Below are 72,089 nucleotides of genomic sequence, written 5' to 3'. Positions count from 1 at the left end.
TTGTATGTATGGGCAGGTTGATGGCTAATTTCGCTGGTTACCTGTGACCAGTGACAATAAAGGCTACTACTACCTTTGGTCACATTATTTTCAGTCTTTTCTAGGGGTACCATCTATTTGCCTAGGCCTGTTCCATGAGTTTATTTTTTTAAATAATTCTGTTGAAGCATTATTTAAAAGCAGTGTCTGACTTTCATTGGTTAACATTCAGAGAATTTTATTTATTATTACTTTTGTCAGATTAAAGTTTTTTCTGTGATCATTGTGAGTTTTTCTTTCATTGACCGAAGGGTACCAACAATTTTGTCCACGTGTGTATTTTGCAAAAAAATTTGTAATATTTGGTATAATAAAGCTCATTATGCAAAAATGCCTCATTTTCTAGTAAAAAAAAAAAAAAACCAGAAATTTTGAATTATTTTCACTATAGTGGCACAAAGGTGGATGCAAATTACAGGCTGGTATAGTTACATTTACATTTACAGAATTTGGCAGACGCCCTTATCCAGAGCGACGTACATAAGTGCTTAAATCTCCAACACTGAATACATTAATGCTGGCTCACTAAGTTACATACTTAAGATACCATGAGTTTAAAACATTTGTTCAAAGTTACAATGAAAAAGTGTCAAAGAGTGTTTTTTTTTTTTTTTTTTTTTTTTAAATGCAAAAGATAAGGAAAGAAGTGCTAGTTGAAGTGTTTCCTGAAGAAGTAGGTCTTCAACCGCCGCTTGAAAATAGCCAGTGACTCAGCTGTCCGGACCTCTAGGGGAAGTTCATTCCACCATCTTGGTGCCAGTACAGAGAAGAGTCTTGTAGTATACTTGCCTCTTACCCTGAGAGATGGTGGAACCAGTCGAGCAGTGCTGGTAGATCGGAGGGTGCGGGGTGCAGTGCGCGGAGTGATGAGGGCTTTGAGGTAAGAGGGAGCTGGTCCGTTTTTGGCTTTGTAGGCCAGCATCAGTGTTTTGAATCTGATGCGTGCAGCTACCGGAAGCCAGTGGAGGGATCGCAGCAGCGGGGTGGTATGTGAGAACTTTGGCAGGTTGAAAACAAGCCGTGCAGCTGCATTTTGGGTCATTTGCAGAGTACGGATTGCATTCATAGGTAGACCTGCCAGCAGTGCATTGCAGTAATCCAGTCTAGAGATGACAAGAGACTGACCAAGTACCTGAGCAGCCTGTGTGGACAGAAATGGCCGAATCCTTCTAATGTTGTAGAGAAGAAACCGACATGAGCGAGTCACATTAGCAACATGAGAGGAAAAGGACAGTTGATTGTCCATGGTTACCCCAAGGTTGCGAGCTGTGGCTGAAGGGGAGATCAGATCGTTGTGCAAGGATATAGCAAGGTCATGACCTGGGGATGAGTCACCTGGGATGAACAGCAGTTCAGTTTTGCTAGGATTGAGCTTTAACTGATGAGCAGTCATCCATGATGAAATTTCTGCCAGACATGCTGAGATCCGGTCAGAAGCTGTGGCATCTGAGGGTGGGAAAGAGAAGATAAGTTATGTATCATCAGCATAGCAGTGGTAAGAGAACCCATGTGAGGAAATAACTTCCCCAAGAGAGTGAGTATACAGGGAGAAAAGAAGAGGACTAAGTAAGAGGACTAAGAGCCCTGTGGGAGAGTCTGCGTGGAGCAGATGTCACCCCCTTCCATGTTACCTGATATGAGCGTCCTTCCAGGTAGGAAGCAAACCATTCCCAAGCTGAGCCGCAAATCCCAAGACTCCTGAGGGTGGATAAGAGAGTCTCGTGGTTGACCGTATCAAATGCTGCTGAAAGGTCAAGGAGGATAAGGACGGATGACAGTTTGGCTGATCTAGCAGCATGTAGTTTCTCAGAGACATCCAAAAGGGCTGTCTCTGTGGAATGAGCTGCTTTAAAGCCAGACTGGTTGGGGTCTTGGAGGTTGTTCTGTGAGAGATAGACAGACAGTTGATTATAGACAATGCGTTCAAGAATTTTTGAAAGAAATGAGAGAAGTGATACCGGTCTGTAGTTACTGATGTTTGATGGATCCAGAGCGGGTTTCTTTAGGATGGGAATAACCCTTGCTCTCTTGAAAGTAGTTGGTACCTGACCAGATGCTATGGATCTATTGATGATAGTGGAAATGAAGGGCAGAAGGTCTTGCGAGATAGTCTGGAGCATAATGGAAGAGAGTGGATCCAATGGGCAGGTGGTAGGATTGCAAGACTGGATGAGTTGTAAAATCTCTTCTGCTGCTACAGTTGAGAAATGTGACAACAAAGGTGTAGGGGAATCCATACTCTGAGATATAAGTGCAGTCGGGGCTGAAGTGAAGGTCCGGCAGATTTCCTCAATCTTCTCCTGGTAAAAGGAAGCAAAGTCTTCTGCAGTCAGGAAGGATGAAGAAGGTGGAGCCGGGGGGTTGAGCAGAGAAGAGATGATGTTGTGGAATTTCCGAGGGTCATGTGATGAAGCTTTAAGTTTTTCCTTGTAGAAGGAAGTCTTGGCAGAGGTCACATCTGAGGAGAACCTGGCAAGAAGTGTTCGGTAAGAATCAAGATCTGCATCATGTTGTGATTTCTTCCACTTTCTCTCTGATGATCTTAGCTCTCGTCGATTGTTGCGCAGCACATCTGAAAGCCAAGGGGCAGAACAAGAAGTTTTCTTGGGTTTAGTGAACATAGGACAGAAGAAGTCCATAGTTGAGGAAAGAGAAGAGAGGAAAGTATCTGTGGCTGAGTCCAAGGGTAGTGAGGAAAAAGACTCAGGATCAGGAAGGGAAGAAAGAGTGCCAGAAGCTACAGAGGAAGGGGAGACAGAGTGAAGGTTGCGGTGGGTAAGAGCAAGGGGGTGAGAGGTAGTTTTAGGTAGGGTAGGGAGAGTGATGGTGAATGATACCAGGTGATGATCAGAGACATGTAGTGGGGTAGCAGTCACGTCTGTAGCTGGAGAAGGACGGGTGAAAACCAGGTCCAGGACATTGCCTCCTTGGTGTGTGGGGATGTAACTGTTGAGTGTAAGGGTGAATGAGTTGAGAAGAGACAGAAAGGAAGAAGAATGTAGCTTGTCAGAGGGGAGGTTGAAGTCACCAAGCAGCGTCAGAGGGTAGCTATCGGAAGGGAAAACACTAAGCAGTGTGTCCATTTCTTCCAGGAAGTCACCTAGGGGACCAGGAGGGCGTTAAACAACAATGATAACAAGGTTTATTGGAGAGGTAACTGAAATGCCATGGAATTCAAAAGAGGAGATGGTTAAATGTGACAAAAGGAGAGGTGTAAAGCACCATTTCTTTGGCAGCAATACACCTGTACCACCACCCCTGCCCGTTTCTCTTGGTGAGTGAGAGAAAGCATAGGCAGAGGATAAAGCAGCTGGTGTAGCAGTGTTCTGTGGGGATATCCAGGTCTCTGTTAGCGCAAGAAAATCAAAGGAGTAATGGGAAGTTAAAGCAGAGATAAAATCAGCTTTTTTCACAGCAGACTGGCAATTCCAGAGCCCACCTACCACCACTGTTTGAGACTTACACAACAGAGGAGGGTAGATGAGGTTACTGGGATTGTGACCTCTGCTCTGTGGACGAGAGCGTCTGCGAGAGTAGGAATTGAGTACAGAGATGGGTTTAAGGCACATATTTGCAGTCAAAGTGAGAGGTAAGGTATGGTAGAATATATCAAAACAGTACTAGACACTAATGTTACAATGTGAGGGAGAGAGAGAGAGAGAGATACCTACAAACCTTCAATTTAAATAGGTAAGCCCTGCCCACAATTCACACCTTAAGGTAGACTGAAACTACTCCTGATTAATCAGCTGAGAGAACAACAAAGACCAATACTATAAAATCAACAATGGTATAGAATATAACAATTCAAATCACACTACTCTAGAACAAAGTGAGTTAAGCAGATAGTATACAAAAGTCAGGAACCTACTTTACCAGAAGACAATATATTCAAATGAAGAGAGTTAAAGCACACTGAAGAGTAGGCTGTTGGTGTCAGATCGCACCATCCGTCGTTGTTTGAGCCAAAGTGGACTACGTGGGAGACGACCAAGGAGGACACAAATCATAAAAAAAGCTAGACTGGAATATGCCAAACTACATGTTGACAAGCCACGAAGCTTCTGGGAGAATGTCCTATGGACAGATGAGACAAAAATGGCACTTTTTTCCAAGGCACATCAGCTCTATTTTCCCAGATGGAAAAATGAAGCATATCAAGAAAAGAACACTGTCCCTACTGTGAAACCTGGAGGAGGCTCTGGGGCTGCTTTGCTGCATCTGGTACAGGGTGTCTTGAATCTGTGCAGGGTACAATGAAATCTGAAGACTATCAAGGGATTCTAGAGAGAAATGTGCTGGCCAGAGTCAGAAAGCTTGGTCCCAGTCGCAGGTCATGGGTCTTGCAACAGGACAATGACCCAAAACACACAGCTAAAAACACCCAAGAATGGCTAAGAAGAAAACATTGGACTATTCTAAAGTGGCCTTCTATGAGCCCTGACCTCAATCCTATTGAGCATCTTTGGAAGGAGCTGAAACATGCCGTTTGGAAGAGACACCCTTCAAACCGGAAACAACTGGAGCAGTTTGCTCATGAGAAGTGGACCAAAATACCTGATGAAAGGTGCAGAAGTCTCATTGACAGTTACAGGAATCGTCTGATTGCAGTGATTGCCTCAAAAGGTTGTGCAACAGAATATTAAGTTAGGGGTACCATCATTTTTGTCCACGCCTGTTCCATGAGTTTATTTTTTTAAATAATTCCGTTGAAGCATGGCTGAAAAGCAATGTCTGACTTTCATTGGTTAACATTCATAGAATTTTTATTTATTATTACTTTTGTTATATTAAAGTTTTTTTCTGTGACCATTGAGAGTTTTTCTTTCACTGACCGAAGGGTACCAACAATTTTGTCCACGTGTGTATATGTTGGAGACAAGTTCGACAAAAAAGGTGAGAATAAAAGGCTATCATATATATATATATATATATATTTGATAGATATTTGTTTTCTGGGAGCGTCCTAGGCTGTTCTGCACCGACGGCCTGCACCCCAGCAGAGTTGGAGCAGAGATCCTCTCGGACCACATCTCCTGGGCACTGCACACCTTCTGACTGGTAAGCTACGCTTTAAATTTAAATTTCAACAGCCCTCCTTCATCTCATCCCATAGAAACTGTGTCTGTTCCCCGAGCAGTGAGATTCAAAAGTAATTATGTGAGATGTTCTCGAAATAATCTTACTGTAATTAGACCAGAAAAATGCCAAAGAAACAAACAAAATCAGTTCCTAAAGTTTGGGCTTCTGAACATTAGATCACTTGCACCAAAAGCACTTATTGTAAATGAAATAATCTCAGAAAATAGCCTTACTGCACTCTGCCTTACCGAAACTTGGATTAAACCAAATGATTACATCGGTCTAAATGAGTCTACACCTTCAGGATATACCTATAAGCATGAGCCTCGTCAGACTGGTCGTGGAGGTGGTGTCGCCACTATTTTAAGTGATTACCTTACTGTTACACAGAGAACACAGTATAGATTTAATTCTTTTGAAGTGCTCGTCCTCAAAGTTACACTATCGCACATGCACACGAAAAAAATCCTTGACGTCTCTTGCGCTAGCGACCGTGTATAGACCACCAGGGCTCTACACCGATCTTCTTAGAGAATTCACAGATTTTCTTTCTGACCTATTGGTTAGCTTTGATAAAGCATTAATTGTAGGAGATTTTAACATTCATGTTGACGACACAAACGATGCGTTAGGACTCACATTCATGGACTTACTAAACTCACTTGGGCTTAAACAAAACATCACTAGAGCAACTCACCGTCGTAATCATACACTAGATTTAATAATATCACACACAATAGATGTCACTGATATAGATATCATTCCTCAAAGTGATGACATCACAGACCATTACCTCATACTGTACACACTACCTGTAGAACAGACTAACTGTGTCTCACCACGATATCGACTCGGTAGAACTATTATTTCGACCACTAAAGACAGATTCACAAATAACCTACCTAATCTGTCTCAACTTCTTACTGTACCCTTAAACACAGACGATCTAGATGAAATTACTAACAGCATAGGCACTACATTCACTGACACTATTCATAGACACTGTTGCCCCAATCAGATTACAGAAGGTTAGAGATAAAATGCTTGCACCTTGGTATACTGTAATAGTCATACTCACACCCTCAAGAGAGAGACCTGTAACCTCGAGCGAAAGTGGAGAAAAACTAAATTAGAGGTTTTTAGAATTGCGTATAAGGAAAGTATGTCCAACTATAGACAGGCCCTAAAAGCTGCCAGGGCTGAGCACCTGAGCAAACTCATAGAAAATAACCAGAACAATCCCAGGTTGTTATTTAGCACAGTGGCTAGATTAACAAAACACCAGAAATCTGAACACACTATTCCATCACAGTTCAGTAGTGAGGATTTTATGAGATTCTTCACTGATAAAATCGAAAGAATCAGGAATAAAATAGGTGACACTCAACATATGAGAGCTTCTAGTGACCCAGTCTCACCTAAGGCTCTAGACACACAACTACAGTGCTTTACAAGTACAGGACAGGAAGAGTTAGTTAAGCTTATTACCACAGCTAAATCAACAACTTGTTCACTAGACCCCATTCCAAATAAATTACTGAAAGAAGTGTTAAATAAAGCTGGTGAGCCTCTTCTTTATATTATTAACTCCTCGCTATCTTTAGGTTACGTCCCTAAGTCTGCAGTTATTAGGCCACTCATCAAAAAACCTAATTTAGATCCAAATGAACTATCAAATTACAGACCTATTTCACACCTTCCATTTATGTCTAAAATACTTGAAAAGGTTGTGTCTGTTCAACTGAGCTCCTTCTTACAGGAGAACAATATCCTCGAAGAGTTTCAGTCAGGTTTCAGGCCCCACCATAGCACAGAAACTGCACTTGTGAAAGTCACAAATGACCTGTTCTTAGCTTCGGACCAAGACTGTATGTCCCTATAAGTCCTACTTGACCTTAGTGCTGCATTCGACACTATAGATCGCAACATTCTCCTAGATCGTCTACAAAATTACACAGGTATTCATGGACAAGCTTTAAGTTGGTTTAGATCCTACCTGTCTGACCGATACCATTTTGTAGAATTAGATGGTGAACCCTCCAGTTTACTACCAGTTAATTATGGGGTCCCTCAAGGATCAGTTCTAGGACCTCTGCTCTTCTCGATATACATGCTTCCATTAGGGAACATCATTAGAAGACATGGGATTAGTTTCCATTGCTATGCTGATGACACACAGTTATATATCTCATGAAAACCAGATGAAATAGCTAAATTGTCCAAATTAGCTCAGTGCCTTAGAGAGATAAAATTCTGCATGAGCTGTAATTTTCTGTTATTAAACTCTGATAAGACAGAAATACTAATTATAGGTCCAAAAACCAGTACACAGAAACTCTCACAATTTAACTTCCAATTAGAGGGATGTACTGTTGCTAGTAGCTCGACAGTGAAAGACATGGGTGTTATATTAGACAGCAACTTGTCCTTTGAAAATCATGTCGCCCAAACCACAAAAACAGCCTTCTTTCACCTTCAAAATATTGCCAAGCTGAGAAACATCCTGTCTGTATCTGATGCTGAGAATCTAGTCCATGCTTTCATGACCTCTAGACTGGACTATTGTAATGCATTACTAGGTGGTTGTCCTGGATCTTTAATAAATAGGCTACAGTTAGTCCAAAATGCAGCTGCCAGAGTTCTCACTAGGACAAGAAAGTATGACCATATAACCCCAATTTTATCATCTCTACACTGGCTACCTGTTAAGTTTAGAATTGATTACAAACTGCTACTACTCACGTACAAGGCTCTTAATGGTTTAGCTCCCATGTATCTAACTAGTCTTCTAACACGTTACAGTCCTTCACGCTCTCTGAGATCACAAAACTCAGGACTTCTGCTAGTTCCCAGAATATCTAAGTCTATTAAAGGTGGTAGAGCGTTTTCTTATTTAGCTCCCAAACTCTGGAATAGTCTTCCTGATAGTGTTCGGGGCTCAGACACACTCTCCCAGTTTAAATGTAGATTAAAAACTCATCTCTTTAGTCAGGCGTACACATAACACATCCCGTTATATTATATTGTGCACTATTACACTAGACTTGCACATTTTTATGAACAGCAGATATGTTAATCCCTCTACACTGCTCTTCTCTTTTTCAACCCATGCCGAGACACCCAGACATTGTACCAGCTGCGATCATCTTCCGTGCGATGAAGTTTTTGGATCTCCGCTGAGATGAGGCCGACTCTGTGAGAATCCTGAGACATCTGCAGATCTACCAGCTCCAGTTGGACTCTGTGATACAAAGAGGAGATCTGAACTCCATGTGATCCCTACACCAATACAACATTTGTCTGACTGTATATTTGGAATCACACCATCTAGTGTCACCCATATGAGGATGGGTTCCCCTTTGAGTCTGGTTCCTCTCAAGGTTTCTTCCTTTACCAATCTAAGGGAGTTTTTCCTTGCCACTGCTGCCTGAGTCACCTCAGACTTGCTCATTGGGGATAAATACATATACATACATACATACATACATACATACATACATACATACACACTGTGAACTATATATATTTTGAATTTTTATTATATTAATTCTCTATAATACTCCTTATGTTTATCTTCTGTTCTATGTTTATGTTCTGTAAAGCTGCTTTAAGACAATTTCCATTGTAAAAAGCGCTATACAAATAAACTTGAATTGTATTGAATATATATATATTACATATATACTTCATTTTTTATAAGCAGTCAAACCAGACAAGGTCAACTTGACTCGGTGCTCATAATTTGCATAGGAATGCAGAAGAGGTCTGCAGAAGAGTTAAGGAAGTTCACATACTGTATTACTGCATTTCAGTGTCTTGGTTTTATATGAGAAATATTTTGTAGTTCAAATGTACCTCAATAATTAAACAAAATATTGTTGTTACTTGAAAATGTTTTATTAATTATAGCCTTTGTCTTTCTACAGCCCGTATAACTTGTCACTTCAGTCAGCTTTAATCTGATGTGGATTTCTGCTCGGTTACCAATATTCTATCAAACACACACACACACACACACACACACACACACACACACACAGAGGGAGAAGAGAGAACAGTCTCAAACACACAGGAACTGAAAGAAATGCAAATTAATCATCTAGAACAGATAACATCTCAAGAATTTTCTGTCATCAAGTGTCACACTTGCAGCCTTCAGGAAACATCAAGTAAGAAAAACAGGAATGTGGCTGTGGGGATTTTCCCATTTTAGAAGCAATAGTATTCGTGAGTTCAGGCACTAATGTAGTATGAGGAGGTCAGGAGGTTCCAACTTTGTCATACTGTTTGTGCCTCTTAGTTCCATTGAAGGAACAAATTAATGCTACAAAATACAAAGCCATTCTAGGCAACTGTGTGCTTCCATCTTTGTGGGTAACAATTTGGAGAAGAGACTTATCATATTCTTCTGATGTCAGTAGGATCTGAGGGTTTTCCCAGTGTTTCAAGTGGCACAGTGGTAGGTTTTAGATATAATTAAACAAACTTTTAGTACATGCTACACCCACTTCAGGTTTACATGTGAATATGGATGTTTGTATCACTAAACAGATCCAGCTAGTGGCATTGCATTAGTATGTGTATTAGTGTTCATTAATGTTAACTCTCATCTCATCTGTCAACAAGCCGCAATTGTTCAGACAGGTTTCCGAGCTCTTTATGAATTATTTCTCTGTGAATTCTGGAATTCAACTCACTCACCCAGTGTATTTATGATCTGTAATGCCCCTTGCCCTTGCCATGACCATGTGGAGTTTGAGTGAATGCATGGTGGAAAAGCGGTTATAGGGTGTAGGGGACAGTGGGGACGGTTACAGCATAAGGCAGTGGCAACATTGACACATGTACTTCATTTTGAAAACTGCATGGCCTGTATCAAAGTCTTGTCTTAACTCTGTGGGAATAAACAGAGTTCCTATCACCTCACAGCTCAGAGGTAGGAGCAGCAGTGTGACCCAAAAATATAAAAAGGCATAAAAGCAAGATGGCACCGCGAATGGCAGCCTCAGTGCTTAGCCCCACAGTGTTTTGTTCTGTTTTTGTTAGTTTTTCCTGTTCTTTGTCAAGAAAACCCGATTAGTTTCACCAGAGATGAACTGCTGAACATTCGGCAGTACACACCACAAGATATTTTTCCGGTTTTTGAGTATTCTGACGTTTTGCCAAATATCGTAGTTGGCGGAGCGGCTGCGCTGTTTAATGAGACTGAAAAAGAGCAGCTTAGGCCAAAAATAGGACAGGTACTATGGGTTGCAAAACAAACCAGACCAGACATTATGTTTGATGCAAGCAGCTTAGCGTCTAATATAAAAGATGCCACTGTCCAGTCTATTCATGAGACAAATAAGGCCATTAGAAAGATTAAATCTGAAGAGGTTACTCTCAAGTTTCAGCATTTGGGAAACAATGATGCTCTGAACTTTATTGTTTTCAGTGACGCTTCCCTTGGAAATCTCCCTGATGGGGGCACACAAGGGGGAACCTTGATTGGTCTCATGGGAGAAGGAGGGAAGTTTTCTCCTCTCAGCTGGCAATCTAAGAGAATTCGACGTGTGGTGTGGAGACTCTGGCAGGTGAAACTTTGGCCCTGTCAGATGGAATAGATAATGCTGTGTTTCTGGCTACCCTATTTTCTGAGCTCACCACTGGAAATGCTGAGATGAATGCTCCTCCCTTGATCTGTGTTACGGACAATCACTCTCTGTTTGATGCGCTTAAGTCAATGAAACAGGTCTCTGAGAAACGACTTCGACTGGACATCAGCAGTATAAAGGAGCTCATACAGAGCAAAAGGATAAAGAAAATACTCTGGTCCGATACAAAAACTCAACTCGCTGACTGTCTTACAAAAAAGGGAGCATCTGCTCTGGTGTTATTGAAAGCACTCAGTGAAGGACTATGGTGCAATGGAAAGCACTCAGCTTAGGACTGTAGATATTAAGCTTAATTTTGAAAAGATTGAACACTTCCAATTGTGTGTGTAGCAACTTTTCTGTTTACAGCAATTTTGGACTTTGTTATACATTTTTTTTATTTGGAACTTTAAAAAAAAAAAATTGATTTCTTTAAGTAAAGGGAGATTTTTAACATGTTATTCCTCCCCTACTCTGTTCATTACAGCATAAGGTGCTTCTATTCTGTTAAATACGGTACAATGTGCCGAAAGTTTCTTAGCGCATGTGCAGCGCGGGTTGTTCAGTGTGTGAGTGATGGTGATGCCGAACAGTGGAATAAAGTTGTGTAGACAATAAACAGTTGCCTAGAATGGCTTTGTATTTTGTAGCATTAATTTGTTCCTTCACTGGAACTAAGAGGCACAAACAGTATGACAAAGTTGGAATCTCCTGACCTCCTCATACTACATTAGTGCCTGAACTCACGAATACTATTGCTTCTAAAATGGGAAAATCCCCACAGCCACATTCCTGTTTTTCTTACTTGATGTTTCCTGAAGGCTGCAAGTGTGACACTTGATGGCAGAAAATTCTTGAGATGTCATCTGTTCTAGATGATTAATTTGCATTTCTTTCAGTTCCTGAGCGTTTGAGACTGTTCTCTGTTCTCCCTCTGTGTGTGTGTGTTTGATAGAATATTGGTAACTATAGCTATTTTTGACCTAAGCTGCTCTTTTTCAGTCTCATTAAACAGCGCAGCCGCTCCGCCAACTACGATATTTGGCAAAACGTCAGAATACTAAAAAACCGGAAAAATATCTTGTGGTGTGTACTGCCGAATGTTCAGCAGTTCATCTCTGGTGAAACCGATCGGGTTTTCTTGACAAAGAACAGGAAAAACTAACAAAAACAGAACAAAACACTGTGGGGCTAAGCACTGAGGCTGCCATTCGCGGTGCCATCTTGCTTTTATGCCTTTTTATATTTTTGGGTCACACTGCTGCTCCTACCTCTGAGCTGTGAGGTGATAGGAACTCTGTTTATTCCCACAGAGTTAAGACAAGACTTTGATACAGGCCATGCAGTTTTCCAAATGAAATGCACGTGTCAATGTTGCCACTGCCTTATGCTGCAACCGTCCCCACTGTCCCCTACACCCTATAACCGCTTTTCCACCATGCACTCACTCAAACTCCACATGGTCATGGCAAGGGCAGGGGGCATTACAGATCATAAATACACTGGGTGAGTGAGTTGAATTCCAGAATTCACAGAGAAATAATTCATAATGAGATCGGAAACCTGTCTGAACAATTGCGGCTGTATGACAGATGAGATGAGAGTTAACATTAATGAACACTAATACACATACTAATGCAATGCCACTAGCTGGATCTGTTTAGTGTTACAAACATCCATATTCACATGTAAACCTGAAGTGGGTGTAGCATGTACTAAAAGTTTGTTTAATTATATCTAAAACCTACCACTGTGCCACTTGAAACACTGGGAAAACCCTCAGATCCTACTGACATCAGAATAATATGATATAAGTTTCTTCTCCAAATTGTTGCCACAAAGATGGTGTTAACATGTTATTCCTCCCCTACTCTGTTCATTACAGCATAAAGTGCTTCTATTCTGTTAAATATGGTACGGTGTGCTGAAAGTTTCTTAGCGCATGTGCAGCACGGGTTGTTCAGTTTGTGAGTGACGGTGATGCCGAACAGTGGAATACAGTTGTGTAGACAATAAACGTCGTGTTTATTTCAATTAACATGGTAGCAGAGGATGGTTAAAGGATGGCAGCGAGTTATAAAGTTCCGCCGAAGTTTGATGAAGCCACGCCATACAAGTGTTGGAAAAATGAAGTTAACATCTCGACGCGGGTTACCGATTTGGATAAAAAGAAGCAAGCCCTTGCTGTCGCTTTGGGGCTTGAAGGGAGAGCATGTGAGACGGCAATGGAAATACCTGTGGAAGATTTGGACCGCGATAACGGCATGGCAACGTTGATGGCAAAGCTGGACGGCGTGTTCCTTAAAGAGGAAAAAGATTGTGCGTATGAAGCCTATTCATACTTTGATGGCATAACAAAGAATAATTGCGTTTCCATGGAGGACTACATAATTGACTTTGAACAGCGATACAACCGGATGAAAAAGTATAATATGCAGAGATATTTATGACTGAATCATTGGGATAAGCAATTATTGACACTGTCAGCGTACTCCTTCGTTGTTCCCGTTCGCGGCGCGCATTTGTGACGTCATTCCCTAGTCGCCAGACTTTTATACTCGGCAGCACTATTTAAGCGCGCCATTCATGCTGGACTGTTGCCAGATGATCTCTCGTCACTACGTCGCGATTTGTGAGTCACTCCTGCCATCTTCCGGTCCGAGTGTTATCTGTGCCTTGCTGCTGTTTGTTCCCGTGTGGATTTCCCCGTCTCGGATTACTTTTCCCCAGGGATTTCATCATGAGTTTTTTTCATTGCTGCCGGGTGTTTTTCCGGTTTTTGCGCTCCGGCCTTTGCCGTTAGGATTACCTTTTTCTGTGTGGATTACTTCCTTTCTGTTTGGATTACTTTTGCTCATGCTTGGATTACTTCCTTTTTTTTCTGCGTGGATTACTTTTTGTAAATCGAACTTCCGGTTTCGAGACTGTTACTGTTAACAGTACTTCTACTGTTTCTGTAGGAGGTTCTCTTCTAGACTTTTCCCAGCTACATCTTCTGTCCATTTATATTGATACCTCTTGTATTGCAATAAACTCTCTTTTTGGACATTGGCCTGCGTTTGGGTTCTCCTCCTTAGCCCCCGCCTCTGTTTTGCTGATAGTATCATCTGGCCAACAATGAATCCAGCAGGATCTCAGGAGTTACAGTCACAGCTTGACTCCTTGTCCAAATCCTCCGCTGCTCACAAACGTCAACTCAAGGAGATAGCCTCGTCCACTAATGAACTCATTCGGCGCATGAGCATGCTCACCACGGCACAGGCCACCTCACCATTTCTGAGGCCACCGGCCCTGCCCCCCCTACCCATGGCGGAGCAAAACCAAAACTCCATGCGGGAGCCACATCTGCCTCACCCCAAGCGCTTCTCTGGAGAGGCGGGACTTTACCGCGCGTTCCTGATGCAGTGCTCAGTGATTTTTGAGCTCCAACCCTCCTCCTTCCCTTCGGATCGATCTAAGGTAGCGTACGTCATCTCCTTGTTATCTGGCAAGGCCAAGATCTGGGATACAGCAGAGTGGGAACGTCAGACTTTCATCTGTTCTTCATTTGATGCCTTTTCAGCAGAACTGCACAAGGTTTTTGACTCCACGCTACCCAAGCTGGACGCCACTCGAGCCCTGTTCGAATCATCTCAGGGGTCTCGCTCCGTGGCGGAGTATGCTGTGGATTTCCGTATGGCAGCTGGGGACAGTGGGTGGAACTCGACAACTCTCTACGATGCTTTCTACCGTGGCCTAGCTCCCCAGGTTAAGGATGAACTCGCGGCCCATGAACTCCCCGACGAGCTTGACGACCTGGTTTGTCTGGCAACCAGGATCGATCGCCGAATCCAGGAACAAAGAGAGGAGGGACACCCAACTCGTTCCTGGCCTCCCAGAACCTCGTACGCCAAGCCTCGTTCAGAACCTGGAAGATCACACCTGCCTCCCAGAGACCTGTATGTCAAGCCCCGTGCAGAACCTAGCCAATCCTACTCGCCACCATATCCTCAGCCCATGGAGATAGGATGCCGTCTCCTGTCCTCACCACAACCTCTGTCTGTACTGTGGTAAGGCAGGACACTTTGCATTCACATGTCCAGCAAAAGACAGGGCTCGCCGTTGAAGGAGGAGCCCGCGGTGAGCCTCTGGTGCTTAGCCTCCCCCAAGCCACTTCTCAAAGCACGTTTACAGATCGGGAGCCAAGGACACGATCTTGCAGTTTTCGTCGACTCTGGAGCTGACGCGGAGTTCCTTGATGAGTAGTTAGTGCGTCAACTGGGGATCGAGACCGAACCACTACCCACCATTCTTCAGGTGCGGGCCCTGGATGGGCATATCCTCCACCGAGCTCGCTACCATACCAAGCCTCTGTTGGTTTCCATTGCCGATGAACACACGGAGTGGATCTCCTTCCTAGTCATCCCCTCACCCCATGCTCCAGTCATGTTTGGATTGCCTTGGCTTCAGAAGCATAACCCTCATCTGGATTGGTCCAGCGGCCGGGTCCTTGGTTGGAGGATCTACTGCCAGGCTCACTGCCTGACCACCTTGACACCCTGCTCGTTATTAGTCAAGGAGGACCTGCCATCCGACCTCTCTCTTCTGCCAGCTGAATACCATGATCTGGGCCAAGTGTTTAGTAGAGCCCGTGCCACTTCCCTGCCACCTCATAGACCTTACAACTGTGGCATCGACCTCCTGCCAGGCACTGTTCCCCCACGGGGCCGCTTGTACCACCTATCCAAGCCTGAAAGGGAGGCCATGACCCAGTATATACAAGAGTCCGTGGAGTCAGGTATTATCCGCCCGTCATCATCCCCAGCCGGTGCTGGATTTTTCTTTGTGGAAAAGAAGGATGGTACACTACAGCCCTGTATAGACTATCGGGGTCTTAATGCCGTCACCGTTAAGAATCGCTACCCTCTGCCACTCATGGCTTCTGCTTTTGAGCTCCTCCGAGGAGCCACCATTTTCACTAAGCTGGACCTTCGGAACGCCTATCACCTAGTTCGTATTCGGGAGGGTGACGAATGGAAGACCGCATTCAACACCCCCACTGGTCATTACGAGTATCTGGTGATGCCATTCGGTCTCACTAATGCCCCAGCAGTGTTCCAGGCGCTGGTAAATGACGTTTTACGGGATATGTTAAATCTGTTCGTGTTTGTTTACCTGGACGACATCCTCATCTTGTCTCCAGAGGCTTTTTCAGAACCAATTATATATAAAGGCAGAGAAATGTGAGTTCCATGTCAAGAGGACCACTTTCTTGGGCTTCATTCTGGCAGCAGGTAGTGTACGGATGGATCCCGACAGAATCAAGGCTGTTAGGCCCCGCCCTAAGACACGAAGGCAGCTTCAGCAGTTCTTGGGATTTGCCAATTTTTATCGGCGATTCATCCGGGGCTACAGCTCTGTCGCTGCACCCTTGCACCAGCTAACTTCACCCCGTCAACACTACTCTTGGGTACCTCAGGCTGAACAAGCCTTCAAGAAGCTGAAGCAGCTTTTCACCTCAGCCCCCATCCTCACCTTGCCGGATTCCACTAGACAATTTGTAGTGGAGGTTGATGCGTCAGATACTGGTGTTGGGGCCGTTTTGTCTCAAAGGGACACCAAGGACAATAAACTTCAGCCGTGTGCCTTCTTTTCCCATCATCTCTCCTCGTCCGAACGGAACTACACTATTGGCAAACGTGAGTTACTGGCTGTCAAACTCGCCCTGGAGGAATGCCGTCACTGGTTGGAGGGTGCTGAACAACCATTTCTGGTCTGGACGGACCATAAGAACCTGGAATATCTCCGGACAGCCAAGAGGCTGAAACCCCGACAGGCTTGTTGGGCACTCTTCTTTGGAAGGTTTAACTTCACGCTGTCCTATCGGCCGGGAACAAAGAATGGGAAGCCAGATGCTCTCTCTCGTCAGTTCTCCCCCGATCCCGTCGAGTCTACCACTGAACACATTCTTCCTCACCCCGTTGCTATTCGGGCACTTCGACTAGGGATCGAGAGAAGAGTTCATCAAGCCATGTCTAACCTGACTGAACAGACTCTTTGTTCCTGATCATCTCCGGTCCCAAGTTCTCCAGTGGTGTCACAATTCCCGGCTCTTCCATCACCCCGGTTTCCCTCGGACCCTGTCTGTTCTCCAACGACGTTTCTGGTGGCCCTCGCTCAGACGTGATGCTCGGGACTTTCTCGCGGCCTGTCCAGTATGTGCGCAACACAAGTGTTCCCGATCTCTCCCATCCGGTCTCCTTCGGCCTCTGCCGATCCCTTGCAGACCTTGGTCACATATTTCGCTGGATTTCGTCTCCGGCCTCCCTCTTTCCGATGGCTATTCCACTATTCTCACTGTGGTCGATCGCTTCTCTAAGCTCGTCCATTTTGTTCCCCTGACCAAGCTTCCTTCTGCCAAAGAAACGGCTTTGCTTCTCCTTCAGCACGTTTTCCGACTCCATGGCATTCCCCGGAATATAGTCTCCGACAGCGGACCCCAGTTTACCTCCAATTTTTGGAAGGAATTTTACCAGCTCCTGAGTGTCTCCATTAGCCTCTCCTTTGGGTTTCATCCCCAGTCCAATGGGCAGACGGAACAGCTCAACCAGGAGCTAGAGACAGGTCTCCGCCTCCTCTGTGCCGAGGATCATTCGTCCTGGGTCTCCAACTTGGTATGGGTCGAGTATGCCCATAATTCTCTGCCCTCTGCTGCCACGGGTCTGTCCCCTTTTCAGGCTGCCTATGGCTATCAACCCCCATTGTTCTGTACTCAGGAGCTAGAAGCCTCGGTTCCTTCACCTTGCTGAAATCTTCCCGGAGCTACGCTCGCTGGGCCAACCGCAGGCGCCGCCCTGCTCCTCCTTACCGTGTCGGGCAACGAGTGTGGCTTTCCACCAAGGATCTCCCTTTGAAGCTGGCGTGCAGGAAGCTGGCTCCCCGTTTCGTTGGTCCGTTCCCCATTGCCAAGGTTATCAACCCGGCTGTGGTCCGGCTCAAGCTCCCCAGGGTGTTACGCATCCACACGACTTTCCACGTTTCCAGGCTGAATCCTGTCCAGTCCTGTGCGCTGGTCACGTTTCGGCAGACAGGCTACAGAGACTCATTCACCGTTCAGGAAACAATGATAAAGAATGCTTTACTATTTTACAACAAATAGTATCTGACTGTAAAATATGCCAGAAGTATAAAAAGACAAAGCCAAGACCTGCTGTGGGGCTGCCCTTAGCTTCAGACTATAACGAGACCGTGGCAGTGGATCTACACGAGCTGGAGCCAGGTGTGTGGTATCTTCATATTATCGACCACTTTATACGTTTCAGTGCTGGAAACATTGTTAAAACTAAGAAGTCATCTGAAATTGTAAACTCCTTCATTCACACTTAGATAAGTGTTCATGGAGCCCCCCAGAGGCTGTACAGTGACAATGGTGGAGAATTCAACAACGAAGAGATCAGAGACATGGCTGAAAACTTTAACATTGAAACAAAAACAACAGCAGGGTATAGTCCATGGAGCAACGGACTACTTGAGAGACATAATCAAACGCTCACTGAGATAATCCAGAAGGTCAAACGAGAAAATGGATGTGACTGGCAAACTGCCCTTGACTGGGCTACAGTCCATATCAATTAGTGTTTGGACAAAATCCGAACCTTCCTTCTGTATTAGTCGACAAACTACCTGCTCTAGAAAGAACCACTATGAGTGTAAGAGTTGGAGAACACATTTCGGCATTACATGCTTCTAGGAAAGCATTCACTGAAGCAGAGACTTCTGAGCGGATAAGAAGAGCACTACGTAAACAGCTCAGACCCACAGATGACATGTATGTGACAGGAGACAAGGTATACTACAAAAGAGCAGACTGTCCTGAGTGGAAGGGACCAGGGGCAGTTATCGGTCAAGATGAAGCTGTTGTATTTGTAAGACATGGGGGGACTCTTAAGAGGCTCTGCAAGATAAACACACAAGATCAGGAATCTGCAAAGCAAACTGTTCAGAACAACACAGACACAGCAAGTGAAAAATGCAATTTAAACAACGGAGTAGAAAGCTCAGATGGTCAAGAAAACATCAGCGATGATGAGGTGAATACAGGAGAAGCGTTTCATCCTATGACACAAACTGAAACAGATCACAATGTTAGTGATAACCCTGTCTCTTCTGCTGGTGTGAATTTAAGGGCAGGACAGACCGTGACATTTATGAAACAGGATGGTGATGAGCTACAGAGAGCCAAGGTTTTAGGCAGAGCAGGTAAAGCCTCTGGAAAATACAAACACTGGTTTAATTTGCAACATATTGAACCTGACGGCAGTGATGGACAAAAGGAGCCAGTGGATATGTCATGTGTTGATAATCTTAACATTGAATCAACTGATAGGGAGAATGATGTACTCATTACAAAAGACATTTCATTTGATGCAGCCAAGCAGGATGAATTTATGAATTGGAACAAAAACAATGTTTTTGAGGAAGTTGATGATGCAGGTCAAAAGTGTGTTTCTACCCGATGGGTCTGTAGCCTCAAAGAAACTCCCAGTGGCATTATCCCCAAAGCACGACTTGTAGCCAGAGGTTTTGAAGAGTTTAACATTCACAAGCTGCAGAAAGACTCCCCAACATGTGCTTCTGACTCTCTGAGGCTATTATTAGCAGTAATCTGTCAAAATAAGTGGCAAGTTCATTCTATGGACATCAAATCTGCTTTCTTACAGGGCATGCAGTTGTCCAGAGAAATCTATGTCCGGCCCCCTCCTGAAGCAGAAAAGAAAGACATTCTATGGAAACTAAACAAATGTGTTTATGGCCTTGCAGATGCATCACTGTATTGGTACAACAAGGTGAAAGACATCATGCTGAGTACAGGTGGGAGAATGTCTCAAGTAGATCCAGCAGTGTTCTATTGGTTGGATGAACAGTGTAAGGTTACTGGAGTACACGCATGTCATGTTGATGATTTTCTTTTGGCAGGCTCAGAAAACTTTTCAACAGGTGTGATACCCATACTAAAGTCTGCATTCCATGTTGGACGTGAAGAACATGACAATTTCTGCTATGTCGGAATGGACTTTGTCACTATTAATTATGTAGTTCATGTACATCAACATACTTACATTGAAAACCTGCAGCCTATTCGCATGCAAGCAGCATGTGCAGTGCAGAGAGATGCCTCTCTTAAGCGCTTCAGGACGCGCAGATGGGGAAAGCGCCGGCGCGCTAGTGAAACTCAGACAACGCGGTTTAAGAACACCGCTGCCTAGCATCCATCTGGCGAATCTCCGCTCTCTAGCCAACAAAAAGGACGAAGTCCTTCTGCTCACCCGGACTAATAAGGATTTTTCGAACTCTGCTGCTCTCTGTTTCACGGAAACCTGGCTGAACGGCTCCATTCCGGACAGCGCGTTAAGTCTGCCGGGCTTTCAGCGTTTTAGAGCGGACGGCGACGCAGAATCAACGGGGAAATCGCGCGGTGGTGGGACATGTTTTTACATGAATGAAAGGTGGTGTTCTGATGTAACTGTGTTAAAGAAGATGTGCTGTCCAGATCTTGAAACACTCTTCATTAACTGCAAACCGTTCTATTCACCGCGGGAGTTTTGCTCGTTTATTCTGGTGAGTGTTTACATTCCTCCACAAGCGCACGTGAGGGATGAGCGAGTACAGCATTATCTGTATCTGTATCCGTATCTGTTAACCATATGAATTATCTGTATCTGTATCCATACTCGGAGTGGGTGGGGCCTAACCCGGAAGTAGGCGGGGCTCGAAATGGGCGGGGCTTTAACCGGTAATAATTAATTTGTAATATTTATAACACTAGCTTACTAACTTTATGTTTTTATGAAATACAGCAAAAACGTGTCAGACACTCAGTGTCTGGTTACTGGTTAGAGACAGCTGAAGGTTTAAAAAAGAAAAAAAATCTCCGACAGGCAGAGACGCAATGCGAGTCGCATTCTACCAAGCAAGCACCATGTTTGAACGAACCCACGTTTACCAGAACTCTACTGGTTAGTAAGTACGTATTATTACAACCCAAAGTGAAAAGCTGAAGAAACCCTAAACGTTAACGGAAAAGACCCGCGAACCCGAGTGCCTGAGGGAGAGACAGAGAGCTGTTGTGTGTATGACTGTGAGTGAGCAGAGCGAGACACAGCAACACAATACATCTGTATGTGTGTAGGGGAGGGGCACTGTGACTAGCCTATCACAGAACGCTGACACAATCAGTTACCCAATGATGATTTTCATTCAATCCGAGCACAGACATTGACTCGTATTACTCGTATAATACTCATACTCGGCAGAAGTGCTTTATCCGTACCGGATACTCGTTTCAGCCAAGTATCCGGCTCATCTCTACTACAGACACTCGCTGACATGATCACAGAGAGTGAGCAACAACACCCGGACTCTGTACTAATAATTCTTGGGGACTTTAATAAAGCGATTCTCTCACATGAAATGCCTAAATACAGACCGCATGTTACATGTCGGCGCTGTTACTGTTTACTGTTTATTGTCTTTTGTGTATTGCATTTTTTGTACTTTTTGTATTGTCTTGTAACTTTGTGTCTGCACTGTATTTTGTCCTGCACTGTCTTTTGTCCTGCACTGTCTTGTCTGTCTTGTTTGCACCAGGTTGCACAGTTGCACTTTATGTGGCTAAGACTACTTACAAGTCTTTAGCCCTGTCTTTGTTTTATGTAGCACTATGATCCTGGAGAAACGTTGTCTCATTTCACTATGTACTGCAACAGCTATATATGGTTGAAATGACAATAAAAGCTTCTTGACTTGATGTCCCACCAGAGACAGTAACAGACTGGATCACTGTTACGCTGTAATAAAGGATGCATACCACTCTGTCCCATGGGCAGCTCTAGGACTCTCTGATCACTGTTTAGTTCATCTGATACAGACCTACAGGCAGAAACTAAAAACAGCTACACCTGTATTAAGGACTGTAAAAAGATGGACTAAGGAAGTGGAGCAGGATTTACAAGCCTGTTTCTCTCTCACGGACTGGTCTGTTTTTGAAGCTGCTGCCTCCGACCTGGACGGGCTCACAGAGACTGTAACATCATATATCAGTTTTCGTCAGGATTTGTGCATTCCCTCAAGGACTCACTTAACCTACAACAATGACAAGCCATGGTTCACTGTAAAACTCAGCCAGTTCCGTCAGGCCAAAGTGGATGCTCACAGAAATGGGGATAGAATCTTGATCCCATGGCAGCTTCAGTGTGGAAAGGTCTGAAAGTCATCACCAACTACACGACACCATCCCCCCGCACTGTGATGAATCAACAACTGGCAGACGACCTGAACGAGTTCTATTGCAAAAGCCCAGTTCTCACCTTCTGTAACCCCCGAATCCGCCACACCTAGAATTCAGTTCAGTGAAGATGATGTGTGTCAGGTCTTCAGGAAGATCAAGAGAAGAAAGGCTCCAGGTCCAGACAGCGTTTCACCAGCCTGTCTGAAAGTCTGTGCTGATCAGCTGCCCCCATCTTCACACAGATATTCAACACGTCACTGGAGCTGTGTGAAGTACCCTCATGCTTCAAAAGATCGCCACGGCAAATCATCTGTTTCCGCCTAACACTATCCTGTATCGCACCAATTATCTTCATGTCCTCTTTCAACACATCCTTCTACCAATATAACCATCTCAATCTAGTCTCTCTGACCGTGTCCCCAAAATGGCCAACCTGAGCCGTCCCTCTGATGTGCTTGTTCTTAATATTGTCCATCCTCGTCACTCCTAAAGAGAACCTCAACATCCTCGTCTCTGCTACCTCCATCTCTGCCTCATGTCTTTTCCTCACTGCTACAGTCTCTAAACCATACAGCAGAGCAGCTCTCACTACTGTCTTCTACACCTTTCCTTTGATTCTTTTTGATTCTCTTCTGTCACACACAACACCCCTGACACTCTTCTCCACCCACTCCAACCCACCTGCACTCACCTTTTCAATTCTTTTCCACACTTCCTGTCACACTGAATGGTTGACCCCCAAACTCTTGCACCTTCTTGAACTCAGCCCCCTGTAACCTCACTGTTCCACTTCCTTCCCTCTTCATACACATGTATTCTGTCTGCCATATGGCCTCCACCACCTGTTGGTAGAGCTGGCACTCCGTGGGCCTCAGCCTCAACAGCCTCTTGGCCTACCCTGACCCTGTTAATAGCGTAGAGAATCAAACTCATTCATGCAGGTGACAACTGTCCCTGCACCATGGTCAAGACTGTGAGAAAGCAGAATCTTCTTGCGGTTGAGCCTGCAAGCACCTGATGTGGGTGAGCATCTCAATGCATTGTTGCAAGCTCTTTCAACTAAACTATGATGAAACAGCTATGATGAATAGCACATAAAATGCCCTTTGAAATATACCAGCCTGTAATTGTGCATCAACTTTTGTGCCACTATAGTGAAAATAATTCAAAATTTCAGTTTTTTTTTTTTACTAGAAAATGAGGCATTTTTGCATATTAATGAGGTTTATTAAACCAAATATAATTTTTTTTTGCAAAATACACACGTGGACAAAATTGTTGGTACCCTTCGGTCAATGAAAGAAAAACTCACAATGATCACAGAAAAAACTTTAATCTGACGAAAGTAATAATAAATAAAAATTCTGTGAATGTTAACCAATGAAAGTCAGACATTGCTTTTAAATGATGCTTCAATGGAAACTTTTAAAAAAAATAAACTCATGGAACAGGCCTAGACAAATATTCAATTCAATTCAATTCAAGTTTATCTGTATAGCGCTTTTTACAATGGACATTGTCACAAAGCAGCTTTACAGAACATGAATATAGAACAAAAGATAAACATAAGGAGAAGTATAAAGAATTAATATAATAAAAATTCAATATATATACAGATCACAGTATGTATGTATGTGTGTATGTGTATTTGTCCCCAGTGAGCAAGTCTGAGGAGGCTCAGGCAACAGTGGCAAGGAAAAACTCCCTTAGATTGGTAAAGGAAGAAACCTTGTGAGGAACCAGACTCAAGGGGAACCCATCCTCATATTGGTGACACTAGATGGTGTGGTTACAAATATACAAGTATCACAGAGTCCAACTGGAGCCAGTAGATCTGTAGATGTCTCAGGGTTCTCACAGAGTCAGCCTTGTCTCAGTGGAGGTCCAAAAATTTCAATGCACGGAAGACGATCAGAGCATGGGTGTCTTAGCATGGGTAGAAAAAGAGAAGAGAAGAGCAGTGCAGAGGGATTAACATATCTGCTGTTCATAAGAATGTGCAAGTCTAGTGTAATAGTGCACAATATTATGGGATGTATTATGTGTACGCCTGACTAAAGAGATGAGTTTTTAATCTAATCTAATCTCAATGCATTGTTGCAAGCTCTTTCAACTAAGCTATGATGAAACAGCTATGATGAATAGCACATAAAATGCCCTTTGAAATATACCAGCCTGTAATTGTGCATAAACTTTTGTGCCACTATAGTGAAAATAATTCAAAATTTCTGTTTTTTTTTACTAACCAAATATTTGGTTTTATTAAACCAAATATTAAAATTTTTTTTGCAAAATATGCACGTGGACAAAATTGTTGGTACCCTTCGGTCAATGAAAGAAAAACTCACAATGATCACAGAAAAAACTTTAATCTGACAAAAGTAATAATAAATAAAAATTCTGTGAATGTTAACCAATGAAAGTCAGACATTGCTTTTAAATGATGCTTCAACGGAATTATTTAAAAAAATAAACTCATGGAACAGGCCTAGACAAATAGATGGTACCCCTAGAAAAGACTGAAAATAATGTGACCAAAGGGACATGTTAATTCAAGGTGTGTCCAAAAATTAGCATCACAGGTGTCTACAATCTTGTAATCAGTCAGTGGGCCTAAATATAGGGCTCCAGAAAGTCACTGTGTTGTCTGGTGACATGGTGTGTACCACACTCAACATGGACCAGAGGAAGCGAAGGAAAGAGTTGTCTCAGGAGATTAGAAAGAAAATTATAGACAAGCATGATAAAGGTAAAGGCTATAAGACCATCTCCAAGCAGCTAGATGTTCCTGTGACTACAGTTGCACATATTATTCAGAAATTTAAGATCCATGGGACTGTAGCCAACCTCCCTAGACGTGGCTGCAGGAGGAAAATTGATGACAAATCAAAGAGATCCAAGGTGAACTTCATGCTCAAGGAACATCAGTGTCAGATCGCACCATCCGTCGTTGTTTGAGCCAAAGTGGACTACATGGGAGACGACCAAGGAGGACACAAATCATAAAAAAAGCTAGACTGGAATATGCCAAACTACATGTTGACAAGCCACGAAGCTTCTGGGAGAATGTCCTATGGACAGATGAGACAAAAATGGAACTTTTTTCCAAGGCACATCAGCTCTATGTTCCCAGATGGAAAAATTAAGCATATCAAGAAAAGAACACTGTCCCTACTGTGAAACCTGGAGGATGCTCTGGGGCTGCTTTGCTGCATCTGGTACAGGGTGTCTTGAATCTGTGCAGGGTACAATGAAATCTGAAGACTATCAAGGGATTCTAGAGAGAAATGTGCTGGCCAGTGCCAGAAGGCTTGGTCTCAGTCGCAGGTCATGGGTCTTGCAACAGGACAATGACCCAAAACACACAGCTAAAAACACCCAAGAATGGCTAAGAAGAAAACATTGGACTATTCTAAAGTGGCCTTCTATGAGCCCTGACCTCAATCCTATTGAGCATCTTTGGAAGGAGCTGAAAGATGCCGTTTGGAAGAGACACCCTTCAAACCGGAAACAACTGGAGCAGTTTGCTCATGAGAAGTGGGCCAAAATACCTGCTGAGAGGTGCAGAAGTCTCATTGACAGTTACAGGAATTGTCTGATTGCAGTGATTGCCTCAAAAGGTTGTGCAACAGAATATTAAGTTAGGGGTACCATCATTTTTGTCCAAGCCTGTTCCATGAGTTTATTTTTTTAAATAATTCCGTTGAAGCATGGCTGAAAAGCAATGTCTGACTTTCATTGGTTAACATTTCATAGAATTTTTATATATTATTACTTTTATCAGATTAAAGTTTTTTTTCTGTGACCATTGAGAGTTTTTCTTTCATTGACCGAAGGGTACCAACAATTTTGTCCACGTGTGTATATGTTGGAAACAGGTTTGACAAAAAAGGTGAGGAAAAAAAAGGCTATCATATATATTACATATATATATATATATACTTCATTTTTTATAAGCAGTCAAACCAGACAAGGTCAACTTGACTCGGCGCTCATAATTTGCATAGGAATGCAGAAGAGGTCTGCAGAAGAGTTAAGGAAGTTCACATACTGTATTACTGCATTTCAGTGTCTTGGTTTTATATGAGAAATATTTTGTAGTTCAAATGTACCTCAATAATTAAACAAAATATTGTTGTTACTTGAAAATGTTTTATTAATTATAGCCTTTGTCTTTCTACAGCCAGTATAACTTGTCACTTCAGTCAGCTTTAATCTGATGTGGATTTCTGCTCGGTTACCAATATTCTATCAAAACACACACAGACACACACACACACAGAGGGAGAACAGAGAACAGTCTCAAACACACAGGAACTGAAAGAAATGCAAATTAATCATCTAGAACAGATGACATCTCAAGAATTTTCTGCCATCAAGTGTCACACTTGCAGCCTTCAGGAAACATCAAGTAAGAAAAACAGGAATGTGGCTGTGGGGATTTTCCCATTTTAGAAGCAATAGTATTCGTGAGTTCAGTCACTAATGTAGTATGAGGAGGTCAGGAGGTTCCAACTTTGTCATACTGTTTGTGCCTCTTAGTTCCAGTGAAGGAACAAAGTAATGCTACAAAATACAAAGCCATTCTAGGCAACTGTGTGCTTCCATCTTTGTGGCAACAATTTGGAGAAGAGACTTACAGTATATCATATTCTTCTGATGTCAGTAGGATCTGAGGGTTTTCCCAGTGTTTCAAGTGGCACAGTGGTAGGTTTTAGATATAATTAAACAAACTTTTAGTACATGCTACACCCACTTCAGGTTTACATGTGAATATGGATGTTTGTATCACTAAACAGATCCAGCTAGTGGCATTGCATTAGTATGTGTATTAGTGTTCATTAATGTTAACTCTCATCTCATCTGTCATACAGCCGCAATTGTTCAGACAGGTTTCCGATCTCATTATGAATTATTTCTCTGTGAATTCTGGAATTCAACTCACTCACCCAGTGTATTTATGATCTGTAATGCCCCCTGCCCTTGCCATGACCATGTGGAGTTTGAGTGAGTGCATGGTGGAAAAGCGGTTATAGGGTGTAGGGGACAGTGGGGACGGTTGCAGCATAAGGCAGTGGCAACATTGACACGTGTACTTCATTTGGAAAACTGCATGGCCTGTATCAAAGTCTTGTCTTAACTCTGATGAAAGAAACAGAGAATAAACAGCTCCTATCACCTCACAGCTCAGAGGTAGGAGCAGCAGTGTGACCCAAAAATACACTCTAAAAAACACTGGGTTGTTTTTTTTAACTCAAATGCTGGGTTCAGACCGCTGGGTAAGACTTTGGGTTGTTTTAACCCAAGTTTGGGTTGACAATTGTCTTGTGCTATAACCCAGCGGCCCTGGGTTGGGAACACGGACATGAAAGAGAGCATGCACATCAACGTGAAAATCGGACGACACAAGTGCAAGAAGTCGCCATTTTCTTTGCGTCTTCAGATGAAAGCGAGTGAAATTCTGTCTGAAACGTAAGTTATTCAATATGTATGTAGGCCTTCAGTCAGCTTAACTGAGATTACCTCACAGCCAAGTGACAGCCGTGCTCCGACTCACGACAGATCCCAGATCAGTGAACGGGAGAGCATGCGTGTCTTCATCAGAGCTCGGAAGGAATATTATTATTTATTTATTTATTTATTTATTACAGGGACAATACATATTAATAAACATTTCTGTCAATATGCCAGAGTTAACCAGATGGCTATTTTTCACCTGTAGTTCCTAGACAGATGGTAATAGTCACCCTAAAAAAGATCAAAGTAAATAAAGTACATAATGAAATAACAATAAACCTACAATACATTTAATAAATGTACTACTGTAAGTATTAGCTATGATGTAAATTAGAAACACAAGACACCTGCAATCAAACAAACATCAGACAACTACATGAACACACACACAATAAACAAAAAACCATCGGGGGCAACACGAGCAGGTCAAAAACTAAGCTAATGTTGACAGCTCTGGTTAATAACGAACCACTTCTTTAACTGGATCTTAAATGTACTATACGTGTTCAGGTTTCTGATGTTTATAGGGGTCAGGTTCCACTGAGTAGCAGCTTGAACAGAAAAAACGGTTAGGCCAAATACACTTTTCCTAAAGGGAATGATGCAATCTCCCCTCACTGCACCTCTGGTTCTACGATGATCAGCTGTTCGGATGTTGACAAACTGATGGAGGGGAGGGGAGGGGAGGGGAGGGGGGAGATGATAATCCATGAATAATTTTCTAAACAAGACATAGATTTGAGAATTTTACCATGTTTTCCCAGCTGAGTAATATATATTTTTGTAATCATTCATTCATTCATTCATTTTCTACCGCTTTATCCGAACTACCTCGGGTCACGGGGAGCCTGTGCCTATCTCAGGCGTCATCGGGCATCAAGGCAGGATACACCCTGGACGGAGTGCCAACCCATCGCAAGGCACACACACACTCTCATTCACTCACGCAATCACACACTACGGACAATTTTCCAGAGATGCCAATCAACCTACCATGCATGTCTTTGGACTGGGGGAGGAAACCGGAGTACCCGGAGGAAACCCCCGAGGCACGGGGAGAACATGCAAACTCCACACACACAAGGCGGAGGTGGGAATCGAACCCCCAACCCTGGAGGTGTGAGGCAAACGTGCTAACCACTACGCCACCGTGCCCCTATTTTTGTAATATTAAACAATAATGAGAAATGTTTGATTTCTTATCCAGAATTTTTACAGTTCGTTTGTAAAGTGATTGAAGTGGTTTCAGAGTTGTAACACTAGCCTGTGACCAACCGGGCAAACAGTAAGAGATATGTGAAAAAATCATAGAGTGAATGTACATTTTTGCTGCCTGTGTAGACATTTGATGGCGAATGTGTCTAAAGTTAATGAGGTTGAATTTGATTATATTACAAACCTTTTTTACATGCGATTTAAAAGACAACTTGAATCAATTAAAATCCCCAAATATTTGTACTCTGACACAATCTGTAGCCTTTCCCCTGACACAAAAACATCTGGCTCAACACTGAACTTATTGTTGGACTTGGTGAAAAACATTGCTACTGTTTTTGATGTATTTAACTGCAGGCAAGAATGTTTCAAACAATCTGTAATATTAACCATAGAGTTAGTAAGTTTCGCAGCTACCTGAGAAATATTACTACCATGAACATAGATTACAGTGTCATCAGCATACATTTGCACAGAAACATCTTGACAGACAGACGGTAGGTCATTTATATAAAGTGAGAACAACAAAGGTCCTAAAATTGATCCTTGAGGAAGACCGGTAGTTAAAGTGAGAGCCGTTGATTTAAATGACTGGACTCTGACATGTTGGGAACGGTCAGTGAGGTAAGAATCGATCCATTTAATAGCATTTGAGGAAAAATTAAAACTGCATAATTTTGTCAGCAAGACTTTATGATTGACAGTGTCGAAAGCCTTCTTAAGATCCAGGAACACAGCTCCAACCACCCCACCTCGATCCAACAACGCTCTAATATTTTCAGTAAAGAAGCAAGTAGCAGTTTCGGTTGAATAATTGGCTCTAAGGCCAAACAGCATATCGTGGATAGCATAGTTTGTGGTATTTAGATGGTTAATAGTTTGTTTTGCTATCAGTTTCTCTGCAATCTTAGACACAGTAGGCAAAATGCTGATCGGTCTGTAATTTAACATAGAATGAGAGTCTTCACTTTTGAAAATGGGAACAATAACCGCTGATTTCCACATATTTGGGAACATATTTTATGAAATTGATAAATTGATCATTTTGGTAATGGGGCATGTGACTGTTGTACTAAGCTCCTTGAGCATCATTATATCCATACCAAAATATCTTTACAGATAGATGGTCTAAGTGATTTAATGATCTGTGATACCTCCGATTCTGTGATGGTTATTAAACTAAAAACGGATTGACTTGTGTCTACTGGTAGAGCGTATGTGTTCTTAGGAGTAAAACAGCTTGCTATATTAGCCACAGAATCAATAAAATAGTTATTGAATGCCTCCGCTACAGCCGAAATATTATTTGTTAGTTGTTCATTTATTTTAATTTCTAAAGTGTTATGTTCTTTGGGGCAATCCCCTGTCATTTTTCTTAGCTGGTTCCATATTATTTTAGCATTCCCATTTGATTTTTCAATTAAAGTAAGAAAGAAATCTGCCTTTGCTTTCCTTAATGATCTTTCAACTTTATTCCTCAACATGGTGAAATGTCCTTTGTCGTGCGTTGTTTTATTTTTATTTGCTATTTTTAAAGCTTGGTCTCGTTCTTTCATAAGTTTTATAATATCTGGATTTATCCACGGTACAGTATTTTTGTGTTGTTTGAGCTTAATTTTATGTGTGAATTCTTTAATAGTTCTCTCAAGTGTTTTTAGAAATATTTGGCTGTCTTTTTCATAATCAACGAAAGATAAAATGTCATTCCATTGAATTTGATTAGCTGCAGCTATAAAGTTTTGATATTTACTTTTAGGAATTGTAGTAATTTCTTTATTTTCTTTAGCACAAGGATAAAAACGTTTTCTAGTGATAAGAGTTAGATTATGATCCCATAAGCCTGTTAACATATTAAATGATTTTACAATTCTTTCCGGCCTATTGGTAAATATGAGATCAATCTGTGTCTTGGAAGAGTTTGTTATCCGTGTCGACCCGCGAACAACTTGTGTTACATCAAACCTATCTGTAATTTGTTTGAGCCTTTTTTCTAGCGGATTCGTCTTCCCAGTTGATGTTAAAATCCCCCATAATAATAATTTCTTTATCAAGATTGCTTTCTTATAACAGCTTTTCAAAATTTTCATAAAAGCTGTTATCTGACGAGGGAGGCCTGTAAATTATGGACAAGGACAAAGGACATTTGTAGTGAAAGACTAACGGTAACGGCTCCTCCCTTCTTTAATTCCTCCCTGTCTTTCCTGTAGATGGTATAACCAAGGATATTCAGGGCGGCTAATGGAGCATTTTGATTGAGCCAGGTGTCAGATAAGCATAAAAAGTCCAGGTTTGAATCCATTAATAAATGCTGTATTTGCTCACTTTTAGACATTATGCTTCTAATGTTTAGATGACCACCTAAAAGGCCCTTTGGTTTAGCCTTAGGGTCCCATACTGTTCGTGAATGATTGACAGTCTGAAACACCTCACATTTCCTGTTCTTTGCAATCCCTAGATTTAGCTGTTTCCTGTTTACATTCTGCATCACTACGGGGACACGTCAAGTGCCCACCGTTAAAGTAGTCATAGCCCAGGGTCTAGCCAGCCCAACATGCACCCCATGCCCAGACAAAACACCGGATCCACCCGACGTCACTGTGAAGCCATCGCTCCTCAGACTCGTCCCCCGTGATCCCCAATGGACAGACCGCACAACACCCACGCCGACACCAAAAGCACCAGGCACGTCACCAATGCCAACACCGGCACAAGAAACCCGCGCATGCCAATCCACCACACCCGCCACAGCACCAGCACAGCCACTCAGCGTCCCATCCATAGCATCACCAAACATAGATGACGGACAGGAAAGGTTAGAATGTACAGTACTACACTGAGATGCATTATTCAATGTGCATACCTGAAGGACTGTAGCAGTGTGCTCCTCCACAGGCCTCTCCTCGGGTGTCAGGCGGTACAGTCCTTGGCATGGATGCATGTCAAAACTCTCTGAGTCAAAGACAGGACTGTTACTGAGTTCTGATGTTTGAAACATGGGCACATCCTGTAAGATATCCAAGGGTAGTTTAGCCAAACTCCCAACATCTCCCACTGAAGGCCCACTGATCTCTGCACTACAGCTCACACTCCAGCTTGGATTACACTCAGTTGATCCACTTACTGGTTCAGTTATATGTTGGTTTATTGATGGTCCTGGATTCATCTGTATGTCGCCACTGAGTAGGAGAAGAATCAGTAGAACCTTTGGACCATACCATTTGCTTCCCTTGACATGCTGATGACTTTCTTTTCCTTGATGATGCTTTTTTTGCCAGCAGATAGAATAAATAATGTGGTATCCTTGGCTGAAGAAGTTCAGGTCTATCAACCATGGGCACGAGTTTAACAGATGTAGTCTGTGTTTCATTTCCAGTAGCACTGGTAGCAAAACCACGTGGACTTATCAGAAGCCACAAACGGAGCAGCCATATGCAACAAGATACATTATCCCTCTTTCCAACATTTAAAATCCATCCTTGGCTAAAAATTTCTTTAATATTGATAAGAAATTGTTGAAAAATACAAAATGAGATAAAAAATGTTTGTAGAAAAACGTTAAACAAAGGGGCACGTGTGTAGCCTAACAAACCACCCCTGCACCTGGCTGCCATCTTGGAACAAGATGTCCGCCAAACCTCTCTGATTCCACACATTGTATCTGGGTGCAATAGGGTAAATGCTTTTTAAATATTACTTTTGTACACGTTAAATCTACTTTATCATAAATGATTTCTGTGTTAGATAAGGTTTTAATACGGCGGAGTTTACTTAATGGTACGTACAGTATTTTGTTAGGACATCCAATTTCCCGCTCTGCTTCTACATTTTGTTTAACTTCACTGTGAGGTAAATTCAACAGCTAACGAGATTCATTCACTACAAGCATACTATATAATATATAGGTTTTTTTCAGGATTAAATTTAAATTCCTATACTTCTGTACAGTCTATGGTTAGTTTGAAACAAGCGGGACTGTCTGAGGTCAGCTCAAGCTAAATAACTTTAGGGTTTGAAACTCAACATGTTCCACCGCCATTTTATTCGTGACACACCCAGGATAATTAGGATAATTTAGGAGCAAATCTTGAAAAAAATGCCTTTTGACTGACATTAATATTTTCTATGTAATTAGTTGATGGCAGCAAGCAGTGTTATTTATGATCTTTCTTAAGTTTAAACTGGACAGTGCATGGAACGGAAAGTGTTAAATCCAGCTTCTTCAACATCGTGGTTTTCTGTCGTTAAACCAGAACGTAAAGTTAATGTTACTTCATAACTTTCTCACTCTGCTTGTACATCTCGTTTAGCTGTAACTTTGCTTACATTCAGTAGAAAATTATATTAATTCATACGAGCATTTTGCATTCTATAGACGTGTTTTGACCTATCTTGTTTTCCCTGTTCCCTGGTGTGTGCAGTTTCGACAGACTGTGGTGTATGAACTTCCTGGGGAGGAGACACCAGCAGTAAGAGTTCTGCGAGAATTCATTTTTGCAGACAAACTGTAACTTATTTTTTTGTTTTTATTTTATTATTATTATGTGACCTGAGTGCTTCATTGGATTCTGTGTTCTTTAACTTGTACACTGTTACATGAAATGTTCTCATATCTCACACACATATTTAATTGGAGGTACTGCAGTCAGTTTGATGCATGTTCATTATTCTAAATTCTATTTTTCTTATACAACACTGCAATTACATTGCAATTGATGAAACTTACTGATGATTCTTATATGTTCGGATATTGATTTTTATGATTGTTTGTGTAAATGTTATAAATGTTTTCATATTTCAAATTTGTAGTTTCTTAACGTTAATTTTTCTGATTAAGTCAGTTTTATACTGTTTTCTTATTACATCTACATACTTTTCTACTCTGCAATTACATTGTAATTGATGATTCTTACTGATGATTCTTATATCTTCAGATATTGAGGTTGATGTAAATGTTATGAAATGTTTTTCTATTTTAAATTTGTATTCTTTCTGACTGAAGTCAGTGATGCATTTACTGTGATGTGATACATTTTCATAGAATGCGAGCGTTTTACATGCTGTTATCACGAAATCAGCTCCGTATACTAGACATATATTAGATTTAAGTTTTGCTATTTTAGCCTAGACATCCTTTACAAAAATAAGAAAACGTGTGTTAATAAAACGAAGGACAACATTTTATTTAGATCACCTAAATTGCTTCCACATACTTCCGTGTTTCCCGTGGGCAGGGTTGGATTACCGAAGTAAGTATTGCTTTAGATTCATTATTTTAATCACTTAAATTTCTGACCCATTTTGAGTTAAATTCAACCCAGCAGTGTCGTCATTTTTAACTAATAGTTGGGTTAAAATCACAACCCAGCATGCTGGGTTAAACATTATAACCCAACTAGTTGGGTTAAAATAACCCAGACTTGGGTACGTCCCTTTTTGACCCAGCGCTGGGTTGCAAAAATAATCCAAATTGGGTTGTTTTTAACCCAGCAGTTTTTAGAGTGTATTCTATCACTAATTTTCATCCTCCTTACCCTCTCTCTGTCACACATACTTAAGCTACATCACATGTGTAAACAAACACATACACACAAACACACACACACAGAGGGAGAACAAAGAAAAGTCTAATGAACACACAGAAACTAAAAGAAATGCAAATAAATCATCTAGACTGTGTAAGAGCAGATGGCATCTCACCAATTTTCCACCTTCAGCACATTTTTCCGTTTAACCATCTCGGAAAAATGATGGTACACTTATTGTGTGAGCATGTGTGAAAAACAAAAGAACAGTTTGTTCACAATATCAAACATTTTACAAGATAAGTATCTTTTCCTGGTTTTGAAATCTTTCACCTAAAGATACTGATCGCCAAATCAATGTCATAGAAATCAGATTTTTTTCAGCATTCTGTTCTCAAACTCAAGTTATCTTTCACATTCAGTGAAGAATTGCAGCCTTCAGGAAACATCAAGTAAGAAAAACAGCCAGGATTACTTCTGTTAACAGGAATTACCAGATATCCAGATGCACAGATTATCAGATAGTTGCCTGCATATCCAGAGGCACAATACCAATACATTCCAACAATCACTTAAACACACACACACAGTTCGGTAAGATTTTAACGAAGTTCACATATTACTGCATTTAAGGTAAGGTAAGGCCATCCTTAAAAATATTCTTGTTTGCCGTAACCCAACCGATCCTGTCAATTTAGGACCGACTCAATTTTATTTATTTATTTTTTTTGCTTTAAGTCCGACCGACTTGCCGGTTGTAAATTTGCGTTAAGACTGACCTTTTTTTTTTTTTACTCTTCAAACAACTAATACAAATGCAATAAAATAATTTTAACGGGTTTGGGCACCATAATACACCTAAAAAATTCATTAAAACAGCTCGACACCGCTTTAACTTGGCACAAAGTTCTGGAGAAACTGTGTCCAGCATCAAAATAAACTTTGCAATGATGCGCCCGAAGGCACGGGTTGAAGACCCAGTCAGTGACGTCACCATATGCTAATTTGTTTAAAGTCATACCTACGTAATCACCATCACCAAAATTGTACTTTTTTTTTACATTGAAACTTGAAAAAAAAATATAGACCTACCTACTCACCCTTTTTGGGTTTTTTTTACTGTTACTGCAAACCAAAATATTTTTAAGGATGGCCTAAGGTAAGGTAAGGTAAGGTAAACTTTTATTGTTCCCAGTAGGGAAATTTGTCTTGGGCCATCACCCATGCTGCAATCATACAGTACACACATTAGACAGATACAATTCACAAAATATTGAATACATAAAATAGCAACTATTTCCTTCCCCTATTTAACAACTTCACCGACACTGGGATAAAAGAGTTTTTAAATCTATTTAATCTACAGCGAGGAACTCTGAACCTCCTGCCAGAAGGCAGCAACTCATACTCCATATTCAAAACATGGGAAAAATCACAGACAATCCTCTCAGTGTGTCCTACAGTGACATGTTCGTACATAGTTTGCACTGGTGTCAATTCTTTCACTCCTATAATTTTCCAAGCAATATGTATCATCCGTATCAGCTTTGATCTCGATTGCACAGATAGATTCCCAAACCATACTGTGATACAGTATCTGATTAAACTCTCAATTACTGCCTGGTAAAAGATTACCATAAATTTTTGATCAACCCCATGGACTCTCAGACGACGTAAAAATTTGCAATCTTTGTTGCATCTTACTATAGAGATTATCCACATGTACTGTATATGCCATGTTAGTGAGTCATCAAAAAAGACACCAAGGTATTTGTATGATGAGACCTGTACTACATTTTGATTGTGGATGCTCAGTGGCCTATGATCACCCACTCCTCTAGCATCAAACACCATTTCCTTTGTCTTGTCTTATTTAGAGCTAGGTGGTTGTTATCACACTAGTTCTCAAATCCTCTAATCTATGAAAAATATTCTGCCAGGTCTCCATCCTTTTTTAATAACCTTAAAATTGCAGTATGTAAGTTTAAGGAAGTTCACATATTACTGCATTTCAGCATCTTAGTTTTGAATGAGAAATATTTTGTAGTTCAAATGTTCTGCAATAATGAAACAAAATATTGTTGTTACTTGAAAATGTTTTATTAATTATAGCTTTTGTCTTTATACAGCCAGTATAAATTGTCACTTCATTCAGCTTTATTCTGAAGTCAGCTTTAATCTAACCCGAACCCTAACCCTAACCCTAGTGGCATTGCATTAGTATGTGTATTAGTGTTCATTAATGTTGACTCTGAAAACAGAAAATGTTCTAGGGGAAAATCTCAATCCTCATTAAAAATCCTCATAAAAATCTACTTCAGTGTCTCTAGTCATCTGTCATCTCTTACAGAATGATTTTATTAACAAAAAGTCCTCTATAGCTCAAAAGGATAATGAATAAAAACAAGTTCTGTCCTTGACACTAAAGCAATATTTTATGATCCTTTACCACAAGGTTATTTTGTTTATCTTCTTTATTACATTATATTTGTCATAATCATTTTATTTTTATTTTTTACCATTTTGAATGAAAGTGCTCAAGTTATTACATAAACACAGTAAAAATAAATACAGCACTCAGAAAAGCAGCATGATTACTTTGTCACAGGGTTTATTTCTCTTCGAGCTCACACATTGTTTCTTATAACAAACTTTACTACAACATCCTTTTACTGTATTTATTTTTGTTCATGTTTAGTGGCTTTTAATGCTTTTGAATATGACACAGAATCATACTTGTTTTTTTTTTTACTTTATTCTTATTTGAACAAAACTCTGAAGTGCTACAGAATATTTATTTTTCTGTGTATCTCTGTTCAAAATAAAAGAATTAACAATATTGTGATATTGAGCTGTTCTCTGAGGCACAGATGGCTGCTAGTCGTTGGTTGTTCTCCTTCATCTGATTGATGAGTCTTGGCAGGTCATTGCCATAGAGGAGCTCATTCCCTCTGATCTGCTCTATGGCCTTCATCACATCCTCCATCACCTTCATCACAGGCTCTTGGAGGATGGATCTGCGAGTCAGACCATCAGCTACACTGACCCCCCCACTCAGGACACCCAGAAGATGAACAGCTCCTCTCACTTTCCCCTGGAACTCGGCTACAGACTGACTCTGCTTCTTCACCTTCTGGATTCCTTCACGTATCTGTTTCAGCTGGTCATCTTTCTGACTGATGTCACGTTCGGTCTGGGAAATCTTAGACATGCAGTGAGATACTTTAAGTTCATAGTTTCTCACTTCATTCTCAGACTTTCTCACCTCCTCTTGAGCCACTTGGACAGCTTCATTTGCTTGATCCAGTTCAACTGCACCACCAATCATCATGGCAGAACCTGAACAGTGAAGAAACAAACTATAGAGTCAGAACAGACTCTCACATGAAGGTTATGATGATGAAACAGTTCAGATGTCATTATTCTTATCGGTATGCTGTAATTCTTACCTGCAATCCATCCAATGATAGGTATAACGAACACTCCTGCCCCAACAGCTGTGACAATTACAGCATCACGTTTCCTTTTCTCCTGACCCTGAAGTGTGTGTATGGCTGAATCCAGATTTCTCCTGGTCTGCTTCAGAGCTCCCTGAGATACTCTGAGTAAATTTTCATTTGATTCCTTCTCTTTTCTAAAGTTGTCTAAGGTTAGTTTTGTGTCATTCATCTCCTGCTCGAGTTTCCCCTCCTCTTGTATCAGTCTCTCTAAGTTTTTATCCAGACTCTTCAACCCTGAACTGGCTTCCTGTTCTGACTGCTTCAGGAGCTGATGAGCCTGTACTATCTGCTGTCTGATGTAGTCGTAGTTGGAGCATTTCCCAGTTACAGGATCTACATCTGCCTTAATAAGAGCCTTATAGACTTCATTCAGGGAGGAGATCCCACCTTTCAGTGGAATGAGAACAGCTTCAGCTGTGTTCTTCAGCACAACTCTGTAGAGACAAACAAAACATTTCAACACAGAAAATCAAAAAGCTGTAGACAAAAAATACTGTACTTATTTTTGTTTTGGTTTAATCTTTTTTATGCAATTCCTTTTAAAAGTGAATAAATTGTTATGAATCATTTCTGTGAATTCTGGAATTAAACTCACTCCAATGATGAAAGCTGATTCATCTTACTCTGGAACAGGAAGTAAAGATGTTAAAGTGGAAAAACTCAAACCTGATCATAAGATCATCAAAAAAATCTCCTTCAGTGTCTCTAGTCATCTGTCATCTGTTACAGAATGATTTTATTAATAAAAATCCTCTACAGATCAAAAGGATAATAAATAAAAACAAGTATTTCATACTAAAATACTATTTTGTGAGTCTTAAACATGAGAATTTTCTGTTTTTCTTCTACATTTCATCCTATTTTTCATAATTTTATATTTATATTCTACAAGTTTGAATGAAAACTCAAGTTCTTACATAAACTTTAAACGTAAGTTATTTAAACACAGTAAAAAAAAAAAAAAAAGAATCCAGCACCCATAAAAGCAGCCTGAAACATGATTACCTTGTCACAGGGTCTCCTGAAGATAAATCTGTAATCAGAGTGTGAAAGTTTAACTCTGTTGCTGTTCTTTCTATTCTGGATCACCACAGTCACTTATTATGTGAGTGTACTGTATCAGTGGTGGGTGGGTGAAAAGGGGAGGGCAGGTTACATATTATAAATACACAGGGGCTTTTAGTTTTGAGGCAGTGCACCATTTGGGTCACAGAGCAGACAGAGAACCTCCACACCTTCACTGAAGACTTTCAGCATATCCAGGTAGGAAGAGACTGTTCTCAACAATAAGTTTTGTCACACTGCAAACATTTAATCCTTTTATACAATTCAATTTAAATTTATTTGTATAGCGCTTTTTACAATGGACATTGTCTTAAAGCAGCTTTACAGAACATAAGAAACATCACAAAGTTTATTATACAAATATTAATATTAGACAAAAGTTTAAGACATATTTAAATGTGTTGTATTTATCCACAGATAAAAAATATAAAATCTTTGTCTTCATTCATTCATTCATTCATCTTCTACACAGGCTCCCCGTGACCCGAAATCTTTGTCTTACAGTTATGAATACAAGAATCAGACAATGATATAGATGATAGATGACATTAAATTCTTAATAATGAAGGTGTGTGTGTGTGTGTGTGTGTGTGCGCGCATCATTATGCATTATGTCACCTTGCAAAGTTTCTATTCCTGCTTTTGTACGCTTCCACTTCTCTCTACAAAGCGATGTTTCCTCTCCTCACTTGGATCATAGAGTTTCTCCACTTTGTGAAGTCTATAGGTTGTCTACACCTTTTACTTCATCTCACTCTGAAGCTTTATTTCACGCTTTATTTTCAGATTTATTTTATTTATTTATCACGCGCGATCTGGGAAATCTTAGACACGTAGTGAGATACTTTAAGTTCATAGTTTCTCACTTCATTCTCAGACTTTCGCACCTCCTCTTGAGCCTCTGGTACAGCATACTCTGCTTGATCCAGTTCAACTGCACCAACAATAATCATGGTAGAATCTGAACAGTGAAGAATCAAACTATAGAGTCAGAACAGACACTCACATTAAGGTTATGATGATGAAACAGTTCAGATGTCATTATTTTTATCTGTATGCTGTAATTCTTACCTGCAATCATCCAAAGAAAGGTACAGTATAACTAACACTCCTGCCCCAACACCTGTGACAATTTCAGCATCATGTTTCCTTTTCTCCTGATCCTGAAGTGTGTGTATTGTTGAATCCAGATTTCTCCTGGTCTGCTCCAGAGCTCCATGAGATACTCTGAGTAAATTTTCATTTGATTCCTTCTTTCTTTTTTCTAAAGTTGTCTAAGGTTAGTTTTGTGTCATTTATCTCCTGCTCGAGTTTCCCCTCTTCTTGTATCAGTCTTTCTATGTTAGCGTATTCCTCCGGAGGTTCAGTTTGCGGCGTTCGTTGGTGAAGCCACTTTCGGGTCACCAGACTTTTTATCTCGGCAGCACTATTTAAGCATGTCGTTCATGCATGATTTTAGCCAGATCATCTCTCGCCAGTTACACCGCGATCTGTGAATCATCTTGCTGTCATCCTGTTCTAGTTATTTCTCGTATTATATTTTTGGAGTTTTGAACTTTGTCACGATTTTTGCTCTTCCCATTTCCCTGTGGATTATTATGGCCGGTGTGTGGATTATTTCCTGTTTATGGATTGTAACCTCTGTGGGTTAAAGACAGTGTTGGGCAGTAATGCGTTAAAGCCGTTACTTTTGACAATAACTAATACTCTAACTCGTTACTTTTTTAAATAAAGTAACTCTGTTACCGTTACTATATGATGCGTTACTTGTTACTTTTTTAAATTAATTAATTTAGGCTGAAGTGTAGCCTACAGCCTAACTTGTTTACAGCAGCGACGCATTGTAGGATTGGTGGACGCCAACCACTGTAAACACGAAGAAGACGCGCTGTGGGCATGTTTCCGTTTATTCAAGTATGTGCGGCAGTAATTCCGAAACACATGGGCTATAGCCCGCCCACACTGACAATTGATTGGTTGACTTACCGAAACAGGCCAATCAGGATTGGCCCCCTCCCTCTCTACCTTGTGCTACAAGGTTTGGAGCACATACTTGAATACTTGTCTCTGGTGCGCATGCGCGCTCTTGCTCGCTCGCTCTAGATTCCGGGAGATTGTAACTAATTTGCGGGCATCAGGGAGCCGCTATCAATATGCGGGAGACTCCCGGAACATCCGGGATATTTGGGATGTCTGGTTTTGTGTTTGTATAGACCATAACGCATAAAAGGGCATTAATGGGAACATTAAAGAACGTTCTTTTAAAAAAGGTACTTTTAACAGTAACGCGTTACTTTTTGGTGTAAGTAATCAATAACGTAATTGAGTTACTTACATTTACATTTACATTTACAGCATTTGGCAGACGCCCTTATCCAGAGCGACGTACATAAGTGCATAAATCTCTAACATTGAATACATTAATGCTGGATCACTAAGTTACAGACTTAAGATACCATGAGTTTAAAACATTTGTTCAGAGTTACAATGAAAAAGTGTCAAAGGTTTTTTGGTTACTTTTTAAATGAAGTAACTAGTAACTGTAACTAGTTACTATTTTTTAGTAACTAGCACGACACTGGTTAAAGACCTGTTTAAAGAAACTGTTTAAAGACCATTAAATTCTCTTCTCATTAAATCCTTAAATTCTCTTCTTTGGACATTGTCCTGCGTTTGGGTTTCTCCCTAGCACCTCCATACCTCTCACTGATACACAGAGCAGACAGAGAACCTCCACACATTCACTGAAGACTTTCAGCATATCCAGGTAGGAAGAAACTGTTCTCAACAATTACTTTTAAAGTTTTGTCTTATTCTTTCTAACTTAATGAACACATTTTCTCCTTTTTATACAGTTAGGAATTTAATAATGAATAAGGTATGCAAAAAAAAGATGACTTAAATGCCATTGAATTCTGAATAATAAAAGAATCACGGCATCATGGTTTAGTTGTTATGATTGCACTCTACATTCTCTATTAGCAGCCAATAGGGGAATTTTATAATTTTGTAATTTATTTTCTTTTTGTTTTTAGTAGGAAAAAAAGAAGCCATGGATTCGCAAATTGTAAAGAAAACTCAAAGCCTCACCACAGCTGAGGAGATGAGGAACCAAACCAAGCTTGTGATGCAGCCGTATGCCAACTGGGAGGAGTATCTGACTCCTGCTCCTCTCTCCATAGCCATCCTGGGAGAGCTGGTCTTCATCTCCTCCAAAACAGATTTCTCCATTAACAAGAACACGCCTAAAGTTGGCTACAAGTTCATCAAATACCCAGAGTCATTTCGTGCCTGCCTCATGCAGGTGTGTAACTCAGGCTGGTGGGCTTTCAACGAGGCCCATAAGAACATGGATCAGATTAGACTTTACACAATGACAGTTCCTGATTACATGAAGATGGCTGTGAAGATCCTGTTCCAAGGTAGTGATGAGGTTGTTGAAGCTCACCTCCCTGAACAGCTGGAAAACATCCGTGTTGTTGCAGATGACTGTCTTGAGCTGGCCAATTCAACAGAAAAACGGTTCACTGATGTCATCAACATTATCCAAGAACTGCTGGAAGCATGTGTAAATGCTGAGAACTTTTATGGAGAGGAGCTGGAAAATATTAAGAGGAAACTGGACGAAGCCAATCTGAGAAAACAGTCATCAGAAGAAGCTGCTAAACGCTCAGAGAAGGCAATGAAGGACCTGGAAAAGCAGCTGAACGAAGCCCATGAAAGTTACAGCAAAGCAATGGATTCACTGCCCAGTGGATGGGACATGATAGGAATGGATTTGGTTGAAGGCATGACTGAGGGCGTCACAACTCTTATTAATGGAATAGCATCCATGGGATCTGAAGTGTTCACACCGATTTCTCCTAAAAGAAATCAGACTAAAAGTCCAGAACCTAAAGCTGATTGCCTTGATGAAATTAATATGTACAGTAAATCTGCAGAAATCCTGAAATACGCAGAGAAAATTCAAAAGTTTGTGATTGAAAACACAATTAACTGGAAAGATTTGTATGATCAAAAACACAAAACTACAAAGACAAATTTTCTGGCAGATCAGTTCAAACGAATCAGGATGGATTTAAAAGAATTTCCAGACTGCAAAACAAAAGAGAAAACTCAAAACATCTGTACCAAAGGCATCGAGATCTGTGAAGAACTAGCAAAGTATGCACCAGAACAGAAATGTGAAGAAGTCAAAACAAATGAGTTGATTAAACTGATCAGAAACCTGAATGAATCAGCTCGTAAGTTTGACAGTAAAAGTAAATCTGTCACAAAGTCTCCTGCTCTGACTCCAAAACCACCAATGATGTATAAAGAAGAAAGTAACACTGGGAAGGTGAAAGCTTCACAAAGGGCATCAGATAATGCCAGGTTCCGCATAGAGCAGAGCCGCACTCAACTGGACAAGACCAGAGAGAGTTATGAGAAGAGTGTAGAGAACATGGAGAAGAACCAAAAGGAGCTGACTGACATCCTGATCACCATGAGGAGCTGTGAGATCAAAGAGATAGACTTTAACACCACTATAAAAATGTTGGTTAAGGGTATGGATGCCATGGGGAGAGTGAAGGAGCAGTGGGAGAAGATGGTGCGCTTCTTTCAGATGGTGTCCAACATCGTGAAAATCAGTCTGACCAAAACCCTTAAAAATTTTGTATCCACATCTGAGAAGACACAGAAGCTTTCCTACAACGCAAAGCTCTTCTCCAAAGATCTGCTCTACAATCAAGCATTTCAAGCCACTAATATCGCCAACCTTGTCAACATGATCTCTACAACCTACACTGAGGTGTCCACCAAACACATCATGGATCGTGTCAGCACTCTGGGAAAACTGATGGTCATGGACAAGGAAAAGCCAGAGTTTCAGTTTGAGGTTGATCAGTTACGGAACGCCTGTGATGTGGCTCAGAAAGCCATCTTAGTCCTTGTCCTCAAGAACAAGAAGGAGTTTGAAGAGAAGAGTTTTGCAAGACTGGAGAAGATTGATAAAGAGTTGCTCGCCATTCTCCCTGCTGCTGCTCCAGAAGAGCTAAAGCGCATTCAAGCAGCTGTTAAAAGTGGATTCACAGAAGAAGATGAATCAGCCTACGCCTGAGTGAATAAACAAAAGTTCTTCTCTACAATTATATCCAATAAAGCTCCTAAAGTATAAAACAAGTGCCTTACACTGTAATTAGCACAGTGTTCGTATTCAAGCTTCTTCTCACATGTGATCATAAATATCATGTGAGCATCATATCATTCATTTTTGTTACTTTTAATTAACTTGCTTTTTCTAATTACATTTATATTACAAATATTATACACACATGTAATATTCTTGTGTGTGTTAATATATGTGTACAGTATGTATTAATGCTCTGTCTTAACAGCAAAGTGACAAATTTATTCTGCACTTCAAACTATTCTCTAATACACAATATAACGTATATCTTTTTCTAGTAGCTTTGCATTTAACAAAAAAATAAAGATTTCTTACTTATGTGTATTATTTAGTACTCAGTAGTTTACTTAAAGTGATAAATTTCTAAAATGATAAAAGTTGTTTACTTCACCTCCTTCTTCAGGTTTACAATTATAAAGACTAAACTCTTATAAATGGATGTGTTTTTATTATTTTTTCAGTGTGGGTGTTGATGTTAAATTGGTCCTCTATCACTGTACCAACCCAAATGTACCAGAAAAATCCACTAGAATTCTGACATAAAATAATTGCCTTATAATTTGGATTTTTTTTTTTTTTTGCACTTTGCCAGAATAAATGCTTTCTGTAATTTCATTCATTTTGTCTACTTTTCTGATTTCCCCTTGGGGATTAATAAAGTTCTCCACACATAATACTTTGTTGTAACACTTGTTAAGCTATTGTAAGAGGGACTATACACTCTCAGATGAACCTCCAGTCTCCTGCAAATGGGTCCATCAGAATAATGCAGGCATTCATTAAAATATGGAACTTTTATTAGTTAGCGTTCATGAGGTTTTGAACACCATACGTTACAACTTATTACACAACTTCCTGCACATACTTTACCTGCACGTACAACGACTCATACGTCAGCACGCCAAATCCTAATAACACAATTGCCTCCATAGACAAAATAAACCTCACACTATCATTATGGCAACATTTACCTGTATGTAGAAATGTTGAGGAATGTTGATAGTTAAACAGTCTACTGCCAAATTAAACAGATAGACAAACCTATCACAAAAAGGGGTGGTGGGGGTGTGGTGGGTTAGAGGTTAGGGTTAGGGTACAGACAGCAGGGCAGATTTTATATACTGTTTTTCTGTCTATTATAGTCACATTTGCTTACACTTTTACATAACACTGTTGCTAAAGTAATAGTGCAAGTGTTTGTGTATGTCTTTGTGTGTGTATCTGTGTGTGTATGCAGGCGTGTGTGTGTATGTGTGTGTGAGAAATGTTGCCAAACATATTGAGAAATGTTGCCATACAGCACCCTCTGCTGTTACCTTATGTTTTGATTCTGTTTGCTTATTTATTTATTTAATTAATTAATTTATTTATTTATTTAATCTGCACTAACTATAATTCAATAAATATCTTCAGCAAGGTTCCAGTAATCCATGTCCTTAGTTTGTCATCAGCAAACAGTTTGCAGGCTTTCTTGTGCATCATCTTTAGAAGAGGCTTCCTTCTGGGACGACAGCCATGCAGACCATTGATGCAGTGTGTGGCGTATGGTCTGAGCACTGACAGGGTGACACCCCACCCCTTCAACCTCTGCAGCAATGCTGGCAGCATTCACATGTCTATTTCCCAAAAACAACCTCTGGATATGACGCTGACCATCTGCACAACTTCTTTGGTGGACCATGGTGATGCCTGTTCTGTGTGGAACCTGTCCTGTTAAACCGCTGTATGGTCTTGGCCATCGTGCTGCAGTTTAGACATTAATGTTTGTGTTGAGTTATTTTGAGGGGGACAGCAAATTTACACTGTTATACAAGCTGAACACTCACTACTTTTCGTTGTAGTAAAGTGTAATTTCTTCAGTGTGAATGAAAAGTCTTTTCAACATGAAAAGATATAATAAAATATTTACAAAAATGTGAGAAGTGTAATCACTTCTGTCAGATACTCATTGTCCATGGCTTTGGAGCTAAAACAGTTCCATAAATACACAAGTCTGCTTTTAAATATTCAGTAAACTATATTATACACGTCATCTGTCACTCAGATACATGAACAATGTTTCTTATGTCACTGGTTGCTTTGTTACGACATTAATTCAGTTTTATTTGTATAACACTTTTATCAGCAGACATTGTCTCAAAGTAGCTTAACAGAAATATATTATTAAGATTTAATTTATTAATTTAGAAATGTATAAATTTATCTCTGCATGAACATAAAGCTCCAGAAAGCAAAGAAAGGAAACACAGAACTTATATAAAGCTTTCAAGTTTGCAGTTATTTGGCCACTCATCAAAAAACCCAATTTAGATCCAAATGAACTATCAAATTACAGACCTATTTCACACCTCCCATTTATGTCTAAAATACTAGAAAAGGTTGTCTGTTCAAATGAGCTCCTTCTTACAGGAGAACAATATCCTCGAAGAGTTTCAGTCAGGTTTCAGGCCCCACCATAGCACAGAAACTGCACTTGTGAAAGTCACAAATGACCTGTTCTTAGCTTCGGACCAAGACTGTATGTCACTATGAGTTCTACTTGACCTTAGTGCTGCATTCGACACTATAGATCACAACATTCTCCTAGATCGTCTACAAAATTACACAGGTATTCATGGACAAGCTTTAAGTTGGTTTAGATCCTACCTGTCTGATCGACACCATTTTGTAGAATTAGATGGTTGAACCCTCCAGTTTACTACCAGTTAATTATGGGGTCCCTTCAAGGATTAGTTCTAGGACCTCGCTTTTCTCGATATACATGCTTCCATTAGGGAACATCATTAGAAGACATGGGATTAGTTTCCATTGCTATGCTGATGACACACAGTTATATATCTCATCAAAACCAGATGAAATAGCTAACCTGTCCAAATTAACTCAGTGCCTTAGAGAGATAAAAGACTGGATGAGCTGTAACTTTTTGTTATTAAACTCTGATAAGACGGAAATACTAATTATAGGTCCAAAAACCAGTACACAGAAACTCTCACAATTTAACTTCCAATTAGAGGGATGTACTGTTACTAGTAGCTCTACAGTGAAAGACCTGGGTGTTATATTAGACAGCAACTTGTCCTTTGAAAATCATATCGCCCAAACCACAAAAACAGCCTTCTTTCACCTTAGAAATATTGCCAAGCTGAGAAACATCCTGTCTCTACCTGATGCTGAGAAACTAGTTCACGCTTTCATGACCTCTAGACTGGACTATTGTAATGCATTACTAGGTGGTTGTCCTGCATCTTTAATAAATAGGCTGCAGTTAGTCCAAAATGCAGCTGCCAGAGTTATCACTAGGACAAGAAAGTATGACCATATAACCCCAATTTTATCATCTCTACACTGGCTACCTGTTAAGTTTAGAATTGATTACAAACTGTTGCTACTTACGTACAAGGCTCTTAATGGTTTAGCTCCCACGTATCTAACTAGTCTTCTAACACGTTACAATCCTTCACGCGCTCTCAGATCACAAAATTCAGGACTTCTGGTAGTTCCCAGAATATCTAAGTCCACTAAAGGTGGTAGAGCGTTTTCATATTTAGCTCCCAAACTCTGGAATAGTCTTCCTGATAGTGTTCGGGGCTCAGACACACTTTCCCAGTTTAAATGTAGATTAAAAACTCATCTCTTTAGTCAGGCGTACACATAACACATCCCGTTATATTATATTGTGCACTATTACACTAGACCTGCACATTTCTATGAACAGCAGATATGTTAATCCCTCTGCACTGCTCTTCTCTTTTTCAACCCATGCCGAGACACCCAGACATTGTACCAGCCTCGATCGTCTTCCGTGCGATGAAGTTTTTTGGTTTCCGCTCAGATGAGGCAGACTCTGCGAGAATCCTGAAGAAAACATATACAGATCTACCAGCTCCAGTTGGACTCCGTGATACTAAGAGGAGATCTGAACTCCATGTGATCCTTACACCAATACAACATTTGTCTGATTGTATATTTGGAATCACACCATCTAGTGTCACCCAGATGAGAATGGGTTCCCCTTTGAGTCTGGTTCCTCTCAAGGTGTCTTCCTTTACTACTCTAAGGGAGTTTTTCCTTGCCACTGCTGCCTGAGTCACCTCAGACTTGCTCACTGGGGATAAGCACATATACATACACACGTACACACACACACTGTGAACTATATACATTTTGAATTTTGAACTTTTATTATATTAATTCTCTATATTACTCCTTATGCTTATCTTCTGTTCTATGTTTACGTTCTGTAAAGCTGCTTTGAGACAAGGTCCATTGTAAAAAGCGCTATACAAATAAACTTGAATTGAATTGAATTGAATAAAGCGACAAATTGGAAAATACAAAGGAGGTGTTTAATAATCAAAAGAAAGAAATGAAGCAAACAATAAAAGTTCATGCACTTGGTAAGGCTGCCCTCTGGTGGTCTGTGGGGGAATTCAATTCAATACAAATTTATCTGTATGACGCTTTTAACAATTGACATTGTCTCAAATCAGCTTTAGAGAACATAAACATAAAACAAAAGTTTAATATGGGACGATAGTCATTGAGGCAGGACACTGTAGACTTCTTTGGGACAGGAATGATGGTGGTAGTTTTGAGTTGTGGAATAATCTCCCTCTTCATTTAAGATCTGCTACCAATGTCTCATTGTTTAAATCTGCTTTAAAAACCCACTTTTATTCTGTGTTTTAACTTTGTTTGAAAGTGTAAAATTTTATGTTTTTTCTTTTGGTTTGTTTTGGATTGTGTTTCTACTTGATGTACAGCACTTTGGCTGCAATGGCTGTTGTTTTAAATGTGCTTTATAAATTAATAAACTAAACTAAACTAAACTAAGTGTGTGTGTGAGTTTGTGCATATGTGTGGGTGTGTGTGAGTGTTTGAGTGTGTGTGTGTGTTTCAGTGTGTGAGTGTGTGTGCAGAGTAAGATGGAAGAAATACATTCATGAGTGTGTGTGTTTGTGTGTGTGAGAGTGTGTAAGTGTGAGTGTGTGCATATGTGCAGTGTGTGCGTATATTGAAGCCATCCAGCTTTAGACTGGAGTCTGAATCTCTTTCGGAATCCTGAGATGTTTCATACAAACACAAACTCAGGTGGATTAGGGTAAGTAAAATGAGTACCACCAATTTTCTCCTTTCCTTCTCTTAAAATCCTTATTCAGTAATATATACTTCAAAAGTCAGCATAATCCTCATAAAAGATCAATTTAAGAGTATTTAACCCTCCTGTTTTCCTTCCCTGCATTCCTATGCAAATTAGGAGCACAGAGTCAACTTGACCTTGTCTGTTTTGACTGCTTATAAAAAATGAAGTATATATGATCACCATTTTTTTTCTTTCAACTTTTTAGTCTAACTTGTTTCCAACTTATTAACATATATTTTGCAAAAAAAAATTGTAATATGTGGTATAATAAAGCTCATTAATATGCAAAAATGCCTCATTTTCTAGTAAAAAAAAACCCCAAACATAAATTTTTAATTATTTTCACTATAGAGGCACAAACGTTAATGCACAATTACAGGCTGGTATATTTCAAAGCCAAGAGAATGTCAGCAAATAATAAAACCTGTTTTTTTCCAGGCCAAATTGACTTGAATGCTTATAAATCAAAAATTTTACACTTGTAATGTCTATTTTGTCTGTGTGTGTGTGTGTGTGTGTAAAGCTTGTTGGTAGAGAAGATATTGCCCCCAGCTGGACAAATGCATATAACCAGTGTGAAATATTTACAAATGAGTAGCTTTTGTTTTTTTCTGGAGGCCTAATGAACTGCAATGCCAATGCGTGTGTGTGTGCGCGAAGCTTCTTGGTAGAGAAGATATTGCCCCCAGCTGGACAAATGCATATTACAAGTGCAAAATATTTACAAATGAGTAGCTTTTGTTTTTTCTGGAGGCCTAATGAATTGCAATGCCCAATGCTTGTGTGTGTTTGTGTGTGTGTGTGTGTGTGTGTGTGTGTAAAACATCATTTCGGCAGATCATATTTTGCCCTCTTCTAGGCAAAGGCATATCAAAAGTGTGAAATATTTACAAATATGTAGCTTTTTTTTTCTGGAGGCCTAATGAAATGCAATGCCTAATTTGTGCATGTGTGTGTGTGTGTGTGTGTGTGTGTGTGTGTGTGTGCGCGTGTGTTAGTGGACAATTTATGTATGCATTTTTGTGTCTGTATGTATGTTCATTGCGCTGAAAAGGGCAAAAGTGTGACCTGTTGCCCCACTAAATGTGGCGAGGTCAAATTGACCTCGGAGGACAAAAGTTGCAGTGTGTTTATTGGTACAAACACATGGTTCAACGAAAATAGACACAATTAATTTTCCTTGCAAAGTTCATAATTTTGAACAATCCTGGTAAATTTCAGGCAAATATGTGGAAGAAAACCCAAGTTATGACACATTAAGTTTCCAGCAGAGGTCAAAATTGTCCTGAGGAAAATGGGAAGGTTAATAGTCTTTAAAACAATTAAAAAACAAACATCAAACACGCATGCACTCACGACGACACCTGTAGCTGCAAGTCGCCATTGAGCCGTGCTTTTGAGATGTTTTTTATAAACCTTATCAGACTCATAAACATCAACAATCTACTTTCTGAAGGCCTCAGAGAGCACTTTGAATCTCACCATGGTGAAACCTCTCACTTCACAATTAAGAGCAAACCACACTAAATGACTGAGGTTTAACTAAGACAAGACAAAAAAAATGCTCTGTAACAGTGTTCTAATAATTTGTATCTGTAGGTCATTTAATACATTTTAAATACAAATAATTGTTGGCTGTCCTTGAACATTTTTTTTTAATTACATTTCACCGATCATTTTAAAGACATTTCTTTGGTTTTATTTGTTTTGTTATATTACTTGTTAAAATGAAGATAAAATGCCCATATGTTTAACTATGTTAAAAAACACAGGTTCTCATGTGGTGTCCTAATTTTTTTACATGACTGTATTTGGTGTGTTAGCCAGATTAAACCATATTATTTACTAGAGATGAGCCGGATACTCGGCTGAAACGAGTATCCGGTACGGATAAAGCACTTCTGCCGAGTACGAGTATTATACGAGTAATACAAGTCAATATCTGTGCTCGGATTGAATGAAAATCATCATTGTGTATCTGATTGTGTCAGCGTTCTGTGATAGGCTAGTCACAGCGCCCCTCCCCTACACAAATACAGATGTATTGTGTTGCTGTGTCTCGCTCTGCTCACTCACAGTCACACACAGAACAGCTCTCTGTCTCTCCCTTAGTCTCTCGGGTTCGCGGGTCTTTTCCGTTAACGTTTAGGGTTTCTTCAGCTTTTTACTTCGGGTCGTAACGTTAATAATACGTACTTACTAACCAGTAGAGTTCTGGTAAACGTCGGTTCGTTCAGACGTGGTGCTTGCTTGGTAGAATGCGACTCGCATTGCGACTCTGCCTGTCGGAGATTTTTTCTTTTTTAAACCTTCAGCTGTCTCTAACCAGTAACCAGACACTGAGTGTCTGACACGTTTTTGCTGTATTTCATAAAAACAAAGGTAGTAAGCTAGTGTTATAAATATTACAAATTAATTATTACAGGTTAAAGCCCCGCCCATTTAAAGACAAGCCCCGCCTACTTCCGGGTTAGGCCCAACCCACTCCGAGTACGGATACAGATACAGATAATTCATATGGTTAACAGATACGGATACAGATACAGATAATGCTGTACTCGCTCATCCCTATTATTTACCTACTTCTGATTGTTTTATTGTTTTTACTCTCCCTATCTAACCACCGATGCAGAACAAACCCCTGAACAGCACTTTTCTTCATCTTCAGTGCTACCTGTAATCTGTACTCACAGTTACACAGAGTAAATAAAGTGCTGTGCTGCAAGGTAATAATTGGGCAATACCAACTTGTGAAGTGGAGGGGATTCAGGTGTGACAAATTCACAATTCACACCAATGATGTTACAAAATAAATTACTTCTACATATATTTCATTTGATCGTAGTATAAATATTGGAGGGTTGTAATTGCTAGTTCTATTATATATAATATCTGAAATAACACAAACACACACACACACACACACACTCCCTCACACATACACACAAACACACACACACCACACACACACACAAACACACACACACACCAGGACTTCCGGTCTTTTGTCACACTCTCCCACCACACATTGTATTTGTCATGCAGAAAAAAACTTTTTGACTATTTATTATATATTTAATATGCCACAGTGCCCAAACTGGATCTGTCCGCACATCTGTCGCTATGGAACCGAGCAGGAATCAAGCGCGTCTCCCCTGGAGTTCTTAGTCGAGCCTGACACTTTTCAGCCAATAAAAAAAAAGAGGCTACACAATAGCCAATCAGAAAATAGCACTACTGTATCTGGGTAAGATTTAATGCAACAACCAATGAAAAAATAGCAGTAAAAGTAACAAAACAAAATTGGTACACAGGCGAACAATGAAAGCAATGAAAGGCCTGGTATTCAAATACTTCATGATCGTGGCTTAAGAGCAACCAAGAAGTGTCCCTTGACCAGGACATCAATCAATATTCAGGCAGCAGCTCCATCTGGTTATTAGCTGTTATTAGCTCCATTAGCTGTTTTCATAGATGTCAGGAGACCCTTTAGCATATGTTGTTACTGTAAAGTCGCCAAATTTAGACTTGACCTGAACTGGCACAATGGACAATGAACAATCTTGTTCTCCGGCCCCAGTATGAGCATAGGTCTGCAAAGTAACAAGAGCATTACTCAATTGTTTCTCCTCAAAGGGTTTACTCTTAGCTGAGATATGCAATATAGTAGGATGCTTCTGACTACACACACCACAAATATGCCGACTTGTACAGTACAATCTTTGCTAAGATGTCCAATTTTTAAACAGGCAAAGCAAATTTTGCCCTCTACCACTGTAAGGTACAGATTTGACTTTATAGGACATGTGTGGTTGTGTTTCTTTAATATCTCCAAAGAGAGGATCCATGAGAATCTTTACCTGATGTTCGATAAAATCCACCATGTCTGTAAACTTGACCCTACAGCCATTCTGTTCTTGTAACTTGTAAAATGACTCTCCATTTTTCCCTGAGTCGGTAAGGCAGTTTCATTATGATGTTCTTAAGGTTCAATGAAACATTAATCTCATCCATATACTGCAAGTTTACCAACACATTGCAATACCCTCCCAGAAACAAAACATATGATTGCAACCCTTTAATGTCACCAGGTTTTATTGTAGACAAAACCAAAGCCTTTTCCATGTAGGCTGCAGTGATTTTCAACTCATGACCAAAATGTTCCTTCAACAAATTTTTGGCTTTGCTGAACCCTTGTTGTAGCAGCATATGCTGGCAGCTTCTGACCAACTCTCTTGGTTGTCCTCTAGTGTATTGTTGTAAATAGTACAAGCAATCATGTGCATTTGTGGTCTTTCTTTCAATTCCATGCTCAAAGGCTTGAATAAAGGCAGCAAACTGCAATGGATCTCCATCGAAAATTGGAATTACTCGAGGAGGTAAAGAAGATGCCACATCCCCCCGATGAACAAGCTGAGCAGTTATATTTGCTTGCTGCTGCATAATGTTATACAAAATATCTTGTCCAGTATAAGTTTGAGAATAAGATTGTGAAGAATGAATCTGTGATTGAGAATTAGAGACTGGATTACTTTGAACAGCAGTTGTAGAATCCTGTGTGCCTGTGTGACAGATTGAAAGATGAATTTAAATTCACAAAACAAATGTGTGTTTAGTTCTTCTGCATTCTATATAAGAGCGATTGCTTTTGCCTGCTGTTCAAAAAGAGGAAATAAATCTGTGTACTCTGAAAGAGGAAAACAGTAAAAAATAATTTACAAATATTCTGAATGCTTACAACTGTTATAAAATATACCTAGGACATCTGTTTGTAGTTTTAGTTCATCTGCATTCGTTTGGTACAATCAGATTGATTGCTTTTGCCTGCTGGTTCACTAGAGGGAGAACTCGCGGTTTTCTTCATTTCCCATAAAGTTGGCAGTGAAGAAACTCCGTGTTTGTCATTCTTTTACATCTCCCTCTTTTCAGGTAGCAGTTTGAACGATAAAATGTGACAATGTTCTTATGTGATTATAATATAATGTTTAAGAGTATATAGAGGTTAAAATGATATCGATTGTGTTTTGTTGGAAATGTTAAATGTGTATTAGTTTAACGATGCACGAGCTCAGGTGTGAGAGGGCGCAAGGCCTACATAATGGCGCGAGGCTATAAAGATACATAACGAGAGAGAGTTTAACATTGGCGTGTTGTATTTAATGTTTAACTCGGTAATTTAGTGTTGATTGATGTGTGGAAAAGAAAAAGGTGAATATATGGAGATGTGAAAAGTGGATTACAGAATTGAGGTATAGATGCAAGTTAGTTAAAGAGCATATAAATGGTATTTTGAATAGTCTGTATTAGGCATTACTAAAAAGCTGTATTAATTGATTCATGTCTTGATTATAAATGACCAAATATTATATATAAATAACTAAAATGTTCTATAATTAAGAGTGCTGTTAAAATGGATAAAAGGAAGAAACAAGACAATGGATGCTGTTTTGCAAAGTTATTGTAAATTGTGATAAATACAAAATAAAATTTCCCATAAAGTTGGCAGTGAAGAAACTCCGTGTTTGTCATTCTTTTACATCTCCCTCTTTTCAGAGGTTTAACACCTGCAACTTGTTGTATGGTTGAACATTGCGTTGCAGCTTGAGTAGAATTCCCAGGCAGCTCTACTTGTAAATTGTGATTCAATGAGTGTGGTTTTTTACATTTTGAATCATTGGACGATGCCTTTTTTCCACTTCCAACATCACTGGTTCTTAAAACTGACAACTTTGCATCGTTGGCTGCTATTTTTGCATTCATTGAGTTGTTCCTTTTGTATTTTTAGTCTTTCACTTTGAATGCGAAGCTTTTCTTCCTCTTCCTCCAAGACATGTCTCTTCTCCATAGCAGCAGCATGTTGTAATAATGCAGCCCTTTCTGCCATAGCCTTTATCCATGCAGTAGGAGTGAAGTAGTGGTTGAACCTTTCGATGCTTTGCTGTGATGGGATTGTTTTGTGGACACATTTGAAATACTATCATCAGGTCCTATTTCACTGCTTGTTGTAGATGAAGTGTCACAGATTTTATCCACATTCAATGATTTTCCAGTATCAGACACCCATTCACTGATATCTTTGTAAAAACACAGATTTTCAGCCATTTTAGCATTAAACCATTTGTCTTGCTTGTCAGACTCATCCGGAGACATTGGCATTTCAACAATTGAATTGTGCAATATACTTCAGCCTCTTTACAATATTTATCAAACCTCTTCATTTGCTTTTCCACATCTGGTATAGTTTCACTTGTGATTTTGAGAGAAATTAAATCATTCACCTTTTGTTTGATTTTATTTATTTGACTTGTTTTGTAGTCTTTTGCAAATTTTCAAACAGCAGAACCCCCCTTGCAGTCCTTTTTCTCACTCTTTTTTGTGACTCATTTTCATCAACAGCAGTAACATGATTTGCAGTCTCTTCAGTAACAACCTTTCCACCATCAATACCAGTAGCCATTTCAGAGTCTGATTTCTCCATTTTATCCATGAGCAACAACACCACCAGCATGAATCAGCAGCACAGCATGTCTCTGTTTGTTTCAAACTTCAAATTCCATTGCAGGAAGCCTTTAAACATATTAAGCAGCACCCACCGGCCTTCCTTGTCGTCCGTCCTGTTTCCACATTGCGAACTTGAACAAAGCGAGCGGGATCCGTTGATTCCTCATTCACCTTTGTTTGTTTGGCGTTTATACAGAAATCCACTCCAATAGCACTTCACGTATAATCCATTCAACGGCGCTCAGCGATCCAACGGGAACTAGTTTTTTACTTTTGTTCCAGCAGCTCCTATAGCTGCTGATGGCTTGGATAAAACGCGCACGCTTTACGCACACCAAAAGACCTTTGTAGTAGATTTTAACTTGACTACTTTATTGAACATTATGCAAGCATATATTTACAATACTTGAAGAAAACAGTTGATATCCAGTTTGTTACTCTTATAGTTTGTGTTAAAAAACTGTACGTGTTCCCATTCCACCAAGCCAACTTCCTCTACCTGTAGGAAACACCTGTTTTTAACCCCTCTGTGCACACACTGCCCCCACCTGGTGACAGCCCAAAATGCATTTACAACATTGGCTCCTACAATATCTCTCACCTTTTACCTCAAAGATTTTAGAAAAAATTGTATCCGACTAACTTCAGTCATTTCTCACTCATAACCGTTTGTCTTACAATTTTCAATCTGGTTTTAAAACTGCTCATAGCACGGAGTCTGCCCTTCTGGGGGTGCTAAATGATATTTTTCAGCTACTGAGTCTGGAGATTCTGTGGTTCTAGTTTTACTGGAATTATCTGCGGCATATATTATGTGGATGATACCCAAATCTACTTACCTTTTAAGAAAAATGATTCCTCAACCATTACATTCCTTTTATTGTGTTTAGATGAAGTTAAAGCTTGGCCAGCCCAAAACTTTGTTTTTAAATGAAGATAAAACTGAGGTGATTGTGTTTAGCCCCACAGAAAGTACAAAGGTCACCAACCTTGAATTAGGATGTATATCTGTCTTTAGGTCTCCGCAGGTACAGAATCTGGGTGTTCTCTTAGACGAGTCCCTAAAACTTGATAAAAAAGTTTCCGCTGTCATTGGATCGAGTTTTTATCAGCTACACATTTTATCAAAAATTAAGCACTTTTTAACTGACAAACCTTAGAGATGCCAGTACATGCCCTAATCACCTCTCGTCTAGACTATTGTCTCTACATTGTAGACTAACTCTCTACATTGTGGAGTCACCAAAACTCAAATTAACCATTTACAATTAGTTCAAAATGCTGCTGCCAGATTTCTTTTAAAAAAGCGTAAAAGCGATCACATTACCCCTCTTCTGAGGACTCTTCACTGGTTGCCTATTGAATACAGAATTTGTTTTAAAATACTTTTGTTTTTAAGTCCCTGCATAATCAAGCTCCTGTTTATTTATCTGAATTATTGCATCCTTACTCTCCTTCCAGAAGCCTAAGATCAGGCAACCAGAACCTCCTCACTGTTCCCTTTTCAAGACTTAAGCGTAGAGGGGATCGAGCTTTTTCAGTGATTGGGCCACAGTTTTGGAATGATTTGCCCATAGAGTTAAGATTAACACCCTTTCTGTCCATTTTTAAGTCCCTTTTAAAAACGTATCTGTTTTCCATGGCATATCAATAGTTTTCCCTTTCATTTTAATTGGGTTTATTCCTACATTTCTTTTTATTATTGCTTATTTTAGTGTTTTTGTAACCCACACCAAGGGTGTAAATTTTGCATTAACTCAAATAGACCAGGACAATCAGAAGGCTAGGTTTGTCAGAGAGAGAGAGAGAGAGAGAGAGATGGAGCGACAAGAGTGAACACACCCAGATGTTCAATATTCAGGAACAATATTTACTGTATTAAACACAAAAATTTGTAAAATAAATACAAAAGAAAAAAACAGTAGCACAAGAATGCTCACTCGTCAATACTTTGTACTATTTCCCCTTTTTTTCCTCTTAAAGCATTGCATTCACTTTATCAAAATAAACAAATTCAACAGGTTTAACATGAATCAAAATAAAACAACAAATCTGGATAACCAGTAAACCAGCGACAGATTAATTCACTATGAATTGAAAGAACCTCAAGTAATTTTCCCAATAACAAAAAAAACTCATCAGTATCTGAATTCAGTTCAGTCTCTAAAAGAAAATGTCCTTTGATGTGCAGCTGGTCCAGGATTAGGCCAAAAATAACAAAAAAAGTTGTTGTACAACTTCGCTCCTACCGTTTGACGGCAACCACTTTCAAGCTTAAAAGAAGTTCTGAGGATTCACTCAACAGGTGGCTCACCAGTCCAACCCCAACCAGATGCATACAGAAAATGCAGTAGAGGGTTGAGACAAATCAGAGGGATTCACACTTGGGTCTTTCGACATCCAGATCAGGCAGCGCTCAACAGCGCTCTAATTATTTAATTATTTATTTATCAATTAATTAATTTATTACTTTCCAAAAATGCGTAAGCCAGCATATCTAATACTATGCATGATTAGTGGTTCTGTTATATGGGGGGTTTATTCTATTTTCTAGTCGCTGCTTTTTGACAAAGTGGTCCTGACAGAACTGAAATTCTCTTAACTGAACTTAATTGCTAGAATTTCTGTTTTCTTTACATTAATTTTGCTTCATTTTCTTCATCGCTTTTCTCTTCACTTGTTTTTGCTTTTTTGTCACTCTTTCCTCACTAACATCTGCCGGTTGTTTTAATAAAAACCTGTCCGGTCGGCATATCAGATGCGGTGTAGTCGCACAAGTTAAAATTTTTTAATGGATCCAACGCTTAAAACGGATCCGAAAATTACGGATCCGCAGATGGTCGGCACCTCACGCAACGCCTTTGCGACTCTCCATAGGAAATTAATGACTTCCTGTTTATCGGCCGTCGTTTGTCGTGTGCAGTGGAAAGGCGGCTTTAACCGAGTGAGACACGGGAAGCTGGGGCGGGGGAAACAGAGCACAAGTGGTTGTTGGGATCTTTGTTTCGGCGGCGACGGCTCGGATGCTCGTATCTCAAAAATTTGCTCGTATCTCACGACAAAAATTTGGTCGAATCACAGCTCGTATCTCAAAAAATTCGTATGTCAAAGCACTCCTATCTCGAGGCATCATTGTACATATAGGTCACGTCACATAAGCTAAAGCTAATGCTAAGACACTTTGCTAACATTCACTTGAAATGACACGGACATACGAGTAAACGTCGCACTTCTACTTGTTTCACACCAATCAACATATAAATAATCGACATATAAATGTTTTTAGGGACTTTCTAAATAATCCTTACATTACTTTTTCTCTGATTTTGAAAACTGAAATCTCCCAGGATAGCGAGAAGCGTCTTCTTCTTCTTATGAATTTTTATGGCGGATGGCAAACCAACTTTAGGTGCATTTACCGCCACCAACTGGACTGGAGTGTGAAGCACTAGTAGGCATATGAGTTACGCAGCAAAAAAAACAGGGAAATTATATTCTATCAAATATTCCGATTTCTTTAATGAATTTTATTATAGAACCATAAATGATGCTTTGCTTTGCTTGTTCTTTCAATAGGCCTATCACATTGAATGATTCAACACCTAACTTTGTAACTTCATTAATTAGTTTTAACCTTTCTCTTTCATATTTTTTACATTTTATTAAAACATGTTCTATGGTTTCTGGCTGATTACAATAAACACATTGGACCGATTCATGTTTTCCTATTTTAAACAGAGAATGATTTAACCCAGTATGACCTATTCGTATACGTGAAATAATCTTCTTTTCTGTTCCTGACAACATATCTTCCATTTCCTACTTGTTGTTGAATATCATACATAAACCATTTGTTATTTATGAATTCTTTAATTTTCCCTTTAACTTCATTTTTGCGTACAGACACTTGAACATCTATTTCTGAGTGTTTAAGAGCTTCCTTAGCTAGTTTATCTACCACTTCATTTGCCTCCACTCCCACATGAGCAGGAACCCACAAAAAAATTAACAAGCTTACTTTGCTGATTCATAATAAACTTGCAAGTATCTCATATATAATGTATTGTCTTGATGATTTTAGTCCACTTGCAGGACTCGATAAAGCTGCGTAAGAATCAGAACAGATTACAACCAAGCTTGGTTTTACTTCCTCTATCCACTGGAGGGCTACCACCATAGCAATTAATTCTGTTGTGTAGACAGATAAATGATCAGTTATTCTTTTTTTAATACTAGTTTGAAATTGTGGAATATATACTGCAGCAGCAGTTCTACCAGAGATAGGGTCTTTAGAACCATCTGTGAATATATGTAACCATGGTGACTAACTCTGGTCTACATACTGTTGCACAATGATGTTCTTAGGGGTATTTTCCTCATTCTTCATTTTAACTTGTATTTGAAAATCTACATTAGGCATTGGAAAAAACCATGGTGGGATTTTGGATACTATCACAGTTGGACTTACATCACAGTCAGCAATACCAACTACTTCTACTTCTCTTTTACCAATCCATCCAAAGCTTTTAATATTTTTATTTCCATGCTCCCAGCATTCTTCAGTCACCCCCTTTACTGGACGAGACTCTTTATGTCCTTTCAAATTCACCCAATAGTTCATTCTCACTTTATACCTACGAAGGTTTAGATGAGCTTCCCTACCTCTACCTGCATAGCTGCAATGGGAGATGTTTTAAAAGCCCCACAACATATTCTTAAAGCTTGATTCTGCATTGTTTCAATCTTTTTCAGAATAGATTCAGATTAGGGATAACAATGTCAAAGAGAAGAAAAAAACAGGACACCATCAGAGCGTCTGCTTTCAGCAGCAGGAAACATTTCTTCAAAGCACAGGGCAAGCCTCAGTTCTGAGCATGTTGATATGTTTACCTTTTTTCGTTGCAATCACATGCTCCTTTAAAGACTTTTAAAGCACACACACATTGAGAGAGAGAGACTTTTATATTCTGATTAATATATATATGCTTAAAGCACTTGGTGTGAAACCATGCATGACTCTAGGTCCAAGTTCCTGTTCATGTTTTTTGCCTCTTAAATACCACAAAGCATTCCAAATTAGACAGTAAAGGTTTGTTATGCCTGAGCTGTAGATTTAGAATCTTATAGTTCTGAAAGTTAAGTTGCAGGACTTAAAGGCAGTATTTTTGTATTATTATTACTATTTATTTTAATGTATGCCTTAGTTTTGATACTTTTATAATTAATTTTTTTGTTTTTGCATCTCAGAAAAGGGTTCATTTAAAACCCAGAATGTTTGGCACTTAAATGTACTTAATTCTTCTCAGTCAACTTTGTCATTGTTCACAGTACAAGTACAGACAGAGAAACAATGGGTAATATCTAAATTATTTTTGATAGACAATATTGTTGTTATGCATTGCATACTATACATTTAAAAAATAAAAGTTAATTTTTCTAAAAAAGGAAACCAATTAGTTATTCATTTTAAGAGACCCGTCTTATTTTCTTTTGTATATTTAAAATTGCTCTTTAATTAAGCCAAAATACATTTTATCAGATTACTCGATTAATTGATGAAATATTTGGTAGAATATTCGATTACTAACATATTCGATAGCTACAGTCCTAATTATAAGTCTACGAAAATATACTTGAATAGTTCAACTTCAAGTATGATTAGAGTAAGAATAACTTGTTACTTTTTCATATTTCTGTATGTTTTATATTTCAGACAATGTTACTGTAGTGTATCAGGTTTGTGTTTTATATTACAGATGTATCTCAGTCTACCTCAGTTTTATTTATGTTTACAAAACACTGCACATATTTTACACACTTTATTCACCAGAAGGTGAACAGCTAGTGAACTTCCTAGCACTAAACTTGCACTAAATTCTTAGGCTTCTCTATGTTTATATTTAACACTTTGCACTATTTTATTACACTTTATTAAGCATTTCTTACATTTTCTTTCATTTTGCACCTTAAATGTAAAGAGATAATTGTTAAGTGTTCATTGTGACTTTAGACCAGGGGTCGGCAACCCGCGGCTCCGGAGCCGCAAGTGGCTCTTTCATCCCTCTGCTGCGGCTCCCTGTAGATAAATATTTAATATAATATAATATTTAATATAAAAAAGATAAATATTTAATATAAATTTATTTTATTTTAGTTAGTTAGTTTTTTTTAAGTGAAATTCTAAGATTATGATGTTCTTGTAACATAAACTGTAAATAAACCGTGTTTAATTTTTTTGTCGCTCAAAATATACGTCATATTTTGTTTTTCTCAATATCAGCTTTCCTCCGCGTTGGACAAAATACACAAGTCTCTATGTGCGAACACCTAAGAGACAGATTCCAAGGGACTGTCTGCAAAGTGCAAAACCCGAAAAGCGAATACTAAAAAACAGTCAATAACTTCATTGTAATACACTGTACTGTCACCAAATTCAGCTCACACATCACTGATGTCCTGATAGTTATACTACAACATGTATTTTGGGGAAATGTCTTTTTGTATAATTTTTATGATTTTTCATAATAAAAAAATCAATAACTTCGTAGTGTACAGTGTATTACAGTGAAGTTATTGACTGTTTTTTAGTATTCGCTTTTCGGGTTTTGCACTTTGCAGACGGTCCCTTGGAATCTGTCTCTCAGCCATCTGCATATAGAGACTTGTGTATTTTGTCCAACGCGGAGGAAAGCTGATTTTGAGGAATATTGGGTTGTAGCTGCCTCTCTACATTACTACGATAGAAATGAGGTGTTATTTGTGTAATAAGAGCGTTTAGCTCAGGAGTTATTGACTCGGGAAACTCGAATCTGTAAATATGCGGCCAACTTTACTTGTGTTAAAATTTTGATGTCATCAATACGAAGAGGACTCAATTAGACATTGAACATTTTATTTGAAAGTAACCTTCAACCCAGCGTCTTTTTTGTTAAGGTTAGTTCAAACTGTTCAAAATATTTTTGTTTGCTTGCAGAAATAAAATTTTGTTTACTCGGTAGCAGTTCATTGATTTCATAAATGCAACACACTACAGTTTTTTCTATACTTTCCATAAAGGTAAAAAACGATATATGCAGTGTTATCTTCATTTTAGATGTCAAAAAGGTTTTGTGGCTCCCTGTGTTTTTTTTCTGTGGGAAACGGGTCCTAATGGCTCTTTAAGGTTGCCGACCCCTGCTTTAGACTCATGTTTACATTATAATTATTTGAGTTTTCCTGGTTGTTGACATTTCTGTCTTAATAACTGAAGGGATTACGATAGGAGGAAGGTTTATCTTAAAATAAAAATGTTTAAATGTAATATTTTTCTCCTGGTCCTTATTTTAAATGGGCCATAAAAAAGTTCAATAATTATCGATATCGACCGATATGAAACACCGATATCGTGATACAGTTTTTGGCCATATCGCCCAGCCCTAATTTATATACAAATCCAAAAATAATACTTCCATAATCTAAACTTGGTCTGATTAATGAACAGTAAATTCTTTTCAAGGATAATCTACAAGCTCCCCATTCTACCCCGGATAAACATCTTAAAATGTTTACTCATTTCTTACATTTATTAATCAACTTTTTAGCATGAGTTGCAAACGTCAAATCTAGATTCCATCCACACACCAAGATATCGTCACTGTTCGGGCGGAAACCTCGTATGTCCAAATTTGGTCAATTTCATATTTTTTCACATATCGATACTATTGGTCAGTCCCCACGTGGGTCTGTTATTTTTACAAGTTATTAACTAATCTAAAGTCTTGAAAATAGCTTGAGCGCAAATCTCATAACTCCATTGGACACTTCATCTGTCCACCTCTTCCTCACTCCGCGGGAGAGCTTTGCGGCATATTTCTCCTTAATAAGAGTCGCAAACGAATCAACACGTCTTCTGAGGTAAATGTCTTCAAAACACTGGGCTCAAAGAAAAAAAAATCTTGACCCCCGCTAGTTCTGGTGCTCGTCTGAGGACAGGAATTTAGCGCAAGACAATCCACTGCAACGCGGACTAAACCCTGTGCATTGCAGATAAGGTACGGCGTTTTTTTAATTTCCTGAAAAATAACGGTTTTGGAGATATGAGGATTCCGCCCGACAGCAACGATATGTAACTACCGGGACTTGCTCCAGTTCCTGATTGTATAACTTTAACTTAACTTCTGGTACTTTTTTCCCTTTTGTAAAACATATAACTTGGATTTTAGCCACTGATAATCTTTATCTACAGCTTTTTGTAGTCCTTGGGTCACACATGCAATATTACGTCCTCTTTTCCATATTGCCCCGTCATCTGCAAATAATGCCCTTCCAAGGTCACTCTTAATGTTGCAAAAAATATACTAATCATAATATTAAAAAATACTGGGCTGCATACACTTCCTTGGGAGTTCCATTATCTATCTTGTAGGTCTTAGAATACTCTACGCCTATCCTAACTTGAATTGTTCTTTCTAGAATAAAATCTATAATCCAGTTGTATAACTTTCCTCCAATTCCCATGCATTTAAGTTTGATTAAAAGTCCTTATTTCCAAAGCATATCATATACCTTCTCGATATCAAATAAAACCCCTTCCAATACTTCTTTATTTGCTTGAGCTTTTCTAATACAGTGATGCCTTGAGATACGAGGGCATTGACATACAATTTTTTGAGATACGAGCTGTGATTCGACCAATTTTTTGTCTTGATATACGAGCAAATTTTTGAGATACGAGCATCCGAGCCGCCGCCGCCGAAACAAAGACCCCCAACAGCCACGTGTGCTCTGTTTCCCACCTCAGCTTCCCGCGTCTCACTCGGTTAAAGCCGCCTTTCTACTGCACACGACAAACGACAGCCGATAAACAGGAAGTCATTCATTTCCTATGGAGAGTCTCAAAGGCGCTGCGTGAGGTGCCGACCATCTGCGGATCCGTAATTTTCGGATCCGTTTTAAGCGTTGGATCCGTTAAAAAATTTAACTTGTGCGACTGCACCACATCTGATATGCCAACCGGACAGGTTTTTATTAAAACGACCGGCAGATGTTAGTGAGGAAAGAGTGACAAAAAAGAAAAAACAAGCGAAGAGAAAAGTGATGAAGAAAATTAAGCAAAATTAATGTAAAGAAAACAGAAATTGTAGCAATTAAGTTCAGTTAAGAGAATTTCAGTTCTGTCAGGACCACTTTGTCAAATGAGAATTTATTAGATGATATGCATAGTTAGTGTTGGCGGTATGGTTCTGTTCTGGACAAAAATCCACGCACCCGTCCGTGCACATGCATGGTCACAGCGCGGAGAGCAGCGACTAGAAAATAGAATAAACCCCCTGTATAACTGTCATAAGCGTGAAACCGGTTAGATCCAAGTGCAGGTTTATTTGCAAAATCCAAAAACGGGCAAGGGTCAAAACACCAGGCAAACAGCAACAACAAAGGAAATCCAAAAGCAGTAGTCAATAATCCAGGTGTAGGTCAGGGCAGGTAGCAAACAATCACAAACACAAAAAACAGGCAGGGTCAAAAACGAGGCAATAAACAGAACAGAGAAATACACTCGGTATGCAGACAGGCTAACAATACTTTGCGTCATATGAGAGTTCTGAGTGAGCTTAAATAGACCAGGTGATTACAAACAGGACAGAGGTGTGCTGAGTTGGTGGTGCAATGGATTGTGGGAATTAGAGTCCTGATGGTAGTGCAGCAAATCCTCTGCAGGCCAGCAGAGGGAGCCCTCATGGCTCTCATAACAGAGAGTGGATTTGATTCCAGACACTCCAACGTAGAACCGGAGGGTGGTGGAGTGGAGGCGGAACAGGGGGCGGGAAGGCGGGCCAGGTCCATGTGGCGGTAGAGGGCAGGGCGGAGCTGAAGGCCAAGGCGGAGCCGGCAGAGCTGAAGGCCAGGGCGGAGCCGGCAGAGCTGAAGGCCAGGGCGGTACAGCATGCGGCACCAGCGACCAGAGCAGGACTGGAGACCAGGGTGGTGCCGCAGGCAGAGCCAGCAACCAGAGCAGGACTGGAGACCAGGGTGGTGCCGCAGGCAGAGCCAGCGACCAGAGCAGGACTGGAGACCAGGGTGGTGCCGCAGGCAGAGCAGGACTGGAGACCAGGGTGGTGCCGCAGGCAGAGCCAGCGACCAGAACAGGACTGGAGACCAGGGTGGTGCTGCAGGCAGAGCCAGCGACCAGAACAGGACTGGAGACCAGGGTAGTGCCGCAGGCAGAGCCAGCGACCAGAGCAGGACTGGAGACCAGGGTAGTGCCGCAGGCAGAGCCAGCAACCAGAGCAGGACTGGAGGCCAGGGTGGTGCCGCAGGCAGAGCCAGCGACCAGAGCAGGACTGGAGGCCAGGGTGGTGCCGCAGAGTAACTCAGCAAACTGGTTAGCATCGCAATCCAAGGCAGTGCTGGAGGTGTTCCGAGCCTGTAAACAGGGACAGGAGGTAGAGGGGCTGGCAGAGCCAGTGAAACAAAACACAGGACAGATAACACAGGCAAATTGGTTGGTTCAGGCCAGGCAGAGAGCTCAGGGAACCCAGAAATGACCATCTTGGGCCAGGCAGAGAGTTCATAGTTGGCCATCTTAGATGAAGCAAATAGTTCAGGGTTGATTATTTTTGATGAGACATTGAGACCTTGGAAGTCGTGCATGGTTAGTGACCCAGGTTTGAACCTTCCAGCCGTGACTAAGTGTTCGGGGGACTCTGGTTCATGAGAGTGTGGGATTTCTTTTGAAGCAGAAGAACAAAAGGTGGACCCTGCATGACTCAAAGATGATGCGGACATAGATGATATGGTTGATTCAGGTGCTCCAGTTGCTACAGATGATTCAGTTGATTCATTAGCTCCAGCAGGTTCAGGTGATTCATTTGTTCCAGTAGGTTCGGGTGATTCATTTACTCCAGCCCGTTCAGGTGCTTCAGCATGTTCAGGTGCTTCATTTACTCCAGCAGGTTCAGGTGATTCAGCCGGTTCAGGTGATTCATTTGCTCTAGCAGGTTCAGGTGATTCATTTACTCCAGCAGGTTCAGGTGATTCAGCAGATTCAGGTGCTTCAGACAGTTCAAATGGTTCGGTTGGTTCAGGTGTTCCAGCAGGTTCAGGTGATTCATTTGCTCCAGCAGGTTCAGGTGCTTTAGACGGTTCAAATGGTTCGGTTGGTCCAGGTGCTCCAGCAGGTTCAGGTGATTCATTTGCTCCAGCAGGTTCAGGTGATTCATTTGCTCCAGCAGGTTCAGGTGCTTCAGCAGATTCAGGTGCTTCAGACGGTTCAAATGGTTCGGTTGGTCCAGGTGCTCCAGCAGGTTCAGGTGATTCATTTACTCCAGTAGGTTAAGGTGATTCAGCCGGTTCAGGTGCTTCATTTGCTCCAGCCGGTTCAGGTGATTCATTTACTCCAGCCGGTTCGGGTGCTTCAGCAGGTTCAGGTGCTTCAGCAGATTCAAATGGTTCGGTCGGTTCAGGTGCTCCAGCAGGTTCAGGTGATTCATTTGCTTCAGCGGGTTCGGGTGCTTCAGGTGCCTCAGCAGGTTCGGGTGCTTCAGGTGCCTCAGCAGGTTCGGGTGCCTCAGCAGGTTCAGGTGATTCATACGGGTCAGGGGGTCTGGTGGAAGATGATTCAGGTGGCTCGGGAGAGGCAGATGGTTCAGAGTCGCGGATTTGGGAACTGCCCGGTGAAACAGAAGGGCAGCAAGCATGCCGCGGTGCCATAGCAAGTACAGGAGGCATGGGACTGAGAGAACATACCTCGGTGGCCCTGGGGGGGATCACCGAACTTGACAAAACTAGATTTCGACTCTTAGTCACTCGTGCAGACGTTATCTGGGGATCCAGTAGACTAGACACTAGTAGTTGAGGCTTTGCAGGAGCAGGAGAGATAGGTGAGGCAGCCATTTCGGGAAGTGGTTGGGATGCAGGAATGGCAGCAATCTTGACAACAGGTGCGGGGATGGTAATGGCCCTCTGAGGGACAGGTGTTGTCAGGACAGTGGCTCTTTCAACCGCTGGTGCAGATACAGTAGTAGCCCTCTTGAAAACAGGTGCAGGTAAGACGGTAGCCATTTTAGGGGTAGGTGCAGACACGGCAGTCTTGCTTGCGAACCGTTTTCTTCTGATAGCCCTCCTAGACAAGGGTTCAGGCATAGGAGCGGCTATTTTATGATCTGAGACAGGCATGTTGGCGGCCATTTTGGGAGTAGGGGCAGGCATGACAGCGGCTGTTTTAGGAGCAGAGACCGGCCTAGTGACGGCCATGCTGTCAATGGTTTTTCCATCCAGGGTTTCCCATAAGTTCCATCGGCTTCGGCTTTCTAAATTACTCACAAACCCCCAAAAGTCCAAAATTTGTGTCTCTGCTTGAGACAAAGGTTCATCCAGACAGTCATTTAAGTATAACTTTAATTCTTCGTCGCTGAGGTTCAAACCAGCCGCACATGTCCAGAATAATTGGGCAAAACAACTCACCGCTCGTTCTTGTTGGTGGAGGGACATCAAGTCAACCAACCTGTCCCACCATTCTTCAGAGGAGGGGGGCAACACTTGGATTTGTATGCCGCCGTATCGGTACATGTCAGGGTACAGGAACACACCAATCGAAACGGGGAAATATCACTGCTGAATCCTAGATGAGTGGTCGAAAACGGTGCCGGAAGACTTACTGGGAATGCTGGTTTTGGTTGTTGGTTTATGGCTGATGCAGTGACGAAACCAGGGTGGATGAAATAAACCGCTGGATCTTGTCGGGCGAAGTATTCTGTCATAAGCGTGAAACCGGTTAGATCCAAGTGCAGGTTTATTTGCAAAATCCAAAAACGGGCAAGGGTCAAAACACCAGGCAAACAGCAACAACAAAGGAAATCCAAAAGTAGTAGTCAATAATCCAGGCGTAGGTCAGGGCAGGTAGCAAACAATCACGAAAAACAGGCAGGGTCAAAAACGAGGCAATAAACAGAACAGAGAAATAAGCTCGGTATGCAGACAGGCTAACAATACTTCGCATCATACGAGAGTTCTGAGTGAGCTTAAATAGACCAGGGGTCTCATTTATAAAACTGTGCGTAGGATCCCTACTAAAAGTTTACGTACGCCCAAAAGCCAAAAATGGCGTACGCCAAAAAAAATTCCGATTTATAAAACCGTGCGTACGCACTCCTCTAAGCAATGTTCCCTTTATAAATCACAGATCACCCACAGATGTGCGTACGTGAAATCCCGCCCTGTACACGCCCATTTTTAACCATAAATAGTCAATGCAAATCACTGCGCGGGCACGAGAGTGGACCTCGTTATAATGAGTTTCCTCTGCGCTCTGCGGGTTTAAAAATGGGGTGAGGAGCCAGCGTCTCAGGGGGTAGCCACTGTCGCCTGCAGGTTATAATTATATTAAAAGCAACATTGTTATAATTATATTAAAAACAAAATTGTTACAGTTTCAACTTTTTAATATTGTTAAACTCACCAAGAAGCCAGCCATCACGTACTGTTTAGTCTGTACATTTAGTCTGTTCCCTACACTGTTATGTGTCAAGATAAAGGAATCATGTGTTGAACCAGGCCAGCGTGCCACAATGTTTGTGAGGGTCATGTTGGAGTCACATATGATTTGCACATTAATAGAATACACATGCTTTCTATTAACATAAGCAAATTCATTTTCAGATGGTGCCCTTATAGCAACATGAGCGCAGTCAATTGCGCCGATTACATTTGGGAAACCAGACAATGCTGCAAATTGCATTTTAATTTCGGCCTGTTCTCGCACAGTGTAGGGGAACCTGATGTATCGACTACCCATATTAAGTATACCATTTAAAACGGCAGATATTATGGCACTCAGGGACGGCTGTGATATACCAGACCTATAGGGTGACATGATAGATTCCAATAGAATTATTTCATATACAAAAAGGTCTTAGAGACAAAGTTGAGGATTACTTATAGTTTTTTTTTATATAAACAATTTACCTGTCTGCCAATTCGCGCTGGAAACAGCCGGTTGCCAAGAACCCCAGAGTGGTGAGGACTTGTATTTGGACTGGGATGGTATGGTTTCGGCGTGTTGCCCTCTCTAATACTGGACCCAATTCAGCACATAGATCTAAGAGCACAGCTCTAGGGAATCTAAATCGGCTTATTAGCCAAAAAACCATCATAGTCCCTGAAAACTCGTTCTCTCCTTATTCTGCCATTGGCGTAATCCTCCAACAGTGCCAGCAGTGCCATTGGGGCGAGCACAGAGTGGGTGCATTAGAGGGGGACACGTAAGAGCCGTACAACTAAGTACACAAACCCAAATTTATCTATTTGTAACCAATTCGACTACGCCACCCAGGAGGGTTAAACCCAGGAAATAGAAGTAAACCCCAAATGTTTGTTATCAGATCACACAAGTTCGATTCTCTTAAAATAAGTGTAGGCAAGAAACGTGGGCATAATATAAAAGTACAACGTTTATTGGAAACTACTGGCAATTTAAGAGGAAAACTCGCTTAAAATATGCTCAACACTGCAGAGCCATTACTAGCAGCTCCCACAAATATTACAAAGACAACCAAAAAAAAGAAAAACGTCCTCACTGGGAAAAAACCCAGTGACAGACAATTACACAAAAACAATCAAACGAAAGAAAAATTAAGAAAAAAAAACATTTACACAACTTCCAGACAAACAAAACAAACTATCATAATTAAATACAGGGCTGGGGTTACCCACCGAGGCGATCACCAGCGCTAATTATTCAAACGCACACTGACACACACCTCACCGTGAACTCAGATCACACACTCGTACACTTCAAGAATGTCACACGGCACACGTTGAAATAGCACCACCACCAAAAAGATCTTTCACCCGTGGGACCCCAGCTCCTGAAAGAAATCAAAAACACAATAAATACCTCTCATACACAGACATAAAATAAGAACAAATGGAAGTCACGAGTCAACACAATAGAAGACTTTGTAAAAAGTTTGAGGGAAACAGGACTCAAGGGAGCGACCACGTCGTTCTCAGGCCAGCCCCAAGAAATGCGCGATCTTCCCCCCCCCAGAGCAGACCAGAACAGGTCAGCTAAAACTAGCGCAGAAACCAGACGGCAGCAGCAGAAGTCCCAAATGCGGATAGATAAGTTCACGAGGATCAATTCACCGCTCAGGATACGCAGTCCTCACATAGACCGCTGTTCAACTGAAAGGAGGGCAGTAACCAGATCCGAACAGCATCCAACAGGCACACACAAAATGAGGAAACGACAGGCTGAAACCGCTGTAGTAACAGAAAAAGGGGGGGATACGGACGTGACGCATCCCAGGGTCAAGACCAACCCGCTCTAAATAGTGCCTGCTCGATACTGATTGGTGGTCAGGAGCGTCAATCACCACTCGTATCTCATTCGTACGGTCACAATCCACCCCCAGCTTCTGCATCGTCGCCCCGACGGTGAACTAACCCAAAAGCCCACCCTCTTAACCTTCAGTCCCAAGGACGGAACAAGGCCCCAGTTGTACTACCCACTATTCGAGACACCGTACCCGGCCCCAGTGATCGCGGGAGGTGATGTACATTAGAGTGCTGCCCAGCAGTACTCCTTCCAGTCCTTCTCACCACACTCTCACCCACAAAAGCAGAGGGTAAAGGAAGGTTCACTTCTGGCTGCACAGTCACCCCTGCCTCAGGGATTTCTTCGGATTCCTGGTCTTCCCCAGCACCTTGAGGTTCCGACTGAACCATACCTCGAGGTGCTTGCCTACTACTAACCTGTGGTGTTTCCGGTACCAGGACAAACAAATCTCCCTCATCCAACTCCTCTTCCCGAGGCCGCACCGGTTCCACTACTGGAGTGTCCTGCAATGTGGGAGAGGAGTTCCTACCAATCTGAGGTTTCAACAAAGATCGGTGCACATGCTTTAACTTACTTAGATCTGTGGTGGGAGCAATTGTATACACCACACCTCCTTCCTTAGGTGCCTTCACAATCCGATACACCACTGAGCTCCACAGGTCATGGATTTTATGTCGACCTCTCACGCTATAATCACGGAGATATACCAACTGACCCTCCTTCAGTGGTGATTCTCGTACCTGCAGATCGTGCCTGGCCTTTCGGCGATCAGCAACGGCCCCCAACCGTGCACGAGCGCCCTCAAAAGCCACCTGCACCCGATCCTGATGTTCCATAACCCAACGATGAACACTACCGGCCAATGGTTCTTCCACTCTACCAAGCAGGAAGTCAACTGGAAGTCTAGGCTCCTGCCCAAACATCAAAAAATACGGGCATTCCCCCGTAGCTTGGTGAGGGGTAGTGTTGTAGGCGAACAGTACCTGGGGAAGACAAGATGGCCAGTCCCCCTTCCTTGACACCGGCAAGGTGCGCAAGAGGTTATGCAACGTCCTGTTGAAACGCTCGCACTGGCCGTTTCCAGCAGGATGGTATGGGGTAGTGCGTGACTTTTCAACTC

General features: G+C 40.7%; 2 protein-coding genes across 3 annotated transcripts; one reads left to right on the top strand and one right to left on the bottom strand.

The window, feature by feature from the left end:
- Positions 1-36,874: 36,874 nt before the first annotated feature.
- Positions 36,875-38,859, bottom strand: LOC132842598 (uncharacterized). Its single transcript, XM_060865346.1, has 4 exons — positions 38,780-38,859; positions 38,370-38,398; positions 37,724-38,208; positions 36,875-37,613 (listed from the first exon to the last, which is right to left on the bottom strand). The coding sequence occupies exons 2-4, from the start codon at positions 38,390-38,392 to the stop codon at positions 37,105-37,107; spliced, it is 1,017 nt and encodes a 338-aa protein (XP_060721329.1). The 5' UTR covers positions 38,393-38,398; positions 38,780-38,859; the 3' UTR covers positions 36,875-37,104.
- A 114-nt stretch (positions 38,860-38,973) lies between these two features.
- LOC132842590 (uncharacterized) lies at positions 38,974-44,171 on the top strand. Of its 2 annotated transcripts, XM_060865333.1 has the most exons (3): positions 38,974-39,037; positions 41,529-41,606; positions 41,875-44,171. In XM_060865333.1, exon 3 carries the CDS (start codon positions 41,892-41,894, stop codon positions 43,938-43,940), a length of 2,049 nt encoding a protein of 682 aa, XP_060721316.1. In that variant the 5' UTR covers positions 38,974-39,037; positions 41,529-41,606; positions 41,875-41,891; the 3' UTR covers positions 43,941-44,171. The 2 variants fall into 2 exon arrangements, with proteins under 2 accessions (XP_060721316.1, XP_060721317.1); XM_060865334.1 differs by lacking the exon at positions 41,529-41,606 and having other exon boundaries at positions 38,977-39,037.
- The last annotated feature ends 27,918 nt before the right edge of the window (positions 44,172-72,089 follow it).

This window comes from Tachysurus vachellii, chromosome 3 (genome assembly GCF_030014155.1).
Source record: "Tachysurus vachellii isolate PV-2020 chromosome 3, HZAU_Pvac_v1, whole genome shotgun sequence".
NCBI lineage: Eukaryota > Metazoa > Chordata > Actinopteri > Siluriformes > Bagridae > Tachysurus > Tachysurus vachellii.
The sequence above is the reverse complement of the archived record's forward strand: the minus strand, read 5'-3'. Positions and strand labels throughout refer to the sequence as shown.

What these genes read in the sequence shown, in the direction of transcription:
- LOC132842590 (XM_060865333.1), top strand. Translation starts at nt 41,892, where the DNA reads ATGGATTCGCAAATTGTAAAGAAAACTCAAAGCCTCACCACAGCTGAG.
- LOC132842598 (XM_060865346.1), bottom strand. Translation starts at nt 38,392, where the DNA reads ATGAATCAGCTTTCATCATTGGA. An exon ending in AATCAGCTTTCATCATTGGA is followed by an intron (nt 38,209 to 38,369) that starts GTGAGTTTAATT and finishes TTGTCTCTACAG; the next exon opens with AGTTGTGCTGAAGAACACAG. An exon ending in TATCATTGGATGGATTGCAG is followed by an intron (nt 37,614 to 37,723) that starts GTAAGAATTACA and finishes TTCACTGTTCAG; the next exon opens with GTTCTGCCATGATGATTGGT.